The sequence below is a fragment of the Pinus tabuliformis genome, chromosome Q, assembly GCF_031772625.1.
Source record: "Pinus tabuliformis cultivar Carrire ecotype Pingquan chromosome Q, CPIR1, whole genome shotgun sequence".
NCBI lineage: Eukaryota > Viridiplantae > Streptophyta > Pinopsida > Pinales > Pinaceae > Pinus > Pinus tabuliformis.
In genome coordinates, this window is record NC_142296.1 from 1092641925 (window position 1) to 1092714013 (window position 72089).

Here is a 72089-nt window from a genome sequence, read left to right on the forward strand (position 1 = left end):
TGAACCTGGGTAGGCCCCTATAAGCCAACAAATGGTTCCATTGCCAGGATTGGGATCTACCTAAGGGGTGTCTAATGTGGGAACACTAGAATCCTACAAAGAAAGAACTTGAAGATTGGTGGGATCTGAAGCTCCACGAGTTTGTGGTTCAGGAGATTAGAAACCCACGGAAATCAAAGGAATAGTGGTTGGATCGCTATATATTCATGGACATACATGAGATCTTCTTCGTAACATTCTCGATAGAATTGTATGAGTGGATCGCAAAATTAGCTGATAGCATGGGAATGTGCAGATTGGACCAGCCCATAGTGTGGACTCCGGAACTAGTGCGAAGGCTGGGAGCCACCGAAGATAGAATTGCACGCGTAGTAGACCACTGGTTAGATCAGATCATTGGGGGATTTATAATTGAATTCACAATAGATACAACTGTAAGTTACAGTGAAGTAGAAAGGCACTTTCTCCAAGGACCGTGGGGTAGGTACATCAAATCATTGAATACTTCGATTAAGATGTTGTTGTGCGAAAAATAGATTCTGTGTGTGTATTGATGTCTGGGGTAACGCGGAGTGGAAAGGGTTATTGAAGAATAGGAGAAGTAGAGAACATCCTGTTGATTTCTGTTTCACGGGAAAGCGAGGAGGATCTCACTAGGTTCTCGCCAGGAAGTGCGGTCCGATTGATTAAATACCACTTCCCACTGATACCACCTCTATCTACACCGCCACCCGCTTCACCTGCGTCGAGTCCATCCACACCAACACCTTCGCCACCCCCTCTACCACCAAAAGTCGGGATGGTGACCGCAATCAAGTTACCGACCTTTCAGGGTATAGGGAATGAAGAGCCAAGTCGGTTCTAGTTTGTGATAAAATCTATATGGGATGCGCAAGGCATAACAAATGAAAACATTAAAAAGGTCACGTTGGTTAGTGCACTATAGGACCATGCATTGACATGGTACATAAAATACTCAACCAACCATCCGAATGAGGGAATAGCGGCGATCCAAGATGCACTGAATAAAGAGTTTGGCTGACCAAAGTTTGAAGCCCAGTCAGTCATTAGATTCAAAGAGATAGCAATGTTGCCTGGAGAAACTCCATGGGATCTGGACCAAAGATTAAAAAGTACTATTCGCAAAGTGAACATGACCTTAACAGATGGGCAACATTGTGTGTGGTTTGTGGCATCATTGATGCCCCATTTGAGGATGACTTTGTCATAGCATAATATCTCAACACAACCAAGGCACTGGAGATAGCAATGAGGCTACACGCAACCCCAATACGAACCCAGGATTGGGAATTCAACAAATCCACATGCAACTTCAAAACTTGAGACTGGAAGTGCAGAGCCTAAAGCAAGGAAGAATGCCCCAACTAGAGGTGTGCCCGGAGATAGGCTGTATCAAATGTAAAAACCAAACGCACAACAAGGACCATTGCCCGGTTTTCTTGAACTATTTGGCAGGAGGAGATTCGATGCCGCTAAAGGTAGAAGTACAAGCAGGACCAAGTACTGCGTAGGTGCTCTGGAGCGCAATTTGTCAGGAGGGAGGGAAGCATGCAACAGATAACTGCCACCTATTACAGAAATACACCCAGACCTCACAACACCTGTACTATAATTTTTGCTAATCAATGGGGCATGGTGAACAAACATGCCGAAGTTATGACTTAATGCTAGAGAGAACCCCAGCCTACCGGGTGCAGACTGAGGTGCGAGGAGGGTTTCAAGGACGTGGTAGGGAAAGAGGATGGGGGTCCGGGTGGGGCCGTGGAAAATTAATTTGTTATAATTGTGGAGGACAGGGACACTACGCACGCGACTGTACTAACCCAACTAGGATCTCATGCCCCTACTGTGAGCAATTTGATCATGAATTAATAGACTGCCTGATTTTAATTGGCCAATTAAGTGAAAAGGGAGTACTCCAACCTCCACCAACCTAGAATATCCAAATGATGCATGAAAAACCTCGCGAAGAGGACCCTAGCATAAACATGGTACTAAGAAGTGACGTAACTGAAGGAAATGAAGGCAGGGATAGGTGCGACACACCTATGAAGGAACAACGTGCGGAGTCAAAGCAAGGAAAGATGGGGCCAAGAGAAGCTCAATGAAGCTTTGCGGAAGCTTTGACCCCAGATAGGATGGATCAAATGGAGTCAGGAGTGGACATCTTTATGGTCACTACCTTAATGGAAACCTGCGTGAAACTGCTACACAATTGTAACGCTGTTCAAGGATTGCAAGAGCTGATCATCAGATGCACCAGATTCAGTGAACCACATGTCATTCGGAAGATAAGAAGACATGCTCTCCGCACCGGACGCGAGATGAGACTGACCGCGCAAATTGGTGACTATGAAATGGATCAAGTTATCTTGGATTTAGGCTCAGATGATGGGCAAACCTGCAAAAACAAACCTGGGAATGGATGGGCAAACCTGCAAAAACAAACCTGGGAATGGATGGGCAAACCTGCACTGCAATGGTCCCCAATTCAATTACGAATGGCCAACCAGCAAAAGATCTTACCAATGGGGCGATTGCAAGGGATAATGGTAGACATAATTGGCGTGAGTACCCAGACCAATTTCGAAGTTACAGAAATTGTTGACGACAACAATCCTTACCCAGCATTGCTGGGAATTGATTGGGCTACAGATATGAAGGCGATTATTAACTTAAAAAGGCACAAGATGACCTTTGAACAGAAGTCACTATGGGCGGTAGTTCCGTTGGATCCAGCAGAAGGAGAACGCTATATCGAACCTGTATGCGATGAAGAATGTGATGACAAACTTGATTGCATTTATCAGATAACAACGAAAGACCAAGATCGGATGCGAGCCACCGAGAATGGAGGAATCTTGTGGGAACATGATAGCATCTACACCATGGACTCTAAGGAGGAAGCAGAGCGATGGCAGAATCGATTGCAGGAAGTTACAACTCTCAATTGTAATACGGTGACTCAATCAGCACGATGTAACAAAAAAAGCCACCCAAGAAATAACGACGCGACCCCTGAAGAACAGCTCACATGTGTAGTACAGGTACAGTCCAATGTGTCGGCAGACAGGTTATGCATACCAGCAGAAGAATCGTGGAAGCTCAGATATAAGCGAAAGTTTCGACTCCGGATTAGAATATATGCACGGTGGATAAGATGGCATAAAACAATAGCCCGAAGAATACAAGTGTATGACGAACAGCTGACACCTCAAAAAGACCAGTGTGGAACACAGGATCATCAAGCTAGGGAGAACTTCCTCCCTATAGCCAAATCAACCACTATAGGTATAACTTATCCCACCAAGGATGGCATCTGCGATAAGGTTCAGTAGTTGTGGGATACCATTCTACATGCAAAACGATTACTAGATGAGTTGGAACAAACTGAGGCCCAAATCTGTGACCACAGTATGAAGTTGGACAAAGCCATCACAAAACTTCAATTAGAAGTGGCCTACCTAGATGATGAAAAGGAATTGCCCAAGGAAACTAACATGGTTAGCTTTCCTACCTTGATACGGTTACACCTAGAGCCATAGTGGTGCGGACACCATAGTTCTGTAATGAAAGCAAAAGGATATATAGGGTGCTCGCGACCCAGGTAAGTGAGGAACTGGAAGACCCGCGCGAGGGGTTTTCCATTCTGACTATCCATTGGAGGTTCAGTCCCAGCACCCCAAGCAGTTGGAATAGGGTGTGCGACTATAAAATAGGTTGATGTAAAGTTGCGTGATATGACCACCAGAGCCATGCAGAAACTGCGTCTGCATCCCTGGGGATTCATCGCTACAAATGAAAGATGGAAAGTGACCATTAAAGATACTACTCATCGTATGATGGCACATTTAAAGCACCTTGAAGTGGGCGGCGGACCATTAAGGCAAACGCATAACCGTCCAAATCGCATTTATGAGCTATCACAAGAACAAGCCGCCATTTTTTGAGTTCAATCAATATCTAAACAGAGCAAAGGTCACAACCACCACGTTGTACTGTTTGGCCAGCCACGTCGACCAGATACTCCATGAGCAGAAAATTAATATGGAATAGCTATAGCTCCAACACGATGAAGCAGTCACACAAAAACAGTAGATGGAAAAGGTAGTAGCGGAAGCCTGTTCAAGCACCCAGACATTAGAAATTACAGAGGACTTGCCTGTTGAAGCACAGATTCATACATTGGCTACGAAGTTCCGAAGGACAAAAGAGGAGGCTGCATGGCTCCAACTAGAGCTCAGCACGTAGATTGTCGAGTTACGATTATAGGTTCCACCACCAATGCCCCCAGAGGTCGTAGTACAATGTAGGAACATTATTTCTATGGGGCACGTGATGCTTACACGGTCACTCGAGGAATGTACCAAATTGATCAATCAGTTGATTGATACGCTCATTTTCCTTCAGGAAGATCCCACACTCCGTAAATTGGAAGCAGAGGCCCGGGAACTCTAGCAAGCCTACGATTAGCTTAGGGGGACCGTGCAGACCATTGTTATCCCGTAGTGGTTGGCCAAGATGAGGGAGGTACAGGACATGAAACTCCAAGCTGAAGCCGCGAGACAGAAGGAAGTAGTGGTGAAAGCCTGTATCCAGCCATGGTTGGACGAGGCATTTGCAGTTTCAACCACCATAGAGCATAAGGTAGCACACATGAAGGTCGAATGTGCTATAATGGAGACAACCAAGACAGGGGCAGAAATATTGATACCATAGGTGGAACGGATGTAGCGCATGATGGAAGAATTCGCGGCTAGTACCAACGACGCACTAAAGTTTTTTACCAACCTCCATGCAAAGATGCATGCACCAGCTCAGTGACTCGGGACAAGTCACGATGATTATGTTGGGGGAATCTTGGGTAGAAAAAGCCCCGCACAATGGTAAAGGGGCACAAAGTTAGACATTTTGGGTAAATTTAGGGTAAAGACTCTACTGAAAGCATGGAGCACGAATTCTAATAGGTTGAGTCAAATGGTAGTCCACCCAAGAGGAAGGGTATAAATAGAGCACGGCTCTATGAGGGAAAGGCAGTTGTTTTTGGAGAAGATGAATGGTAATAAGTACTTGAAGTAGAAAAATTGAAAGCATCTGTAAGTTCGAGTCGAGGGATAAGGGTAGTAGGTAGAGGCTCTATAGCTGTGTGCGTAGAGGCCTGGAAAGCCTACAGCTATGTGTGCGGACCCTTGCAGCTGAGTGCGCAGGGTGGATCTGGATGTATTGGTGAAGATTGTTAATAAAGATAAGTTTACCCTAAATTCTGTGTTAAATGAAACTTTGCCCTTTTTGAATTGTTATGATCTGTGCATTTCTACTATTGAATGCTTCTGAACTGGGTTTATTCTTGATGCGCGAAAGTAACCAGAAATAATAATAGTTGCGTAAAGACCACTCTAACTAGATCAGAGTAGTAATAATTGATCCAATCTGTAATAAGCGCAATAAGGGTAACCAAATCTGCACAACGCGAGGCTGCAGAACAGCACGCAAACCTCACAAACCACATCTAGACATCCTAAGGGTACGAAAACCTAGTTCCAGCACCCTCCCCTACTACCTCGGGTGAGACCTCAATCCGCGCTCTGCGGGCTATTGCTGAAAGGGCCGGTAGCTGTGGGATTTGTTTGGCTAAATAACTCTTCCAAACCTGGGCAGGCCCCTATAAGCCAACACTAGGAAAGCATACATTGCACACTAGAAGGGAGATGAGATTGACGGCCCAGATTGGTGAATATGAAATGGATCAGGTAATCTTGGACCTGGGGTCCGATGCAAATGTGTCACCTAAGCAAACCTGGGAATGCATGGGCAGGCCCACATTGCAGTGGTCCCCTATTCAATTATGAATGGTGAACCAATAGAAGATCGTGCCCATGGGAAGGTTGCAAGGAGTAACAGTTGATATCGAAGGCGTGAGCACGCAGATGGACTTTGAAGTAATAGAGATTGTTGATGACAACAATCCTTATCCCACGTTGCTAGGAATAGACTGGGCCACTGATATGAATGGCATCATCAACCTAAAGAAGTGGAAGATGATATTCGAGAAAAATTCCCTATGCGTAGTAGTTCCACTAGATCCAGCTGAAGGGGCGCGCTACACTGAACCTGTGCATGACGATGAGCTAGATTGCATTTACCAGATAACGGCGCAAGACCAGGATCGGGTGAACCCGACTATAGATGGGAGAATCTCGTGGGAACGTGATAGTTCCTATACTTCAGATTTAGATGAAGAAGCGGAACGCTGGCAGAATTGGTTGCACGAAGTGACACTGCAGAATTACGACATGATGATTAGATCACTACGATGTGTGACGACAGAAGCAAGGGAACTACCAACATATGATGGAGTGACATCGTTGGATGAATTCCTGGACAAATTTGAAAGCACAGTACCGGAACAGCAGCAGTATGATGCGCTAGAATGGCCACTGTGTGAAACACCTGCATAATGGAGCAGTTCACATCAAAAGACTATTGGAAACTGGCACGAATATAGAATATGGATGTGATTACAGTTTGGAAATCCCCAGTGCCAAATGAGAGCTGGGCAACCAGGATGAAGTAGTTTGCATGCCCACCTGTGTCGATGGGTGTAGACATGTGTTGTGCAAGCACATCCCAAACTAAGGATCGACACTCAGAACCAGCTGGAACAGCAAGAAAAGCACCGCGCACCACAAAAGTTCCACATATAAGCATTCAAGAGGGTACACGGGATCTTGAATAAGGTTCACTAGGCTAGACAAACTGATTGGGACCAGCGCATACTAGCAGTTCGATCGGCCTCTAGGGCCATGCACAGGAATCTAATCACGGAAATGATCCTAAAGATGACGGGCAGAGTCAAGTCCATAGGTTTGGGACTAAGGAATCCTCACATAATTGGAAGCCAAAATTACACAGGTAGGCCGCAACGAGAAACTAAGCCTGACAGAAAAAGGTAGGCAGCCACACTATCGCACTGGAAGGATTTGGGGTTTTTCTACCATGGCTGTGGCCATACCTCACTAGACAAAGGAATCGTGGGAGCGCACCGTGTAAAGAATAATGCAAAGCGCTGACTAATGTCAGGGTAATTGCGGGATACCCACGAACTAGGCTGGAAGATGCAGGGATGCCTCGCGTGGGTGGAGTAACCACATGACTATCCATAGATAGCATAGTTTCAGCGCTCCAAGCAGTTGGAAGAGAGCGTGGGACTATAAAAGAGTCTGTATGGAAGCGGTGTGATAGGAGGACTGCACGCAGGGCCAGTCTATCCCAAAGGTCGCACCCATGCATGGGAGGCCACATTATCACGCAAGTAGACTGGAAAGTGACCATTGGGGTCACTATTCATGATAAGATATCCCATTTAAGACAACATGGAGTGAGTGGCGGGAAATTAAGACACGGCTTCAAAACTTGATTTGAAATGATCTTCCGCCAATATGGCATTAATGAGCCAAAGGAGGGGGGAACGGTCGAATTTGAATTTTGGCAGGCCTATAAATCCCAGATGGTCATCCACCGAATAACCCTTGGCATCTGGAGAATTCAGTTATTGCGTATGGACTTCACAACTTGAGAGGCTTTGAAAGCAAGCTCAGTGTTTGAAGCATTGTCGAAAGAGATGTAGGACCTTCTGAGTAGAGCGATGTTGACCACCAAGGAAGCTACACCGAGCCCTATGTCACTGGTGGGGGATGCGCCGGAAATTCCAAAATCACCCCAAATGCTGAGGACTAAAAAGGACCCATAGGGAGTAGGACTGGTCTGTATGTCTCCACGCAACCCATGGTTTGGTAAGTTGTCTATGGAGGAGAAGGGAAAAACGGTTAATATTGAGAACGATTATGAGGAGGATAATTTCCAGGCATTCGTAGAAGAGATTGAACCAAAGGTAGAAATGGAGGAAGACATCCTGTCGGTATGCATTGCAGCAAAGCTGCCCAAGTATGTCCCTCTACAAAAAGGGAGGATAAAAGTACTTAAAAATTTGGATGTCGTTAAAACCAAACTCAAAACCTCGTTCCTCCCCAAGGGAATTCTATTTGAAGGTTCGGTTGTGGGCCATGTACCCATGATGAAGTTTGAATATTAGGACCTTGTAGATAGTGAAAAGTTCCCTCATTTGGCAACTAGCCAACTGATGAAACAAAGCAAGGAGGGGGTAGTTACAGAGCTGCAGCCATAGACATGGCTGGCAGGGTGGAGGAGGTCGAGCTACTCCACCTCCTATGGATTCCACACTTTCATCGGGCACCAATCACGATATTTGTCATAAAGTAACTGCTTTTCCTGGTGCACAATGGGTACTTGTGGTTGGAGGAGCCCATTCCCATCACGATAGAGCTTATTCATAGGATTTCTTGGCTTCCCTGTATGGGAAGGGACCCCACGGAAATAGCTGGCACAAGTGGAGACTTGGCGATTGTAGAGGCCATGAAAAAGAAATATATGTTGGAGAAAAAGAAAAGGGGTGACGTTTTTACTAGCATTCAAGACAAAGGGGTCCGAGTCGCTACCCAGTTGCTGGCAGGAAAAGTGATGAGAAAATTTCATGGCAACGAGGTACCAGCAACGGTCATCACACTGGCTGAGCAATGCACAGAAGGGGTGCAGTTCCTCTGTGAGGAGTTCCTAAAGAACTGCAGGGAGGCCCAGGAGTAGGGTAAGACCTTCCACTACGCGTGGTTGCTCTTATCCATCCTGTTGGTTGCAAGAGAATAGCAAGAGGATAGCCAATCTACTTGTCTTGACCAGGACTTGCTGGAGGCAGCAAAATACGCATCACTCTGGGCGACAAGGCACGCCACGCACATCCATGAGATTAAGATCTTCTGGATACTCATGGAGGTGAGCATATGAATGTGGATCAACAAACAGCCACACCTATCCCCCATGGTATACAACAGTCTGTGGATCTTTGCAGAATTTAAAGCAGATATGCACAATGTGTATATCAGGGCGCAGAAGGATCCGGAGCAGAAATGGACCACACTCCCCTTCATCACAATTGATGATGTTATTTTTGTGGTGCTCGAATCATGGCCATTGGAATGGCATGCACCAGATCTTGTGAAGTGTGATGAGACAACGATTCAAAGACAGAAGGATGCTGCCAAGCTGCTAGCACAACAGAAGCGGAATGAGTAGCTAGCTAAAGAAGTACGAGCTTCTCGTGAGGCAGCAAAGGCTGCCGCGGAAAAGGCATCAGCAGCACCAGCATCTAAGGCAACCATGACGTAGGAAGGACGAGGCCCAGACCTGACCATAGGACAAGGGACAGTTGACACAGTGGCAGGCTGTCACACGGAATTGGTCAAGGGTGCGGACACAGCTGACCTTCCTAGAAGTCTAAGACGTTCTAATGACAAACAAGACAAAATGGAGTGATCTTTCTCTAAATACACCTTTTACAACATGAAAACTACAAGTGTTTAGGCTTACCTTATTCCAAAACGCTGTTGTTGAAGTCCGTTCTTGACGATCCGGATGAGCTCCTCCTTCAAGTCAATTCCTGCAACCACAAACAATCAAACAATTACCAAGCACTTGCATTTCATATAATAAAACATATATTCAACATGCAGACCAAGGAACACATGAAATAACTCATTAACACAAGCTATTGAGAAAAATAAACCAGTTTGTATTAATAACGAAACAAAGAAACTCTTACAACCTGGCCTTGGTGTTGTGCAAGTTCCTCCCGGGGTCCATCAAGGGTTTTCCTCTACTTTGACAAAGCTCACCCTCTCCCAAGTAGAATCAAGTGAAGACAATCTCTCCTCACAAAGGCTCTAATGGAAGACCTAAATCCTGCAGCATTTACCCAAAGAAAATGTATAGCTCCAACCTCTTCTCCTTCTGGCTCAATGCCTTTATTTATAGTGCTGTAAAGAGGTTATTCAGGTCCACTATCAATGGGATCATCCCCCTCTATGGGTGGGATAGCTCCCTTATTGATGGGATAAGTTCCCCCTTAATAGAGATACATGAACCAACTGGAGGCGCATCCATTTCATCAAACCGACCTCTAGAATGTTCTAGAAGTAACCACAACTAACTTTTTTCAAGATAAAACTCGCGCATTTTGCCTTTTACAGAGGGACGCACCTGTCCCTTAACATACAGAGCGTCCATGGACGCATATTTTGTGAACAAGGTCAGCGTCCCCGCAGGTAAGGCTAGAGAGAACCTGCGACCCCAGAGATAAACATAGTTTTTACAAGACTTTCTCTCTTCTTTGAGTTTGAGATGGATAACAGAGGCACGAGACTTGCCTAAGAGGGTAGCATGACTGTTGATTTGAGCCATACTAACTGTAAGTAGTCAAGGTGACATTTTTTAGTGTAACAGATTGCCCCCTAAAGTGCAAAGCCTGGAATAGAATAGGGTTTTGTAATTCTAGGAAGGGTGAAGCGCTTTATCATTTCAAGGATTGCCTTGTGGATGGCCTGGTTGGAACCTGCAATTTTCAACACAAAATACATGGATAAGATTATATCATTACTGAGGTAGGCATTCCCATACTCAGATTCAAAACTTTAACTAATGGACTAACTATTCTGATACAGGAATGATCTTGCAGTACATCATTTTTATAGACTTTTGTAGACACAGTATGGACGCAGCCATCTGTTTATGATTAGTCTACATAGATAATGAATACAAAACTCCTCGCAGCCTGGATGGTAGAAACTAGATCCAGGGTCTTCACTTCTACTTCCCGAATTGGTACGATTCTATCCATGTGATTAAATGATTCGATGTCGAACATGGTAGAAACCACTTGATTACCAGTCAATGATGTAAACTGTTAACAAGCGTGAGAGAAACCACCAGTAATGTCAATGGTTCTCAAAGTACCAAGCACAACCCGTGAAATGTGAATAGATGTTTTGATGTCGAACACTTCACGGAATCCTCTGATCGAAAGTCAATGATGTAAACTGACGTCAAAGGCGAGAAACCTGCCATTGATGCATGCAGACTTCAAGGTACTGTCGATTCCTAAGTCATCTTTCTAGATAATGTGTCGATGTCGATAGAAAGCGACCCGTTGCAGGCAAGCCCGCAACACGAAATCATTGTTCAAGTTGAAGAAATGTTGCTGTAAGGACTGACTCAGGGATGGTCAAATGGATGACAAGTATTTTGCAGATGAAAGTTTTTTCTTGCAGACCTCTTGAACACATAACGACACAACAGATGGCTTGGTGACGTATAACTCAAAGTTAACCCCTGGAACCCGGTTAAAGACTTTCAAAGTGATTTGGTCAACTATGAGGTAAAAGATTTCCCAACCCAGGTGAATGAAAAGTGTCGTGTTCAAGAGCAGTAATAAATTTTCTTCTGAGACAAAGGTGACAAATAGGTTCATTCTTCTCTTTTTTCCCCCACCATTTCTGGCAAGTACCTCTTTATTTTTAACAAGCTTGAGGAGGATAACATATGCTTGATTATAAGCTCATCCTTCGGACGAGTCCAACCTAGTTTAAATTCGAACCCTAGGAAGGAGTGGTTCGTTCCTGTTTGTAATTGAACAGGTCCTCTACTGTAAAAGTTTAACGAGCCCAGTATAGGAGAAACTCGGCGTTTTTCAATTTTAGAGAGTCTGAAAAAACTAAAGGAGACTCCACGTTGAACTTTTTCGTATATTTGTGTCCCTCAAGCCCGAAAAAGTATAAAATAATACCTGGGGGAACTGCTTGATCTTGCGACCAAGGAGTACTTTCATAATAGTGTTGTTGACCTGAAAAGTAAAAAGCGATCAAGGACACGTCGTTTTATTTCCTTATCGAGTTTGAAACGACAAAAACTCGGCAATCTTTTCCTGATTTTGCGGTCAGAAAAGAGCTAAAAGGGGACCGTCTTTTAATTCCGTTTTAACGAGTGTAAAAGAAACGCTCGGCAATCTTTTCATGTTTTAAGAGTCTGAAAAGGGCTTAAAAGAGAACTCCAAGGTGTCACTTTTTCGTAAGTTTTAACGAGTTCGAAAAAATGATAAAAATGTACTCATGGTTTTCACTTTTTCGTAAATTTTAATGAGTTCGAAAAACTGATAAAAATGTACTCATATGGCCGACTTTCAATTTAATTTACGAGCAGGAAAAGACGGAAAGAACTCGACATTTTCATTTGTTTTACGAGAATGAAAGATAGCAAAATAATCTCGGTATTTTCATGAGTTTAACGAGTCTTGAAAATAACTGAAATTGACTCGAGATAGGTTTCATTTTTACAAAAGCTTGAAACAGATAAAAACTATGCTTCAAATTAGTTTCATTTTTACACAAGCTTGAAACAGAGATAAAACTGTGCTTGATGCCCCCTAAGCATAACTGCTAGAGTGCATGCCCCCCTAGCTTCATTTCATTCAACCATTTGGATGAAATGAAGGTTTAGTGACGAGATCATTTAAAAGACTTTGACCTAAAACTGTAAGAAAATTATGCAAAAACTGAAATAACTAACCTAAACGTACAACCTAACATCTATGAGGTCTAGTCAAACTCTCGAATCAATTAGAGGAGGATTTGTTTCATTTTTTAACGAGCTTGACACAGGAAAAGAACTATGCTCGGATTCAGTTTCATGTTTATGCAAGCTTGAAACGAAAAACTATGCTTGTTATAAGTTCACATGCCCCCAGCATAATGATGCAAATCAAGGTACATGCCCCCCAAGCTTCATTGCATTCAATGAGGTGGATGGAATGAAGCTTTACTTTCAAGATCTTGGAAAGACTTGTAGGAGCTGTTTCATTTTTTTTAGTGAGGTTGACACAGGAAAAGAACTATCCTCAAAACCCTTGTTTTATTTTTTAAACGAGCTTGACACAAGATAAGGAACTATGCTCATAACTACTCTCTACAATCTACCTACTTAACCTACCCTTGTTTCATTTTTTAACGAGCTTGACACAAGACAAGGAACTATGCTCAAAAAGTTCGCGTGCCCCCAGCATAATGATGCAAAGCGAGGTACATGCCCCCCAGGCTTCATTGCATTCAACTGGCTGGATGAAATGAAGGTTTACTTTCAATATTTAACTTGAAAAGGGAGTTGTTTCATTTTTAAGGAGGTTGACACAAGAAAAGAACTATCCTCATACCTGATTCATTTTTTAACGAGGTTGACTCAGCAACAGGAACTATCCTCATAAACACTTACTTTCTACAATCTACCTACATATCCTAAAACCTACCTGATTTATTTTTTAATGAGGTTGACTCAGTAAAAGAACTGTCCTCATGCTAGCCTATTTCATTTTTTAACGAGGTTGATACAGGAAAAAACTATCCTCGTAACATTGATCATGGCTTCCAACTGGAGGAAAGACATGTCAATGGACACACCTTGATCATGGCTTCCAAGAGGTCTTCATCCGAAGGAAGAATACTTCTTGGGAAGGAACACATGTCAAGGGACTCAAAAGGGATAAGAACATCGTGTTCAAGTAATCCCATAGAGTTTTCCATGTCAATTACCGGAGCTAAATCAAAGGAAGATGAGCAAACAGTGAGAGGCTCACTTACATCGGTAACTGAAATCATGGGACCGGTTGCCACATAATTAACCCGTGGCAGGGTAGATACCACTTTAGAATCAGGAACATTTAGGGGTGTCATATTATTGGTAGTTGAAAAAAGACTAGGGAACGAAAGCTGGTCTACAGTCACAATACTACCATTGTGAGGGAAAGACATCACGCGAAAGAGTGTCGATACGACAGCTTTCATTGCATAAACATAGTCTCGCCCAAGGAGTAAATTGAAATCCAAGGGACCTCGAACTACCATAAGATCAACACAAACAGTTTTACCTTCCAAGGTAATAGAAAACTTAGGAAGGATCCCTAAAGGTTCACTAATTGTTCTGTTAAAAGCTTTCAGATTCTGCGTAATAGGCGCAAGCTGAGGGGAACCCAAAGCTTTCCAAACAGCTGAGGATAAAATACTAACAGAAGCACCTTCATCTACCTGAGTACGATGTATGTCCCTACCACCAGCCTTGACAATGATTTGGAAAGGGATGGAGGAAGGAAGACGAGGTTCTGTCAGTCTATTCCAATCAAAGGAAAAGACCTCAGTGCTTGGAGGGGGTTCTGTAGAAACAGGTGAAATGCCCCCCGGCATAGAAGAATCTGATGTAACAAGAAGAACCTGAGCGGTATGAAGTTCACTCTCCAAAGGGAAAGTGTGAGCGATCGAATGTGAAATTGAATCGACCACTTGATCAACTAATTGATCATCAACCTGAGTGACACGAGTTTCACTCTCCAATGGAAGAGTGTGATCGTCTGTACTTGAATTTAGATCAATCACTCCGTCAGTTGACGGTAGGTTGGGAGAAAGTTTACGGTAACCAGTTGGAAATTCTTGCTGTGGAACAGTAAGTTTTTCCAACAATGTTGAGGCTTCATCCATGTGAGGGCAAATGTGAGTTTGATGACTCCCTTTGCATAACTTACAAGGAAACCTAACTTTACCCTTTTTCCCAGGAACCTGACTATCACTGGTTGATGGATCAATGGAAAGTTGATGGGATTTTTCTGACCATACTTCCAGGACCTTTGGAATACCAGGACAATTGACAAGGAAGTGGTCACCCTTACAAAGCCTGCAAGGGTATTTGGGTTTACGGTGCATGTCGGAATTTTCCTCAACACAACTAACACTTACAGCCATGGTTGGTTGGTTGAGTTCTTTCTTATCTTGCTTCTTCTTCTTCTTCTTCTTCTTCTTCCCTTTCTTCTTCTTCTTAGCCTCCTGGTTATTAGCATCAAGGCTTTTACCAGGCGAAGAGGAAGAAATGGAGGAAGAAAAATTAGGCGAAGAAGGTAAAGGGTCAACAGAAGGTTGGTGATGTTGAGATGGTGAACTCTGTTGAGGTGAAGCATCCGGTTGAGATGGAACAATTGGAGTATTTTGGGCCAACGAAGTTGAAAATAACCATATCGGTAAACCTATTGTAAATCCAGGTAATGACAAAGTAGCCATATAAGGAGGACCAACATTTCCAAAGTAAGGAAAAGTACTAGGATTCTCATTAGGAGGGGTTCCTAGGTTGATAAATTCCGGAACATTTGCCATTATATTCAACTTCAGTGAATTTTATTAACAATTTAAAACTAAAATTAACAATTCACAATTCACACTTAACAACTAAAATTCACAATTCACACCTATGGTCTCTAAAAGTAAAAACAAACAAATTAACACGCGCTATCAAATCTAGGAGTCAAACCACACACAAACAGTAAGCTCTCCGGACCGAAAACACTAGTTGGTGATGAAGCCCAACCTCGCAGAATTCAGTACAGAAATGGCGGGTGGAACAGTTACCCCGGCAACCTGCTTAATGAATAGACCGGCACAAGTTCCTCCACTTTAACCGTCTCGAAGTGAAGTGAACCCCCCGGAAAATCCAAGTGAGTATAACCGACGTCTGCTCCAGGTACAGTGGGACCTTCCCTCCACCGTCACCTCGGTAGAACCCTAAAGATTATGGTCACTAAGGTCACCAACAGTAACAAATACACCTGGGGGAACAGTCTAAACTCCGACATCACGCAAGGGCAGAGTAGCAAGCTCAATCCCCTTACCGGCTCCTTGACAACAATCCAAGGTTTACCGATAAGTGACCCCTGGCTCCTCGACAATGGTTAATCCGAGGTTTACCGTTTGTAATACGTACTGTCTGGCGTCGTTCCCAACGAGGGGGGAATGATCCCCTCACTGGTTCGGACACGAGCTCGTGCTTCTCCTTTAAGAGGAGCTTTCCCAGAGTGCAATTGAAACAATTGGATTTATTCTACTCAAGATAAACTATCTGTTTGGTTTTGTAGTCTTGGAGAGTTAAGTACTCACCTACTCCAAGACCCTAGCCTAAGCTATGTTGGTGTTTCAGAGCCCTAGAAATGTAAAAATTACTAGATGAATTTTAATTAAGCGCTGTGTTATTAAGGCTGTTATTACTCAAATGGGTAAATGGAGATGAAACCAATGGTGTTATGACCCGACTCAACTAAATGCAATCGAATATGATAATGCAATCCTTTCAATTCGATGAATCCTAACTAGAGTAAGGAGAGAGTTTCCATTCACTTCCAACAATGCAAAAAATTGATCATTAAGAGAAAATTTAACAAATTCTCTAATGCACTAATTTCATCAAGAAAAACTAATGCAAATCAATTCCAAACCAATTTTTATTTTTATTTTTGTGTAAATTCAAATCAAAGAAAGCTGATTTAAATCTACGATTGATTTTTCAGAATGTAAACTATGCAATTGTAATCTATGCACAATTCACATGAAAAGTATGCAAATGTAATCTATGCACATTTTTCATTCATATTCTGAAACTGAGAACTCTAATTATGCAAATGTGATCTATGCAAGAGAATTCTCAAACACAAGATGATTCTAGTGTAATCTAAGAACCAATCAAGTGCAAGTCGAGAAAATTGGGTGAGAGTTCCAAAGACCGAAACATAAAAACACTCAAAGGCGATTAACACTCATACACAATTTAGCCCCCCCCGGCGAATGAGGGGGAAATTTTTTTGCAAAAACAAAAGCAAAAAGATGCAAAATTGTGAAAAGACTGAGACAAACCGCCAAGTAATGACCAATGGAAATCAAATCAAGAATTTCTCAAAAAGAGACTCAAAACACCCAATTGATGAAAGCTAAGAGCAGGAACAAGCTTAGGTGAAGATTCCGGACAAGGGACTAATGAATCTGGGTAGAAAAAACTAAGAAAAAAACAAAATCTAAGAGCAAAAAAAGGCAAAAAATGGAATTTTCTCAAATTTTGGCAGGGGACGCAGGCAACCCGTTAGCACAGGTGCGGGCCCGCTCTGTGCACGCAGCAAAAGTGCGTCCAGGGACGCACTGTGCAGCACTCAAAGGGTGCGTCCGTCTGAAAAACTCAAGAAAAACCAAAATAAAACTAATCCTAAGCTAACCCACCCAGAGACAGAATCACAGAGCCAAAACCAGAAAAATAAACCAATTTTCTCAAAGCAAAGTTCACATAAAGGAAAAGACTTTCTCATTAATGGAATCCCCAGTGGAGTCGCCAATTTGTCACACGGAATTGGTCAAGGGTGCGGACACAGCTGACCTTCCTAGAAGTCTAAGACGTTCTAATGACAAACAAGACAAAATGGAGTGATCTTTCTCTAAATACACCTTTTACAACATGAAAACTACAAGTGTTTAGGCTTACCTTATTCCAAAACGCTGTTGTTGAAGTCCGTTCCTGACGATCCGGATGAGCTCCTTCTTCAAGTCAATTCCTGCAACCACAAACAATCAAACAATTACCAAGCACTTGCATTTCATATAATAAAACATATATTCAACATGCAGACCAAGGAACACATGAAATAACTCATTAACACAAGCTATTGAGAAAAATAAACCAGTTTGTATTAATAACGAAACAAAGAAACTCTTACAACCTGGCCTTGGTGTTGTGCAAGTTCCTCCCGGGGTCCATCAAGGGTTTTCCTCTACTTTGACAAAGCTCACCCTCTCCCAAGTAGAATCAAGTGAAGACAATCTCTCCTCACAAAGGCTCTAATGGAAGACCTAAATCCTGCAGCATTTACCCAAAGAAAATGTATAGCTCCAACCTCTTCTCCTTCTGGCTCAATGCCTTTATTTATAGTGCTGTAAAGAGGTTATTCAGGTCCACTATCAATGGGATCATCCCCCTCTATGGGTGGGATAGCTCCCTTATTGATGGGATAAGTTCCCCCTTAATAGAGATACATGAACCAACTGGAGGCGCATCCATTTCATCAAACCGACCTCTAGAATGTTCTAGAAGTAACCACAACTAACTTTTTTCAAGATAAAACTCGCGCATTTTGCCTTTTACAGAGGGACGCACCTGTCCCTTAACATACAGAGCGTCCATGGACGCATATTTTGTGAACAAGGTCAGCGTCCCCGCAGGTAAGGCTAGAGAGAACCTGCGACCCCAGAGATAAACATAGTTTTTACAAGACTTTCTCTCTTCTTTGAGTTTGAGATGGATAACAGAGGCATGAGACTTGCCTAAGAGGGTAGCATGACTGTTGATTTGAGCCATACTAACTGTAAGTAGTCAAGGTGACATTTGTCACACGGAATTGGTCAAGGGTGCGGACACAGCTGACCTTCCTAGAAGTCTAAGACGTTCTAATGACAAACAAGACAAAATGGAGTGATCTTTCTCTAAATACACCTTTTACAACATGAAAACTACAAGTGTTTAGGCTTACCTTATTCCAAAACGCTGTTGTTGAAGTCCGTTCTTGACGATCCGGATGAGCTCCTCCTTCAAGTCTATTCCTGCAACCACAAACAATCAAACAATTACCAAGCACTTGCATTTCATATAATAAAACATATATTCAACATGCAGACCAAGGAACACATGAAATAACTCATTAACACAAGCTATTGAGAAAAATAAACCAGTTTGTATTAATAACGAAACAAAGAAACTCTTACAACCTGGCCTTGGTGTTGTGCAAGTTCCTCCCGGGGTCCATCAAGGGTTTTCCTCTACTTTGACAAAGCTCACCCTCTCCCAAGTAGAATCAAGTGAAGACAATCTCTCCTCACAAAGGCTCTAATGGAAGACCTAAATCCTGCAGCATTTACCCAAAGAAAATGTATAGCTCCAACCTCTTCTCCTTCTGGCTCAATGCCTTTATTTATAGTGCTGTAAAGAGGTTATTCAGGTCCACTATCAATGGGATCATCCCCCTCTATGGGTGGGATAGCTCCCTTATTGATGGGATAAGTTCCCCCTTAATAGAGATACATGAACCAACTGGAGGCGCATCCATTTCATCAAACCGACCTCTAGAATGTTCTAGAAGTAACCACAACTAACTTTTTTCAAGATAAAACTCGCGCATTTTGCCTTTTACAGAGGGACGCACCTGTCCCTTAACATACAGAGCGTCCATGGATGCATATTTTGTGAACAAGTTCAGCGTCCCCGCAGGTAAGGCTAGAGAGAACCTGCGACCCCAGAGATAAACATAGTTTTTACAAGACTTTCTCTCTTCTTTGAGTTTGAGATGGATAACAGAGGCATGAGACTTGCCTAAGAGGGTAGCATGATTGTTGATTTGAGCCATACTAACTGTAAGTAGTCAAGGTGACATTTTTTAGTGTAACACAGGCGTAGACCCACACACATCATCGACACAGCTAAAGTGGCTGCATAGTACGGAACAGATAGGGCCCAGGAAAAAGATCAAGGCTTCCAAATTAGATGGGGAACCTATTACACTGACTGAGGGTGACCTATATGACATCGGTGACACAGTTCGTGAGGTCACTATGGAGGCTCTCTAGGAAGCAATGATGGAGTAGTAGAATGTGTTGGGGGTGCTCAGGGCACAACTCCAGTAACTTTAGGTACGGCCCCCACAGCAGGGAATGGTAGTTGTCTATGGGGCTACGGGTACATCATCAACAGAGCAGTTGCTGCGGGCAAAAACGGCTAATACCATCATGTTACCGGAAGGAGCATTGACAGTGGACAACATGGAGGAAAGAGCCGCGGTAGGCCAGCTCAAGGGACTTGGCCTAAACTTGGCTACCCTTCCACGAGAGATATTATACCAGCTGCAGGATGGAGCGACGACAGAGCTCCACACTAGAGAAGGATGTGCAGTACATATGCTCAGTGAATAGTGAATAACCATCGAGCAACTGATCCTCCAACGCGATGAAGCGGTAGCACAGACTTAGCAGCTGGAGCAAATCATTGAGGAAGCATGTCGTCGCATCCCCGAGCTAGACATTGCAATAGACTTGCCAGTAGGTATGCGGATCCACAAATTGGCCAGTGGATTTCGCAAGGCAAAGGAGTAAGCAACAAGGATCCAGCTAGACCTCAACCTATAGATTGCGGAACTGTGGCTGAAGACGCAGCCCTCTACACCCCCGGAAGTCAAAGGGTAGTGCCACCATGCCAATCAATCAAGGTTGGAAGCAATAGAGCACGCCATATAGGATTGCATGGGCTTGTTAGATCAGTCACTCTTCACCCTCACTTCACTACAAGGAGACCCAACGCTACAACATTTAGAGATAGAAGCGCGAGAGTTGCAGCAAGCCTATGACAATGTCTTGGGGATCACGCAGATGATCGCCCTTACTCAGTGACTGGCCAGGATGAGGGAGGCCCAAGCTTTAAAGGAACAGGTTGATGCCACACGTCAGAAAGAAGCAGTGCTTAAAGCATGCATCCAGCATTGGCTCGAGGAAGCATTCATGGTCACTACTAAGATCGAGGGAAAGATGGCATAGATGTAGGGCATATATGCACTCAGGCAAGGAATTTCACCTGACAATGACGCACCGGAGATACATGCACAACTAGTATAGAGGAAAGCAGAAGAATGTGCTACGGACATAAACGAAGCGCAGAAGTTGCTGGATGGACTCTGCGCGAAGATCACTGCACCAGCTGAGTGACTAGGGACGAGTCACGATGATTGTGTTGGGGGCTTGTTGGGCAGCAGATCCCCCCATAGCATGTGTTTGGGGCTTAAAGCCTGAGTTTTGGTCAATGTAATGTAAAGACACCACAAAATGTGAGCATGGAACACAAGAGTCTAGGGTTGTCCACCCTAAAATAATGTAATTTAATATAGAATGTGTTGGCCTACCCATGGTCCATGAACCATGGGATTGTATAAATAGAGCGAGGCTCTAAGTGTAAAAGTCAGTCTTAGCTTTGGAGAAGTAATATGGGTTTCTAAATGAGGAATTTTCTCTGAGTCTGTAAGTCCGAGTCTTGGGTTGTAGTAGTAGTAAGAGGTTCTATAGCTGAGTGCACAAAGGACTGGTAGAATCCGTAGCTGTGTGTGCGGAACCCTGCAGTTGAGTGCGCAGGGCGGAGTTAGGATTGTACTTGGATAGGGAATTAATAAAAGATAAGTTGATTCTAGAAATACTGTGTGTTTATACTCATGTTATGTTTATGCATCTCTTTGTGGTTTTATGATTGCGCGCACTAGTTATAAATGTTGAATGATTAATGAGAATATTGGGCCCATATAATTAATTTAAGATCTATAATAAAAGCATAGTAAGGATAAAGGATCTAGAAAACACCATTTTGCACTCTTTATAGAGCTACGTGAAAGCATTCGCACAAGCTATGAAGGATAGATGGTTGCACGGAGCAGCATAAGTGCACAGGATCGGGTGTGCGAACTTCCCAGACTTCATAAAGACATCCCTAGGGTGCGGAAACCTAGTTCCATCACCCTCCCATACTACCTCGGGTGAGACCTCAATCCATGCACCACGGACTATTGCCGAAAGGGCTGGTAGTATCGGGATTTGCTTGGCTAAACTCACTGTTGAACTTGGGTCAGGCCCCACGTAGCCAATAACTGGTTTCCATTTTAAGTTTCATATTTACCAATATTATGTGATAGAAAATGGTACTTGTGATATGTTGAATTAGAAGCCTTAAATGCACTCCATGATTTCTCCCATTCATTTCTTCACTCTAATTCATAATTCTACTAAAGTGTTGTGTATAGGATTTTTTGTTCAACCCTCTACACTCTGTTTCCTTCCTTGAATTTTCAGCTTCACCTATAGTACAATAGTCAATGAAACTACACTCCCTATGTGTAAGCCACTAGATCTGAACATTAACTATATGGAGTGACATATTGTTCGTGCACCAATCGAATCTACCTCTGAGTAGGGTAATGGGACCAAAATTCATCAACTCATATATAATCCTTGAGAAAAATGAATAAATCCCTAAGACATATTAAGATGTCCTATGCACTGACCTCTACTCAACCCGGATGTTGTCTCTAGGAACCAAAAATCTTATGGCACTGTTTCTAGGGAATGAGTTAGAACATATTTACGTGGGTATGATCTTCTGCTTTCCTTTGTATGGTGAGAAAAGAAATGCGGGTTGATATCTCTCATATCTGAGAGTTTTCAGATTGTAATCCTGGCTCTTATTAGGCCTCACGCCCATTCAAATACTTCTCAGCAGAAAAATCATCTTGTCCCTAACCCAGAAATAATTATATTCAATAGAATATGGAAATAAAGAACCCCCAAAACTCTAGATCCAATTATTTTTTCCCAGAAGTTTCAAATTCTAGTTCTCAGAAAGGTGAAATAAATTCTCCTAAAACCTCATCTAAGGTTTTTGGACTTTTCAGAACCTAATTCTGAAGGAATCTCTATCAGTCTTGATTCTTTCACATTTCATACCTTCCCTAGAGTCAAATAAATTAATAATATTCTCATTCCTAGTAAATCTCAAGCTTACACTACTATTTCACACCCAATTTTAGTAGATATTGTCCACTTTCTCCTCCACCAAGTTGTTGCAATGAAGCCTCTTCAACATCCTTTGCAAAATATGGTTTTCCCTAGATTTTTTCTCAATAGATATGCCCCTTTCAATCTGTAGTAGCCTATGAATGTAATTCCTCAAGAATATCTCAAAGTTCCACTTAAATTCACTAGGCAAGGTGATATCACAACTCAGAAACATATTGAAATATTTTTTGTGTTTGTAAAAAAGTTGAATGTTGAGCATCTACATGTGGTGTTGAGGTTATTAGTTTAGTATTTATATGGGGAGGCTAGAAAATGGTTCAAGACCCTTCCTAACAACTTGATCAACACTTGGGAGGAATTAGAGAACATCTTTATGCATAAATGGGGTGAGAGGAAAGACCATGGATACTTTCTAACTGAGTTTAATGAAATAAAGAAAGAAAAAATGAGTACGTCAGAGAGTTTATAAAAAGGTTTAAGAAATTGTATAATAGTCTGTCTGCTGAGATTAAACCCCCAAATATAACAGTCAAGGTGGTATTCGCTAGAGCGCTTGAATTAATTTTTGGTTTTACTCTAAGAGAAAGGAAATCATGTTGGACGACATCCAGAATGATGCTTTGAAAGTAGACGCAAATCTCACATCAATAGGAAAGTTGAAGGGAAAAGTAGAACATAGTGATAGGAGGAAGGGGAAAGAGGAAGCCAATTTCTCTGGTCAAGCAAAGGACATCCAAGAGAAAAAGTTGGATGAGATGAATAAGCTAATCAAAAAACTCTCAAACATGTTAGTGAAACTATAATTGGAGAACAAAAACCCTCCTAGACAAATGCAACAAGGTCATAATTGAAATTTCAATCACTAATATAGGAGACCTCCATTGCAACCTTTGCAAAGAGAAAGAAAAGATCAACAAGACCAAGTACAACCTCCCTTGTATATAGAATATGACCTTGAAGAAGTCATTGAAGATACACATAACATTAGGAAAATCAATACTTAACTCTGTCAAAATAGGAGCATGAAATAGAAGAAAATGGAGGAGAGGAGGATGATCTAGATGCTCCTTTGGATAAGAAGAGATATATGCTTATTGCGAGCAGTTTGCAGATTTCATGCAAGCAGAGCTACATAGGAGATATGACTCAACGTCTTGAAAAATATATCTGACACAAGATCAAGGTGAAGAGCCTACCTAACAAGCCACACCCAAGAAAATTGATAAGGGAAAACAAACTATTAAGTTTGACCCAACAACTAAAGGAGAAACCTCCCATCCCACACATTCCAAGCCCAAATATGCAAATACATAACAACAACCTATGCAACCCAAGCTAGTGCATCAGTAAAATAAAGAGACAGTTGATCAAGTAAAAATGGAGAAGAATACCTCTGCCTTTAGTTTGCAAAAATAATTGGATAAATTGAAGATATCTATACCTTTAACTGAATTGTTGAAATAACCTGAAAATAAAAGGAAAATTTATGATTTCATGGACGTTTCTGATGTTACCTCAACACAAGACATTTTGAATTTGTAGGAAGAGAGAACTGTGGTTATGTTTGGCCCACATGTGGAGGAGCAAGATCCTTCCACCCATATGTTCTAGGTTACACTGGTGATTCATGACCTGCTATTGCATAATTGTATGATTGATTTAGTGGATTCTCACAATCTAATTCCCTTATATGTCATGGAGCAATTGGGCCTACAAATAAAAAAAACATACAAAGATTTGCATTCCTTTGATTCTAATAAGGTAAAATTCCTTAGGATGATTAAGGACCTGGTAGTTAATTTGGCTCAAATTCCTGTGAAGAGTGTGGTATTGGACATTGTTGTTGTGAAAATTCCATCAAGATTTGGCATGCTTCTTTCCAGATCATGGGGAATGATGCTTGGAGGGTCCATCAAACTCGACCTCACATATGCCACTATTTGAGTGTTTTGTGGAGAATAATATATATTTTACAAAGAATCCATATTTGTAAAAAATATCACTAGAGTAGATAGTTCCAATAATTATCTAGCACATGGTTAGGAAAAATATCTTTCATGCCTTTTACTAGAAGTGGATGATCAAATTATGGAGGATACTCAGGTGGAAATTTCCACACAGGTGAATAAGTAGGGTATGAAACTTGGCTGTGTTTGGAAATCATATTTTTATGGGGCCTACTCTAAGGAAGGAAATGGAGCAAGTGTGTTGTTGATATCCTCTAAAGATAACCACATTTCTCTCTCATATAAACTTGAATTTGATACTACAAATAATATTGCTAAATATGAAGCATTGATTCTGGGCTTACAAGCTGCCAAAAATCTGAACATTGAATGTTTAACACCTTTTCGAGATTCTAAAATGGTTATAAATAAAATTAGGAATAAATGCCAAACCAAAAATCTGAAGGTTAAATACTATAGGAATGAAGTGTGGGATCTGATTGAGAATTTATTTTTGGAATTTAACATTTAGTTTCTACCTAGAGAAAGAAAAAGAATGACTTATTCCTTAACAAGAAAAGCCAACACTTTCAAGCCACCACAAAACCCCCTGCTCAGATATGAAGTTGAGATCAGACATAAAACTTTAGTACCATAAAATGTGAGATATTAGCAAGTGTTTGAGGATGAAGATCAGATTAAACAGTTTATGGAGGTGATTGGGGAATTTTCTAATTTTTCAATTGACCAAAAGATTAAGAAATGGAGGAAATTGAAGGAGCTTAGCAACATGTGCCTTTGGAAGATTCTATGGCTAGGCAAACTTTTTTGTAGTTGAAGGGAAATAGAATCCCAAAGGGATAGGTTCCATTGGAAATATTATTTGTGGCAATCAAACAAACTAAGGAGCATGAGGAGGATACAAAAAATTGTAACATTGGTGTTGGAATTATGGTTAATGTGTTGTCCTTGATGGAAACCTACTTGATAAAGATGTCAACATTATGATAACAAGATGATTATGTACATTGGAAAAAATTCTATAGATGTGATGAACAAAGAAGTGACAATTCAAAGATAGATGAATGTTAAAATATGAAGGTTTGGAAAGAATACTCAAATACTATTCATAAGGGTCGTGTACATACATAGGTATTGTGAAGAAAAGTCGCGTACATAATACACGCTATGGTAATACAGATCCCATGGGTCTCTACCATGGTATTGACCCATAGTAATGGAAGCGACAATGGTTATTTGATCCCATCAAGGAATACCAATGACATTACTAAGGGATTAGCCTAAGGTACTAGCTAAGGATGAAGCTAAATAAGGAGATGGAGATCAAGGTGTTAAATGTGCATGTAATGGGTTATTCATGTGTGATCTGATCTGAAATAGGTGTGCACAAGGGAGTAAGGAGACAGCTTAGATATGAAAGACCTGAAGTATGTTGCCATATATGCTTGTTTTATTTACTTATTGAAAATGTCTAAGTAACTAACAATGATAGATATGTGGTTATAATGATGTTGTGATCTAAATGAAGTAAAGGTTTCAGAGATTAAAATTGTGTTTGCAGCAAAAGTTTTCAGATCTGTACATAGGTTTGTCTCAAGTTAGTCATGTACATATGTGGATCTACTTCTGGGTAGTCTCATATGTATTCTACGAAGTGTTTTCAATATGTCCATATCTATATGCAGGTGTTGTGTATGATAAGTGTGTACATACACTGACATGCTCTATGGAAGTTGCGTATATATAGTAGGGTTTTGCAGTATGGCTTGTTGATGAAATTTTATCAGTTATTTTATAATTGATGTTTTCTTTCAATGATGTCTCTATTATGTTGATATGTATTTGATAGTGTTGACTCGGTTACATCTAAAATGATATATTGATTGGTAATAATGCTATAGTATGGTGATCTATGCGTGTTTCAGTAATCTATGATTGGTTCAAGTGATTTGTGACTAATTGAATGATCTATGTATGGTTTAGTGATTGCTAATTCAGTGTTTAGTATTCTGAGATCTGTATGTAGGTATGATACATATGAAGTGCATACATATTTGGGTGTTCTACAAGGAAGTAGCATATACATTTTGAAGTATATTTAATCAGGGCTTACAGTGACAAAAATTGGTTTCTATGATGAACAAAGTATGACTTGGTATGAATGGTTGTGCATTAATATGATCTGGTTTGATCTAGTTGCATTGGTTGATTGATATTCAGTGATTGATTTTATGATGTTATAGTGTTTCAGTTGGTTCTATGATTGGATGAGTTGGTTTAGTGTTTGGTTTTATAATTGTTACTTGGTATTGGGCTTAATGATGGAAGTGTGTCTAGTTTGAAAATATGATAAAAGGTGGCCTACAAAACTTGATGTTTTGAGTCAGGTGGATCCAATATAAAATATAATGAAACATGGTCCACAATAGGTGCTAAGGGTTTGATCCTTCAGTGAGGGAGTCATATCTTCCTTCCAGTGGTAGTTGTTGGCTTGAGGGGGCTTGGACCCAGGTTAAGAGTTAGCTGTGCTAACCAACAAAACCCTACAATACTGGCCCTTTTGGCAACAACCCAAGTAGTGTAGGCTACAGTCTCACCTGAGGCAATACTGGGGGATGCTAGAACTAGGCATCTGCATTTAGAAGGCTATGTGATGTGGTTAAGGTGTTTTATACAGTTTTAGGTCCGATCTGACCTTCACAAACCTTTTTTCATGAAACTTAAGTGATTTTTAGGTTAAAAAAGATACAAACTTTGTGTAAAAATCTAATCATGCATAAAGCAACACATAATAGTAGATCCAGATCTTCGTGGAGTACTTAAGACGAAATACAAATAACTACCATTCAATTGCGAGTATATACATAAAATACAAAAGTATACAAAAATAGACACAGAGTTGCTTCTAATATTCATTATTACTTCTGATCCTTCCTATACAAACTTTCTAGACTCTGCACACACAGTTGCAGGGGCCTACAGACTTAGTTGTGAACTTACCAAGGTCTCCGTGCACTTAGCTGCAGGAGCCTTCCCCTTCGCTTGAATACAGAAAGATTTACGATTACAGACTCAAACATATCTCATCCATGAATTACTTACATCCCTTAGAATCACTAACACACATTTTTACACTCTTTTCTATTACAATACCATGGTCCACAAACCATGGGCAGATCTCAAAACAATACTAAAATGTAAGGGGTATTGACCTTCATAAAACCCCTTGACTCCTATTTGACCTGTGTGCTCCACTCCTAAAAATGTAGAGACTTACAATATTTTAATGAATTTGGCCCAGGGGACCTCGTCCTAATAGTAGCTAGTAAATTTATGCATAGGGTAGGTGCTTCCTTCTGGTAGGAGCCGAAAAATGAGATCATGGTGTTGGAGCTCCCTTCCAGTGGGTGCTAGAGAATGAGAGAAGGTTGCATCCTTCTGCAGGTGGGTACCTATGTAATCATAAGAGTCTACACTAATACAATATTGTAATAAAATTTTTGTTTATATAATAATAACAAAGAAAAAATGACGACAATGGTGGTTTTCTCCCACATTGGGTTTCCACCTAAAAAATCTTGATGTTCTCATGTGTTGTTATGTTTCTTATCTATGATGGTTTATTCTGCTCTTACTGCTCATGGTTACTATTTAATTAATGAATAATGAAGTAATGATGCACTGGTTATAAATGAACAAATGATGAAATAAATGATAAATTAGTTATTTGGATATTGTTGGGCACGAGATCCCCCAAGGGCAGTTTTGGGGATTAGAGCCCAGATTTTGGTCAAAGTTTGTAATTCCAATGTAAAGACTCCGCATTTTGTGGGCGTGGAGTGCGTAGTTGTTAAAGATTCATAGGGTTGTCTGCCCTTATTTTGATAATGTAATGTTGGTTGTAGAAGATCTACCCATGGTCCGCATACCATGGGATTGTATAATAGAGCAAAGCTCTAAGTAGTTAAGGCATGTAGACACGACATGGAAAAGATATGATTTATGCGAGATAGATCTAAATTGTAAAGTCTATTTTTGGGTCATAGCATAGGTAGAGGCTCTGCAGCTGAGTGCACAGAGGAATAGTAGTCCGTAGCTGAGTGCGCAAGGCGAGTCGAGTCTGTAATCATCTGGAAGTATTAATAAATAGAAGTTTCTATCAATTCTGCATCTTTATTTCCTGTTTTATGCATCTGTGATATTGGGTATGAATTTCACCTCTAAAGGTTATATGATGTGTGAATGTGTATAATTGTATTGGCTAAGTGAACGCAAGTTAGAATATCTGTTTATGCAAAGATAATTAAGATCTGTCGATAAGATAAGTAAGATACTTATTCTAATTCATGAATTAGTGCAGTTCGTTGCCTTAGCAGCGCGAAAGCATCTCACCCCCTCGTTAGGGATGCACTAAGGCCGATTGTAACACTTCATGAAGGTACTGAAGGGTGGAACAGAGTGTGAAGTGACCTACGCAAAGGCCGATTGTAACACTTCACGAAGGTACTGAAGGGTGGAACATAGCATGAAGAAACCTGCATGAAGGTAGGTCTAGTTGGACTAAACCGACATCACATCCATCTCAAGGGTGTGGAAACATGGTTCTAGCATCCCCCCATACTGCTTCGGGTGTGACTTTAGTCCGCGCTCCGCGGGCTGATGCAAAAAGGGCCAGTAGTGTAGGGATTTGTTTGGCTAAATGTAATTCCCCACTTAATCTTATCATGAAAATTTTATTAATGTTTACATTACCTGAAAATATTGACTTATAATTATCAAGAAATATTGGTGAATACCTTCATTTGGGAAACTGTAAATTTTATTTACTGATATAAAATTTATTATTGCTATTATTCAATTCCCAACTTGTCTTCTCAAATTTAATCTTGGATAGGATATGGTCTCCTTCCATTATTCCAATTTAAATATTCTTATCACATTCCCAAAATGTACTCTCACATTTACTTGGGAGAAGACATGGTCCTCTCCAACTAATTACCAATTTATATATTCATCTCTCATCCCCAAAATGTACTCTCACATTTACTTGGGACAAGACATCGTCCTCTCCAACAAATTACCAATTTATATATTCATCTCTCATCCCCAAAATGTACTCTCACATTTTCTTGGGAGAAGACATGGTCCTCTCCAACTAATTACCAATTTATATATTCATCTCTCATCCCCAAAATGTACTGTCACATTTACTTGGGAGAAGACATGGTCCTCTCCAACTAATTACCAATTTATATATTCATCTCTCATCCCCAAATTGTACTCTCACATTTACTTGGGAGAAGACATGGTCCTCTCCAACTAATTAGCAATTTATATATTCATCTCTCATCCCCAAAATGTACTCTATTCTTATCACATTCCCAAATTTCCTCTCATGTTTACTTCGGAGAAGAGAAATCAATTGTAAGGATGAGGGAGAAGTTATGACATTAATGAGAGGTGGTTGAGGTGGAGAGGAGGGGGGGGACATAAAAGGGGAAGGAGGAAGAGAGGAAGGGGGATGTTAGGTCTTGCTTTTGGTTTTGGTTGGCTGTGATTTTGGAGGAATTGTTGAGAGAGAGGAAGGGAGTATGGTTTATCTTGGTCTTGGACACACACACTACATCTGGTTGGACTTGGGCTCGGAGGGCTAGGGAACTTGTGGAGGTTTCCTGGGATAGGAATTACTTCCTAGTTTTCTAGGAGGTAAATCCAGTCAGTAGTCAAGAGGAGCGTTCCAGCAGGAGCAGCAGCTCAAGGGCATCTCCACCGGGCCATCGATACAGGTATTCCTCTCTGCATAGATTACTCATGTAAGTGATTGAAATGAAATGTTCAATAATTAAATTGTTGGAATTAGATTCTAAATGGTAAACTATCATCATTTAAATGTCTTGTAAGAAAATAAATTATTGCCTCTTATTGAATTTAATTTTAGAGAATATAGATCTGGTAGAAGACCCTAGGATGGGATCTTACATGTGGTATCAGAGCCTAGGTTCAAAATCTGGGCCTAGAAACCTATTAATTTATCGAAAGTCATAGCCAAAACAAAAAAGAGTAGTACTCTCTTGATATCCCCAACCTAGCATATTTGCTATCGCGTCGTGGAAGTAGTAAACAATATTCATCCGAATAATCAAATCAGAATGTAAGGAATGTCACCTTTGGAAAACTGATTCACGTTTTCAAATCACTAGATATAGCGGAAGGTATGCAATGTGTTGCAAGAATATCGGGAGTTGCTTCCTTTGATTTTTTTTTCTTTTATTATTTTTTTTCTCACCAAAACAACAATCTGTTGGTACTCAAGGTCATATCTCAGAAATTCATCCTCACATTTTTGCACCATGTTTGCAAGATGCTTAAGATTTTTTTCATGCACTCCAATGGAAGCCAGGACCTGTGTATTTACAACATCCTCATAAACAATACTTATATCTGCCACCAGAACCTGAGAAATCACCACCAACCATTCATCTTCTATTCGTGCCATAGAATGCAGTAGCTTGTCCAAACAGTTTTACTGGAGCAGGTAATATTGTCACCTTTCCTTCTATGCCCGATGCTTATATATGTTATTCCCGCAACTGCAATTTCTGTGTACAGATGAACCTCATTAGCTTCAGCTAGTGTGCTTGTAGACTCATCCAACAGAGCAAGTTCTGGTTGTGCAAGTAGCAACCGAGCAAATGCGAGTCGTTGTTGTTCACCCAGTGAAAGTACGCATGACCAGTCAACGTTGGAGTCCAAACCATTGCAACATGTGATTAGATGATCAAGACATACAACCTTCAATACCCCAACAAGATCATCTTCATTTGGCATAGGTTTAAGTTCACATCATGTGTTTGTCAATCTCGAACTTTTCAATGAAAATGGTAGAGAATATGGTTCTGACACGGCAATAAGATCTTCAATCCACATAGGATAAAGCAGTTGCTAGTGCAGGGTTCCTAAAACCATGTAAGACCTTTGAGGAAGGAAAAATATTGCCCCAGAACTTCCTTCTGTTCCATGTACGAGTTGGTGTTCTTTGTCTTTTGTATGATAGTTTGTTCCATTCACTGGGCCATCATTGTTAATTTCTCCTTGTAAAATAGATCTATTAGATCCTTTATTGCTCTGTTTTATATGGAATCTAGTAGTGCCTTTACCAGAACACCATATACCAACAACATCTCTCAATAGTGACATTTTTCCACTTCCACTTGGACCCATTATCAGCAATTGATCTCCTTTAGTGACCACCAATGAAAAGTATTCAATAAGAGTCATGGAGTACTGTGGTGTTTGTAATGTTAAATGTTTAATTTCCAAAAGTTTTGGACAAACTTCGAAAGTATCTGCTTGATTACATTCCGAAGCAATTCCCTAAAACTGATCGACCTTCAAGAAAGCTATCTTTGGTTTGGATTCTTCTATTAATAGACTATTTCTTTGGTCCAAAATATCACCAAACTCACCTAACCAATCAATGATAGCTGAGAAAGCACTGATAGCCTGAAACTGATATACAATTAGTGAGAAGTCACCCAAGACATGATTGAAAGCGGAGTAAGACTGATTGATCACTCCAAATTCGATTTTTCCAGAGAAATACATGGGAGCCACAACAACTGTAGGTAAAATTTGAATTAGGTATCGGTATCCACTAGTGAAGAAGTCCAAGTTCCGTGATGAAATCAATAATTGAGTTAAATTCTCAAAAGCTTGTTTGAAGCACTGGAGAAGTAGTTGCATCTCATTCTCTTCACCTCCATAGAAAGCAATTGACTCTGCACTTTCTCGGATGTGCACTAGCCCATAACAAAAATCTGCCTCTTTTTTTTCTTGCATGAAGTTTAGGTTTACAAGTCCCTTTCCTACAAGGACACTGATGGTTGTTCCCCCGAGTGAATAAACAATGAGCACCACAAACAGAGGTGGATAAATTCCAAACAATATGTTGTTGAATGATATCAAGTCCACTGCTGCCGTAAACAATGTTAATACAAATGAAAAGAAGTCCTAGTGAAAGAACTAAGGTCATCAACAATCCTCTGATCTGGGTTATCCATGATTGATTGTGATTGGGTCTTATAGAAAATTTGGTTCTCAAAATAGTTGCCCAAATAGTATCTTGTCATCCATGCCCGCCATCTCAGTCCAAGTGTTTCCCTTCCATAATCTCTCAGTACAAAGACCTATAAGGGTGCAACAATTTGCTCACTGGAATTCCTCCAGCAAAAGCTCCGAGGTAATACAGAAGTTTTTTTGTGAACTGCTCCTGATCTTTGCTTGCAAGGGCATTATAAAAATCACGCCCAAGAAAATTGAATCCCACACTGATTCCTGTAGTGGCTAGGGTGAGAGAAAATACACCAGCGAGTTGTAATCTAGCCTGAACTTTATCCTCTGAGGTCCAATATGGAATGGAAACCTTCCAAAACCTATTGATAAGCAATGATGGTGTTGTGGAGGTAAATTCTCTCTGTGGACAGAGATGATCCCTACTAGCCCAGACCAGGTCTAGCAACAATCACACAATGCTATCATGCAAGTTCCTAATTGCAAATACAAAGTGGATGGTGAGAACCTACTTGGATTCCAACGCTAGTGTTCGTCGAAGAGATGTCGCCTTCGTTCCTTTGCCTTGGCCGGTCACGATCCGCACAATCTCCGTGATAGGATACCTGCACACGCAAAGAACAACACGAAAACAAGCGTAAAATATAGTAGATGCAATTATATATCAGTCAGAAAAGATATAACTCAACATCAAACATGAGACAATGAGAGTGGAACCATAATGATAGTCATCTATTATTAATAAATAACAAAGAAGAATACAACCATTGTTCTGACGTCAAATCCTCCTTTGGCTAGGTGATCAGCTACACAAGTCTTGCAAAGCTTGTTGGGATGAGGAACAAGCCTCTCTCTCTTTGGGTGACAAGAATCTCCTTACTTAGATTTGGCCTTATGGGTGCAAAGAAGGCTCTTGCAGCTTCAAACTCTTAAACTCCTGGAACTATTGTAATTCTTGTGACTAGCTTGCTCAAGACATAGAGGCAAGCTTTTATAGATGGAGAGGGAAAGAGATAGGATCAACCACATTATTCATGGGATTGGCTTTATCACTTAGAAACTTCCATGAAAGGTGGCAAACCACTTTCCCTTCTATGGAGATTCGAAGCCAAACCATCCTAGCTCAACATAGATTCAGTTGGTGAATGGGTTGAAGAGAACCTTCGGGAGTTTGGTCGTTGAAAACTTTACTCAATTCAGTTGGCGCGAGTGCGACTCTCGGACAGCGCGCCAATGGCGTGCCCTTTATGGAGTATTTCCCTCATTGGCGCGGGCAGTGAACTGTGAACCCGCGCTAATGTAAAAAGAGTTGTTTTCATGAGGATTTTGCAGGAGATGTCTTCAGGGCAAATGAAGCTCATACTAAGAGGAATATGATGCAAGTGGTTTCAGGTCATGTCACTTCTCACAGGTCCCGGAATGAGTCCTCCAGTGTACAGGTGAGGGGTAACAGGGACGGTGACAAACGGTGACAAATTGCTGTGTAACAGATGCCCCCTAAAGCATGAGGCCTGAGAGAGAGAGGGGTGAAATGCTTTACAAGAACATGCGTGACTGAAAACACGGCTGCCGGAGAACCTGCATAAAGAAGTACAACTGATATCTCAAGTACATGATATATGTGTGGTATGGGCGCAGCCATCCGTAACAGAGTACATAATAATCTAGATCCAAGGTATGGACGCAGCCATCTGGAGAGGATCAATAAATAGACTCAGGCATGGTCGCAGCCATCCAGTAAATGAGCCATGTAATCATAATAATCCACAAATCGTAGCCTGGATCTCAATAGACAAAATCTAGGGTCTTGCGCTCCATCTCGACCCGTACAGAGTACAAGTTCAAGCATGCGAATGTATGAGTTGAAGTCGAACATGCATGAACATCGTCTGATTACCAGTCAATAATGAAAACTGTTAACAGACGCGAGAGGTACCATCAATAATGACAATGGACCTCAAGGTACTATAGGTACAATCTACGGTGTGTGAATGAATGAGCTGGCATCGAACTCCCGTAGAATCATTCGATCGGAGGCCAATGATGAAAACCTCTCATCAAACACGAAGAACCTGCCATTGAGGCATGCAGGCTCCAAGGCACCAAAGGGAGTCTCTAGATCAACTTCCTGGATAGTGAGCTGAAGTCGACAGGAAGTGATCTTGATCAAAGGTGGGCCATAATGTTTCCCACATCATTGACACGAGACCAAGGAAAGATGTTGTGGTGATGCAAAATTATGTGAGGTATCAGAGGGAGGTTGTAATTCTGCAGAGGTCAACTTCTCTTGAACATATCGGCAGCACGATAGCGGACTTGGTAGTATTTGACATCAAATGAGCAGAGGTCATGGTGACAAGGCAATGAGCAGATGAGAGGTCAAATAGGATAACCCAAACCCACGAAGGCTAGTGTAAAACAAGATGAGATGTTCCCACCCAGACACAAATGCAGACTAGTGCCATGTTCAAGAGTGACATACTGCCGACATGATGAAAATTATGGATCCATTTTCCTCACCATTTCTGGCGAGTACCCCAATTATTTTTAACAAGCTTGATGGGGATAACATATGCTTGTGAGCGTCATTACGACGGAATCTGATGTCATTAAGTTTTAACGAGCCTGACAAAGGAGAAACTCGGCGTCTTTTCCTATTTAGAGAGTCTGAAAAGACAGCAAAAATAAAAACTCCAGGGCGGTCCTTTTTCGTAAAGTTGTGTCTCTCGAGCCCGAAAAAGTATAAAACAATGCTCGAAAGAACCGCCCGACCGTTATGATCGAGGAGTACTTTTCAATTATAGTGACATTGATCCGAAAAAGTAGAAAAGTGATCAACATCATGTCGTTTCGTAACCATTTACGAACCGAAAATGACAAGGGTCCGACGATCTTTTCGTTTTTACACAGTTGGAAAAGGGTTTAAAGACGACCACCTCTTATTTACTTTTAACGAGTCAAGAGGGGAAACTCGGCAATCTTTTCACTTTTAATGAGTTAGAAAAGAGCTGAAAGATAACTCCATCATGACTTTTTCGTGTATTTACCGAGTTCGAAAAAGCATAAAACACAACTCACTTCACCATCGAAGTTGCAAAAAGGACCTGTCATAGCACCAGAAACAAGCGTAAAACCTGTTTTCGACCAAAAGCACGTTAAAATATTCAAAAATCAACTTACAAGTCAAAAAGTCTATAAATGTGGTGAAAATGTAAAAACAAAATTACTTTTACCTTTTTACCTTGTGCATAGTGGTAGTGGTCCATTTGGAGTGCAAACTTCGAGCAGCGATTACCATGAATCCGGGCAACCATTTGAGATTCCGCCAGTTCTAGGTAAGAGGCGCTTTCTTAAGCTTCATTTTCATTCTTGTTTTTATGCATTTTGTTCCTGATTTGAGCCTCCACAAGGGGGATTTCAAAATTTAGGGTTGCGCCCCATTGGCGCGGGTATCCGGCACGGGTCCGCGCCAATGGGGTGATTTACCCAAAGGTGCCGCGCCAACCGCGCGACCTAGGTTTTCACTTAAATTTTCCCATCAATTTTGAAATTTGTCTGGTGTATATGCTTACCAGGGTTTCATTAATGATTTATTCATCCTTGTGAGTGCAGGAAACACGCAAAAATGTCGGTGGAATGGAAAGAACGAGAGCACGATGCCATAGATGCCTTAGCCATCGTAGATGAGGGATCTATGAAGGCGCTGAGAGACTGTGGTCTCAAGAAATTCTTTCTCACCTCCTATCTGCGAGCTCAACCAGAGCTATTACAGTTCATAGTGGATTCTTGGGACGTCGATGACCAAGTATTTCGACTACGGGATCAGATCTTAGAGCTGGATGTATCTGATGTGTATTTCATTACTGGGCTATCACGGAGAGGGGCAATCCCCATTCTGACCGGAAGCAGGCCTTCCGCAGAGAAAATAGGTGAAGTAAAGGCTCGTGTGTGCCCAGAGGCACAATTTGGGAAGAACAGCGCCAAGGTGGATATCGCCACCATCCATGATTTGGTTCTTAAGGTGATTCTATTCACCATCACACGTGCAACCGGGGTACAGGCGCCCCATGAGGCCAGCAAGAACCATCTGTTACTGGCGACAGAATGTCTTAGCCCCACTATTTTTGACTGGGCTACAGCGGTGACTACAAATATCAAGAGGCAGCTTACAAAGTGTAAGCGTGGGGGTGTGAAACAGTTCGGATATGGTTCGATTGTGGTATCGTTCTTCTTGGAACGATTACCTTTTTCCAGTACCAAGGAGCTGTAGTAGCGGACCCATTACCACGAGAGCCTAGGATGGCTCGCTGGGCAGCATTGATGCCTAGAGGAGGAGGGGGCCAGCAGATGTCTTCGCGGCCCGAGTTCTTCATATGGCTTCACCGCCAGTTGATCGTGGTGGAAGACTGGCCATACGCGGGAACCAACTTCATGGGGGACCCAAACCTCAAGCTGCCGGAGGGGGAGGAATGGGAAGAGGAGCTAGGTATGATCTTCTCTTGTCTTTTATGTATTTTTTACTTCTTTTTTTTTTGTGTTAATGCATGTTCTGATGACAGTGATATATATATATGCAGATGTGGGCCCAGAGCGTCCAGCCAGTTTGTGTCCTATAGCGAGGAGGAACCAACCTACAGCTGACCCTCAGGTAAGAGGCGCCGTGGGGGAAGAGCTGGTGCAGAATCTCAAGGGACTTACCCAAGGGATTCCAGGCTATGCTAGATTGGCAGATGTGTCATTCGCATATCAGAGGCACACGGTGGGGGTGCCGTCCTGCATCCATCGTCTATTGAGACGATTGGTGCGCGCGGTGACGTGCTACCATGAGTACCACCATGAGTAGACTCCTAGGTTTCTTTCATGCATATTTTTTGTGGGACATGTTGTCCGAGGATGTATCAAAACACGTATTATTTTTTGGGTTTTGTAACGCACACGGTGCAAACATTATGACACACATATATATATACATATGCCTATGGTTTATTATTGTGCTTTTATGTGCTTGCTTATATGATGTTTTGATTATAAATTACGCAAATGTCTATCTAATACATGGTTGGCCAACGCATCAGATAATGTGTTTAATCATCGAGGAATATGTTGATATGTGATAAAATCAAAATTTCTTTCTAATAATTTAACACGTAAGTACAACCTTAAAATGTGAGGGTCTCTAACGGAATATCGCCCATTGAGCTGGTGGACAACAAGCTGAGAGTCTAGGTTAACAAGAAATGTACGAATACCGAGATTAATTGCTTCGGCTAATAATTCAATAACAGTGCTATATTCAGCGACATTGTTTGTAGTACAGCCTAAACAGACACCTTGAAGGTCTATCAACTCACCGTGAGGATCGGAGATCACCCACGCCGCAGAGGACAAATTACGAGTACTGCGGCAGGCACCATTAGCGAAACCAATGTAAGGTGCAACCGACATCTGCACAAGAAGCAAAAGGACACAATAAGGGGCAATCACGCTTTCACACCAAATCGAAAACATGAAAACTCACACACACACACACGCATATCCAAATCGAAGCGCACGAATTGTGCATAGTACTTTTTCAAGTATAGCCCATTACGGGGCTTATCAAGAGGATTACCTTCGTATTCAATTAGTTCGTAGGCCCCTTTTTGCAACACTCTCTTTACAATGTAAGGGCCTAGCCACATGGGCTCGAGTTTGCCTGCCCCCAGCTTATCGTTGGCTTGGTCGTATAGCAGGACAAGGTCTCCCTCAACAAAGGAACAAGGACGAATGGTATGGTCAAAATGAGTTTTGACTCTCTTCTTTTGAGCTTCAATAGCTAGAGAGGCTAAACGACGGGTCTCGTCTAACCGTTATAGATAAAGGAGCCGTTCCTCCACCGGAGTGGTGTTGGGAAGCAACTCGACGGCTATTTTCAACGAAGGAATTTCACATTCTATGGGAAGGGTAGCCTCCAGTCCATAAACTAGCTGAAATGGAGTGAATCCGGTGGCATCCTTCACAGAGGTTCGGTAGGCCCACAAGGCAGGAAACAACATCAGATGCCAATTAAACTTATGCATGTTGACAGTGCGTTGAAGCATTGTTACCAAAATCTTGTTAACAGCTTCAACTTGACCGTTAGATTGAGGATAGTACGGGGTTGAACTATCGTGTCGTAAGCCTAGTTGGGTTGTCAACTCAGTCATCATGTGATTACAGAAATGCTTCCCGTGATCTGTGACGATGGCTTGTGGAACTCCGAACCGCATAATAACATGATTGAACAAAAACTGTGCTGCTGTATGACCGTCTTCGTTTAATGTGGGCATCGCCTCGGCCCATTTTGTAAAGTAATCGACGGCAACGATAATAAACGCATGCCCCCCAGCCGAGCAAGGTTACAGGTTGTATAATCAATGCCCCATTTGGCAAAAGGGCCTACGGTCACTACAGGGTGCAGCGGGGCCGGTGGCGCACGCATCTTCCGCTGGTATATCTGGTATGCATGACATGAGCGGACAGCAAGAATGCAATCCTTAAAAATGGAGGGCCAGAAATAACCAGCGCGAAGGATTTTTTGAGTTGTGGCATATCCGGACATATGACCACCACAGGCGCCAGAGTGGCAGTCATTCAGGACTTTCTCAGCCTCCTCGAGGGTAAGACAGTGGCGAAGAATGGAGTCAACGCCGAGACGGTACAGGGTGTCCCCTATGATCCGATAGGGTTGAGATTGATGGCGGATCCGCCGCCGCGCATCTTTGGAGACAGAGGGGCGGAAAGAGGACGTTTGTAAATAAACAATAATATCCCCATACCAGGGATCGAGGGTGCTGATCAGGAAAAGGGTTTCGTCCGGGATATGATCCTCCGAAAGAGAGGGTGCAGAAGGAGATGGCAAAGAACAGAGCAATTCAGCAAAGACCAGAGACTTCTTAGACTTGGCAGCAGTAAATTCCAAGTCAAACTCTTGGAGGATTACGATCCATTTCGAGTATTTTCCCCCCAGCAACTGACGCGACAAAATGTACGTCATCGGGTTGCAGTCAGAAATCACGGTCGTGGTGCGCAACAAGATATAATGCCGGAAACGTTGGACGGCACAGACAACAACCAATGCCAACTTCTTGATGTAAGCGTAGCGAGTTTCCGTATCCAAGAGGTTGCGGCTGAGGTAATAGATAACGTGCTCATTGCCGTCATCATCATCCTGCACTAGAACCATGCCGATAGTGGTATCGGCGGCAGCCAGATAGAGAGTATAATCACGATGGTAGTTCGGAGGTCTTAATAATGGAGCAGAGACAAGGAGGCCCTTGAGTCGCTCGAAAGACTCCTGAGCGATAGCATCCCAATGAAAGGGTGTGTCTCGCTTCAACAACCGTGTGAAACCCTTAGCCACCTCGGCATAATTCGGAATGAATCGTCTAAGGAAATTTTCTTTGCCCTGCAAGCTCTGCAACTGCTGCAAAGAAGCAGGGGGAGGAAGATTCAAAATGGCCTCGACTTTGAGGTGATCCAGACGGATGCCTTCTTGGGAGACGATAAACCCGAGTAGTCGGCCTGATTCAACGCAGAAGACACATTTATGAGGATTGAGCCTAATACGGTAGTGTCGACAGCGGTGAAAAATTTCGCAAAGATGGGAGGGATGGTCCTGACGCTTGACTGAATGAGCTGGGATGTCATCCAGGTACGGCTGTACAATGTGACGAATGTCATGAAAGGCATAGGACATTGCACGTTGGAACGTAGCGCCGGCATTCTTTAGACCGAAAGGGAGCTTCTTATAGGCAAATGTTCCCCAAGGACAGATAAAAGTTGTCTTATGTTGATCAGCAGGTGCAATGTTGATCTAGTTATATCCAGAGAAGCCGTCCATAAATGAGTAAATTTCACTTCCTGCACACTCATCGATAAGCTGAACGATGAAGGGTGTAGGGAAGTTATCCTTAGGATAGGCACAATTGATATCACGGTAATCAACACAGACTCGGATAGTGCCCTGCTTTTTGTTCACAGGGACTATATTAGAAACCCAATCCGTCAGTGGAATGGGGTAAATGAAACCAACCTTGAGAAGCTTTTCGACTTCTGCTTTGATGGCTGCGGCCTTTCGGGGGTGCACAGGGCATAAGCGCTGACGAACAGGCTTAGCACCTGGATACGTAGGTATCTCGTGCACCACTATACTAGGGTCGATGCCAGGCATTTCTTCATAGGACCAAGCAAAGACATCACGAAATTCGCGAAATAGGTCAGTGTAGAGTTGAACTTCCTCTGGAGTGCAAGTAACTCCAATATGAATGTGCTCGACAATCCCTGGTTTCACAGAGATGTCGATAGGTTGGGTTTGTGTAATGTTCCCCATATTGCCCTCAGAAGATACTTGGTAAATTTGAATAGGCGTTTGGAGGGGCGAGGATGGGATACACGGAGCAAACCGCTCGAGACATGCGATCATTTCCTGATGGGCAGGGAGAAAGGAAGAGCGGTGGTGATGATCTGACCAAGGGAGCTCTTCAAGAGACATGGTCTCTATGATGGCTTCATCGGAAGGAAATATTTCCTTTAATGGATCCGACGTAGCATCATCTCCAAGCCAAGGGAAATGAACATACGAATCGAGAACACCACTCGGAAGAGCAGGTTCGGGAGGGGGAGCTGATGCAGCAACGATTTCGACGTAGTTGAGCTTGGCAAGACTCAACGGCATCATATCACCCCAGGAGTCTATCTGATTAGTGGGAGGAAGGACCCACGGATCAGAACGTACGGAAATCATGTTAATAGGGGCGAGATTCGGAGCTGGAAGGGGAAAGACACCCATTAGGGCGGGATCTTTAAAGAGCCCAGCTGCCACACTCTCGAATGATTTAGAGGTATGCTCCACGAATGGCACATTACCTTCGAAAGAAGAGGCGAAGAAGGAGAGTTGGTCCACCGTGACAATCTTGCCTTGATGAGGGAAACGAATGACACGGAAAAGGGAGGAAGCCACGACTTGCATGGCGTATGTCCAGCTACGTCCAAGGAGGAGGTTGTAGGTAAGATTAGCGTCGACAACATCAAACTCCACTTCTATCGTCTTCCCTTCCAAGGAGATGGGCAAGCGTTGGAGGATACCATAAGGACGGGACTCTCTTCCATCAAAGGCTTCTAACGTCGTAGGAGACTGGCTCAATGTTTGAGAACCAATAGCTTTCCAGCAAGCAACAGACATGATGCAAGTTGAGGCACCTTCATTAATGACTGTATGATGAATCGTTTTACCACTGATGATGACCTGTATAAGGAAAGCGATTTGGTGAGGCAGTCTCGGTGTATAGCCCTCGAGATCAAAAGAAATTAGATCCGAGTCAGCCGGATCTATGCCACCGATGGCCGATAGCAAGGACTTCCTCTGGGATGGGCAGCTCTGGAGGACTTCTAGAGCGGACATAGCAGACGGAGCCTGGGCTAAGTCCTCAACAATGCTATAGTGCTGAGCAGCACGAGCATTCGGGTTGTAAGAAGACTTCCGGAGTACACCTTTTGGAGGGGGTCGGATTGTCGTCTCAGTGCTAGGTCGTTCGATGTGGAGTGGACCAGAACTGGACGGAGGAGCGCTGGAGGGGGCCTCCGGCTCTTTCCCGGCATGAGATGGATATTCTTTCGCTCGAGTGGTGACATGGATGGGAATCGTTCCAGCCATGAAGACTTGAGAGCCGAATGAAGAAGAGGGTTGCGATGGATCTGCCACCATTTGAGTTTGCTGGGAAGGGAAAGGTTCTTTAAGCACGGCAGGAGTCCCAGGAGCACCTTTCAATAATCGACTAACTTCAAACCGCCTAGGGAAATCTTTAGTGTAGTGATCCTCATCACAGATGAGACAAGGATACTTAGGTTTACGTTTGGCTCCTTCCTCGGGTGGAGGCTTAGCGGAATCCTGTTTGGGCTATTCGGATTTATTCTTGGCTTTCCCTTTCTTTTTCCCTTTCGAGGATTTATCCGCCGTGGTGGACTGAACGACGTTTACCTCGGAGGTACTTCCAGAATTAGATTGGCCCTGAGAAGTATTTCCATTAGAAGCATTCTGTTTTTGCTTCCCAAGGTTCGTGGATTTCTTTGAAGACGCGTTTACAGAGCCAATAACACCGTCAACAGATGGTTTTGGTGGAGCTTTGGATGTTCTGGGTCTCGGGGCGTCTGGAAAATAATCATATAAAGTACCTGACTGAGAATATACCAAGTCAAGGTACTGAGCTCGCGCGATAGCTTGCTCTTCAGTTACACAAGCTCCCATGGCGATGTCTCACGCGATTGCGGGGACAAAGGAAGTCGTGAACCAATCGGTCAGGAGCTGATCAGGAATCCAAAATTTGATCAAGCGACGACGCCTTCTCCATTCGTGTATATGATCGGATATATGCGTGGCCATGTCCTATTTGAGAGACGTAAGGAGGTGTGTCCCTGTCTCATACCGAATGGGTAACTGAAAATGAGTTAGGAATGCCATAGCCAGCGAGTTGAAGTCTTGAAATGTTCCGCGATTCAACTCAATATACCACTTAGTGACCGAGCCGGTGAGAGTTCTTTGAAAGAGGCGGAGCCGGATAGAGTCATCAAGCCATGAATTCGATGAGCACCAAAGGTGATAGGTCATGACATGGGCTTGAGGGTCTTCACCAGCTTTGCCATCAAATTTTGGACAATCACCGGGTATTTTAGTCGGAACTAGTGGCCAATATGGATTATGAAGAATGGGATCATTCGTCAACTTGGACACATCCGAAAGTTCTAACGTCGCTAAGAAAGGCAACTGAGGGTTAAAGGACATTTGTGGCTGTGGAAGAGAGGTAGTACCAGGGTTCCAACCAGGTGGTGGTTGCCCCCATGGACTTTGTCCGGATGGGCCCGGCCCGAAGGGGCTTTGCCCATAGGGATTTTGCCCGTAGGGGTTCTGTCCATATGGATTCTGTCCATAAGGATTCTGTCCATATGCAGACAGTTGACCCTGGGTCTGCCCCCCAGCACCCCATGGATTAGCAACTTGACCTGCAGGTGCAACGTACTGATAATTCTGGTAAGGAGTGACCTGCATTTGTTGATAATTTTGATAAGGGGTAAACTGAGTTTGCCCCTGGGGTTGCTGGTAGCCATACATTTGCTGAGCTCCATACTGAGCTTGATAAGAAAGCTGCGCTTGGTAAGAAGGTTGGGGCCGTGGCCCACCTTGCATTTGATAACCGATTTGAGTTTGGGGCCCAGAAAGATGTCCTTGAACAGGTTGGGTTTGGACCATCTGGCCGGAAGGTTGGCCTGGTTGGGTTTGGGACGGACCTGTTTGCCCAGAAGGATGTGCTTGCTGGGTACCAGGTTGTCCTTGAGCAACCAAGGGTTGTCCTTGAGGAACAGAAGGTTGAGCGGGCTGGATGGCCGGTTGACCTTGCGGTTGGCCAGCCTGTCCAGAAGGATGACTAAGCTGGGCAGTGGGTTGGCCTTGCTGTGTAGAAAGCTGACCCGCTTGCCCAGAAGGATGACTAGACTGAGCAGTGGGTTGGCTTTGCTGTACGTAAGGCTGCCCCCCTTGCCCAGAAGGATACCCCTATTGGACTACCGGTTGACCTTGTGGAATATAAGTTTGTCCAGCTTGTCTAGAGGGATAACCCTGCTAGAGACCAGGTTGGCCTTGTTGGATGTAAGGTTGTCCTGGTTGTCCAGACGGGTAACCTTGTTGGGTACCGGGTTGCCCCGGATAACTAGAAGGTTGACTCAGATAGGTAAATGATGGACCACTACCGGCCAAAGGTTGTCCCTGATAGGGTTGTCCTTGTGGGCCCCCAGATTGTCCTGGGTAAGACTGGCCATAATATGGCTGCCCTTGGGGGGCTTGCACATAAGGTGGCTGGCCTTGGTTAGGCGGTCCTTGAAGCTGTGCAGGCATTGCTTGGCCTCCATGAAAAGAGTGAGTACTAGGGTCCCAAGCAATGGATAACGGTACCGAAACCTCAACGAAAGGTTGAGTAGGCAAGGGTTGAGAAAGTTGAAGGTATTGACCAGTAGAATCGTAATAAAAGAGTGGACCTTGCGCGTTCGGATCCTGAACAGCTTGCCCATAGGCATCATATGGCCCCCCTCCTGGAACAGGACCAGAAGAGGGTGGAGCACTTTGTGCAGGGTGGACAACTCTAGGCGAGAGTTCCGGCTGGCCACTACTCACTTGACCGTGAGGGGGACCAGCACCAGTGTTCAAAGATGAGGATGTCGTTACGGCACTAACAACCGGACGTTAATGTGCTACACAAACAGTTGGATTCATCGGAACTGAAGTAACATGTGTAGTATGGGGTTGTGAAACAAAAGGTCCCATGGTGGGAGTGACATGAGGATCCCACATGGGCGAAGCAGGAGTCCTGGCAGCTACCCTATCCCTCAACGACTGATAGCGTGGGGGGAGTGGAGAAGTAGCTGGGATGGGAGTTTCAATATTTGACACCACAGGTGTCTCACTCATGCTAGGAGATGTCTCATCCATGTGGGAGGTAGACATTGGAGACGAAACACCAGGGGGGGTAACAGGAATATCGTCCTTGTCAGGCTCCCAGATGGGGTTCCAATCGACTTCGTAATCTTCGTCGCCCGGGGCACGAGAGTTGATAGGTTGGATACTCGGGATAATAGGAAGAGTATCACTTACAAATGGTACCTCAGGAGCAATGGAAGATGGAGAGCCTTGATCACTTGGAACCGAAGTTGACGGGTCAGCCAGGATGGCAAACTTCAAACAAACCTAAAGGAGTCTAACAATAAAAGACCCTACTCAAACTAACGCACACAAGATCTAACCAGGTAATGTTTATCGTGGCCAAATGAATTTTAAGACGCAAAGACACAACTTTACCTTTTCATGTTTTAAGAGTCGAGAAAAGGACAAAAAGGTGACTCTAGTCGCCTTCGAATGTTTTATGAGCCCGAAGTGACAAACTGCTCAAGTGAGCCTTTTCGTTTAAGGAGTCTGAAAAGGATCAAAAGTGACTACTCTGGAGAGACTAGGCAAAGGGTTTACCAAACAAATCCGTAAAACTGCATATACACCTTGGCAGTCATATGAAAACCAAGGACTTCCCGTACGGCAGTCAATCTTCCCGAATGCTGTGTCCAGTGCGTTACGGCTTGTAAGTCAGCAGACACGGCTTCCTGTGGATAAAGGATGATAACCTAGTGTGGTCTCCCCTATATACGCGACGGTACGTGGGAGCTCAAGTCCGTGCTAGACCACTATCGAGTCACAAAAGGAGGAATCACCCAACTGTAGTGTGAAACAACAGTGACTAGGTTTAACGACGCCAAAGCACGTCTCTAGCCTAGACCTCTACTTAGTGAGCGTTATGTTCCAATGCATTTTTAAGTTCATTCAGTTCATTTTATGGTTGATCTTTAGTTAAGTTTCGATTTCCAGGTCCTACCATATGTGATCTCTCACAATTCCCTAAATGCAAGCTATATGCCAAAGAATGTCATTTCGTTCGATGAATACTAACTATGAGAGAGTTGAGAAATTTTCAAACAAAATGACCACAATCAAGAAGCACTCTAATGCAGCTAATGACAAATAAACGAAACTTTTCTTTTTTTTAAATCACTTAATCAATGAAAAGCTTCTAATTTCAATTAACTAATGCAATGCAAAAGAGATTATTCGTTTTTCTTTTTCAATGACAACGTGCACTAAACAAATCTTGAGAGATAGTAACACCGAGCAAAAGATCAATTTCACTCAATGAGAACACAATCGAATCCCCAAAACACCAAAACAGTCCTTCAAGAAGAAAGCACAAAGACCTCTATGAGCTATTTAATCTAAGCCCAAACGAAGCCAAGTGAAACCCAAGCGAAAAAGAAACAAATCACTCGGAAAAAGCTTTAACAACTACCGAGTACTCGATGCACCAAGCCACTAGATACCCTAGGGCTAAAAGGTGTAATCGATAGAAAAAGGCAAACACTCGAAGAATGAAGGTCTAAAACCAGTCAAACCAGGATCAAATACACTCCAGTAATTGAAAAAGACACAGCAAGACACAAAATCCAAGCTCAGAGGGCTTAAGGACAAGCAAACTGAAAAGTTGACAGGCCTGGCGCGACTGTCAGGCTGCAACTCGCGCTTTTATAGGATTGGCGCGGGTTGTCTTTGAGCAACTTGCGCCAATAGCGCGACTATTAGGCTAAAATGCGCGCTAATCAAGTTAACTTAAATCGAAACAAAAGCAGGTGGCCCAGGGCTTGAGAACAGTATCTAGGCAAACCAGGAAGCAAGAAACAACAAGAAATTTGACCCAGAAAGCTATCTAAGCAATCAAAACAAGAAAAAACCAAAGAGACAAGACAAACTCCAAGTTGTTTAGTTCGTAAACCAAACCGAAGATTGACTGAAGTGGCATTGATCTACTTCGCTAATGCAAAGCAATAGCGTTTCGAAGGCTACCTGGCCGTGCTTCAGGCTCCGTCTAAAGTTTACAAATCAAACAACAAGATCTCCCCAGTGGAGTCGCCAAATTGTTGTGGAGGTAAATCCTCTCTGTGGACAGAGACGATCCCTACTAGCCCAGACCGGGTCTAGCAACAATCACACAATGCTATCATGCAAGTTCCTAATTGCAAATACAAAGTGGATGGTGAGAACCTACTTGGATTCCAACGCTAGTGTTCGTCGAAGAGATGTTGCCTTCGTTCCTTTGCCTTGGCCGGTCACAATCCACACGATCTCCGTGATAGGACACCTGCACATGCAAAGAACAACACGAAAACAAGCGTAAAATCTAGTAGATGCAATTATATATCAGTCAGAAAAGATATAACTCAACATCAAACATGAGACAATGAGAGTGGAACCATAATGATAGTCATCTTTTATTAATAAATAACAAAGAAGAATACAACCATTGTTCTGACGTCAAATCCTCCTTTGGCTGGGTGATCAGCTACACAAGTCTTGCAAAGCTTGCTGGGATGAGGAACAAGCCTCTCTCTCTTTGGGTGACAAGAATCTCCTTACTTAGATTTGGCCTTATGGGTGCAAAGAAGGCTCTTGCAGCTTCAAACTCTTAAACTCCTGGAACTATTGTAATTCTTCTGACTAGCTTGTTCAAGAGATAGAGGCAAGCTTTTATAGATGGAGAGGGAAAGAGATAGGATCAACCACATTATTCATGGGATTGGCTTTATCACTTAGAAACTTCCATGAAAGGTGGCAAACCACTTTCCCTTCTATGGAGATTCGAAGCCAAACCATCCTAGCTCAACATAGATTCAGTTGGTGAATGGGTTGAAGAGGACCTTCGGGAGTTTGGTCGTTGAAAACTTTACTCAATTCGGTTGGCACGAGTGCGACTCTGGGACAGAGTGCCAATGGCGCGCCCTTTATGGAGTATTTTCCTCATTGGTGCGGGCAGTGAACTGTGAACCCGCGCTAATGTAAAAAGAGCTATTTTCATGAGGATTTTGCAGGAGATGTCTTCAGGGAAAATGAAGCTCATACTAAGAGGAATATGATGCAAGTGGTTTCAGGTCATGTCACTTCTCACAGGTCCCAGAATGAGTCCTCCAGTGTACAGGTGAGGGGTAACAGGGACGGTGACAAACGGTGACAAATTGCTGTGTAACAGATGGGCTCAACATTCTCCGCTTCAACAAGAAATGCACCAAAACAGAAACTGGATGGATGCTTTGAGTTGGTTTCCACTCATTTGGTTGAACCCCAAAATCTCTTAAAAGTTGAATAATCCTCTCCTAATCTGCATGATTGAAAATGCATCTAGTAATCCATTCAATTACAGGTTCCATCAAGCGGACATACATCTGTTTTTCATGATAAGACTTCATCATTTTGGTACCTAGATTTCCTGAAAGAACCCTTTGAAATAGTGTGATATAATCACTAAGTCTTGTGATGAGAAAACCCCTTTTTCATAAGGAATCAAAACTTGTGGTAAGATCCATCCCAGTGAAGGGATGAAGAGCATTAACCTCGTGTGATAAGAAAGTTTGAAGATTATTCCCATCCTTGTCGAGGGAGATGCCAACCATCTCTCCTTTCTACACATTATCAATCTGGTCCTTATAATGTTTCATGCCTTTATCTATAGCTATAGATACTCTGACTCTAGCAGAAGCAACCATCACCGTTGCAGGTGACTGAGATAAGACAGGTGCAAATATTATAAGATTTATGTGACATGATCTTTTTTTCATGCCGTATTCAGTACTCAAACGTCTGGTGGAGACTGATAATTGAAGTATTAGAGAATTGGGATGGAAAACACCAGCCGAAACAAGCTACCAGTGCAGCTACTCCCCTAAATGCACCTTCTCTGGATGCCATTGGTGAAATTGTCAGATCATGCCCATTTACAGATACAACATATTCCCTAGTTGCATTCCAACACAACAAATGAATTGGTATATGATTCATCATATATCTAGATAGGATCTATGAAATCATGACTCGACATCGAATATGGCAGCCACATTCTCTGTTGTAGCAGCAACTAACTGCAAACTATTTAGGACAATATGATTTGTTGTCACCCCAATATGCCAAACAACAATATTCTTACTAGTCAAATGCAAATGACATGATACAACTATATATATTAGTTGTGGAAACGAGACTTGTGATCCTAGTTGTTTCAAGTTGATGGAAATTTGGAAATCCATAGCTTTATATGAGATATAGATGTTGATAGACTTGATTATTGGTTAAGACAACTTGATATGTACTTAAGACACAAGAATATTCAAACTTGCAAAATATATTTTTTTTCTAAGCTGAATATGAGTAGAGCAACACCAATAACTTTGTTCAAGGCCAATGATAGTTAGGTAATATGTCTATTAGCAACTAGTAAATCTTTCAGTAGTCATGGAGCAAGTTTTCTATAGTAGAGTATGAGAGAAGTTTGAAGATTAAAGGGTAATTTTTGAAGTAAAAGTTGGGCCAAGCAATATCATAATATATTGAATAGTTTCATTGATACATATATTATAAAGCTTCAAATCTGTCGTGTGCCTAATTTCCCATTTATTCAATGGGGCTTGCCAATATTTTTTTTTTTGGTACCACCTTGTAGCATATCCGGGTTCAAATGCTATTTTTCATTCCGGACAGTTGAATTTTGCTTCAACTCTAATTGTTGTCGAGGGGTTCCACAAGGTTGTCAAAATGGGCATCACATTCCTTCAACTCCTTTTTTTTTTTTACTCCACTTATATTTGAATGATAATCACCAATGGTTAACGTGCCTTGAATTCTTCCAGATGCTCCTGTACTATGAAATTGCTCAACCTTATGTGGGTCCGAAGAATCTGTAAGCATTGTATTTTGAATATTAAACTCAACTCCATCATTAGATGACTCTTGTAGAATATTACTTTCACTGTCAAGGGCCCTATCATTTAATCTCAGTTTCTGCCCCATGGAAGATGGTGCCCTAAAAGGATCACTAGGATCATCATCTTCATCATTTTCTCCACTGTCAAAGAGACCTTTCTGCAATAGTGATAGCCTTTCCTTCAGAGATTGCCTACCATTATTTGCTTTTGGAAATTGAGGTCCACCAGTGGCAAACTCATTATTTAAACCCAATATCTTTTCAAGTTGTTCTGTACCTAAAAATTGAGATCTACTTTCTGTAGAGACTTGAGTATCAGTTGTGATTAATTTATCTGATGAATTAGATGCAGTTCGATCCAGAGTACTGCTAATGCTGCTAGATGGACTTAGTTCATTTTTATTTGCATCTGAATTAGAACCATATAATCTCTCTGGAACAGATGGTTGTGACCAGACATGAGTAGATTCCAATGGACTAGAGGAAACTAATTCATCTTCATCATCAAAGAGTCCACCTAAAAATAATGCCCCTTCAAATTTCCTGATGAAATTGCTTGAACCAAAAAGATCCTTACCGGGTTCCTGACTAGCTATGCCTTCTTCTCTCTTGCTGCCAATACTCCGAGAGTTCATTTTCTCAGAATCAATTGTTTGTTTAGAAATTTGAGCAGTAGGCAGTGACAACATAGGAGTAGATTCATTGAATCTAGAAGAAGTTGAAACTTCCTTATTATCCAAAAAGGCTTGAGAAATTTTTGTTACATTGACTTTGCTGCTCATGTAATTTGAACCAGATTGACATGGATCTTGTTGACCTTCCACAAAAGAGTTTATTTCTTCAGGATGTGTTGAGCTTTTTAGTTTTGCTTTTTCATTGAAACTACCACCTTTGACATTGTGAGAACCATCCACAGGCTATGAGTGAAAACTAAGGTATTCATTTATTATAGAGGTAGATAGCGCAGCTTCACTATCAAAGAGGCCTCCTGCAACCGTATCTGGATGAAGTTTTCTGTTAAAACTACTTGAAACAACCTGGTGTGCAGTTGCTTCCATTGATTTGCTAGTTATGCTTGCATGTATAGGAGTGACTGAGGTTCCTCATTACCAAGGATGGACTGGGAATTGGGAACTTCCGATACCTGAGACTATCGAGGGTAACAACCTATGAAGCAGCAACGTCAATGCCAATGTTGTTGTCATAACCAGAAATGATCTTGGAATTGGACAAAATATCATCATAAGGTATGTATGGACTACGAAGTGCAGCCTCAAGCATAGCTTTGAAATCGAGAGCAGTTGAAACTGCAGGCTCCATTCCAACCTGGTCGTCTTTATCTGATTCTATTCCAGACCAATCAGCCTCTAAAAGACTTTTGGTCCCAACCATTTCTGAAGCCAAATGTATCCCTTCCCCCTCCACATCAGCATCTAATTCCAAAGGATCCATACCAAATCCTATCCTCTGTTAGCCCACAACTGTTATCCCGCATAAATTCTTCTGTGCCAATAATATGAGGAAGTTGTCCATTGCTCCACCCAACTTTGTGAGGAATCGCTTCAGAAGTATTTCTATAACTTCTCTGAATGTATTGCTTGTAGCCATTCAAGCCACTCAATAATGCTTCTTTGTATCTTGGAACTATATCCTCTTCATATCTTTGAGTGGGTACACAAACTTCTGAAAGTTGGATGTTGGAATCTGAATTTAGGGCAGTCATCTCATCACCTTCACATACACAATTTTCAATGAACTGAGTATTTGAGAGCCCTCTAAAAGAATTGAATGTATTATACAGATCTTGTTCAACAGCTTCAGTCTACTCTAACAGTTTATGCATTTCCTCAGTAACGCTATTTGCCCTCTTTTGCAACCTTTCCATAAAATCCTCCAGCCATTTTAGCACCTGGACATCGGATTGTAGAGACCATCCAGATTTAGTTGCTTCTTTGAATGCCATGATCAAGGAGCTATTATCCATTGTGGGACTGTAGATATTAGATTTTTTTTGAGGGGTTTTAAAAAAAAATAAAAAATCTTTAAGCCTTTAATGGATTTTGCAGTGGCTTAAACCAATCCCCATCAGAACAGGATTTGACAGGCCCTCAAGAAAACTGCTTCCATTCAAGGCATATAATACTATTTAAAAGACTTGGATTTTGAATCTATAAGGGTTGAGTGAATATACACTTCCCTTGAATTGGAGTATGCCATTTTTCCAAGAAAATTTTGAGTTAGTAAAATTTTGTTTACAACTTATCTTTATGGTCTTTGTTTTTTATAACCTATGCATATGTTTGAGACATTCAAAGATGAACACTAAAACTAAGCTAGTGCGGTGTCTCCTTCTTTTCCTAGATAAGCTAATTGTGACTTAATTTTCACTACCCTTCACTTTTTTTTTGTTTCAAGTTTATCTCATTTGTTAGAACAAAAAGATCTTCTCGACTTTGTAGTTTCTAGAGCTAGTCATTTTGGAGATTGTTAATGGTCAACTGGTAGGTCTTGTCATGATATATTTTGACACCACCTCTCGTGCATGGTGTTCATAACTTATATAATTCCCTAGTTTTCAACATGACATTAGACTTAGTGGTTTAATATTTAGACTACTTTTCTACAAGTCATTTTAGAGGCTTGCATCTAGCACATATGGTGTTTGAAATGTGATTGAGGGCCTTGCATAACATTGCTCAAACATTTGATTTACCCTTAGCACATTTATGATGAGGGATATCCATCAACTAAGAGTTTCCTTAAGTATTGTTGGTTAATTGTTTCTCCTTGACATAGTGAATTAGTTGTTGATCCTGTTTGCATGTTTTCATAGGGTTTCACTTGGATTATTGTTTTGTAATTTTGATTAGTGAACCTTGAAGTAGTACGCCCACCCTTTGTTGCATAATTGATGTCCCTTTTGGTGGACATCTTGATGACAGGGAAAAGTGGTTGTGGTTTTTTAGAATAATTCCAATGGATAGTTATAGTTTGGGCTAGGATGAGGCATGTTGTGAGTAGTTATTTTCTTGATAGAGGGAATCATTCCCCTTATTTGGCATCTTCTCATGCATTTGGAGGCATTCAGAGCTTTCTTGGGTGGTCTTTTACATTGACACCCATGGTTTTGGTCACTTGGTATGTTATTTTCACATTATACCATATCAATTCTCTTGGGTTGGGAAGCTTCTTTATTACTATATTGGAGAGTGTCCTAACCTCATTACACAATCTCTTAGGGTGTTTTAAAGTGGGGGACCGAGTTTTTATTTTTATTTTTTTTAGTTATTCTTAACACTATTCAGTTGAGAAAGGTATGAAGTGACCACCTTGATTTATATGACCTTTTAGAATCAAAGAGAAAATTGGACCAGTGTCTTGTTGTCTTGTACTACCACCCCACTTGCATAAAACTCATGATTTTTTTATGTATCTTTCCTATAACATTATGTTTCTGATGAATCCCACAAATTCGACTAGAGGGAATTATAGGTCTCAGACGTAGGAACCATAATGATCAAACCAATATGCATATTATACCATAAGGTTTGATGGCTCAAGCATCACTCGGTGGACCAAGTTAAGATACAAAGGGGACAAGTCTAACCCAAGATCTATTATCTAGGAGGATGCAGAGACTATATGTCACAATTACCCCTCACTTTTGACCATGTATGATGTCCATTTTGACTTAGATAGCTACCTAGGATAAGGATCTATTTGCAGTTCCATGTTATTTTTTTACAAATGCTATGTAATATTGATGCATTTAGTTGAACAAGTGAAACTACGCATATAAATCATTAGATGGATTAGGTATCGGTGATTGAAATTCTTGATGTATGACCTAAAGTATGAATTAATTGGTTATGATTTATCTAGTGCATGACTTATCAGAGTTATTGTTGTTTCATGTATGGCTTAAGTGGATATGATTTATCCAATGAATGACTTAGTGAAATTATGATTTATCTAATGTAAGATTTATTTCCATTATGAACTACAAAATTGACACGTGGATACTAGACTTAATAACATGATAATTAAAAATCACTTATATATCTTCTTGTTATATAAATTCATGAATGAGAGCTAACCCGCAAGTGGGAAAGAACTATATGATAGCCGAGATCTAACGTCGAGACATCTCATGGAGAAAGGTAGAATGTACATTGTTCTATTACATTTGGTATCTACTTGATATGCACTCTTATGAAATGAGTAAAATGTAAATGACAGGTGGCAAGATGACCTGACTAGATTATTCGATGACAAGTCCAACCAACGTTGTAGTGTGGTCCATATTAGGGCATTGACCCTAGTTGTCAGGACGGGTGGAGGCATTTCCCACCATGTAACCTCCAAACCTGGAATCGTGGGAGGGCAGTGGTGAACACGCTTCCCTAGATGTGTGATGACAATTGCTAGTTGCCTACTGGGGAAGTTAGGTCGATATAGTCGACGCTTCCGCCATGTTGGTTTTATCAGTGGTTATATTGGTATAGCCGATGCCACCGTATATAGCAGCAGAGGATGGATAGGGTGGGAATGGAAGTAGGTCAGGAGGGATAGGAGGATATAGATCAGTTGGAGACTCTTGATGGGAAGTTATGTCATTGTTTGACTTATCAAATTTTACTACTATAACTCTCTCTATTTTGTTATGCCTTCAAACTCCTTGTACCTTTTTTTGGAATGCAGGTTTCTGTGGAGTGGTTTTTGAGAGATTGGATTCGGATAATCCACAGTGTTCATCTTTTTCTTTTTTGTCGACGTTTCGAGTCTAGAGCAAGACTCATCATCAGGACTTGGTGTACAGAGAAGAGGAAAAAGAGTTTGTGATAAATATGGAGAAGGATGACAGCTGGGAAGTTTTAGCCGACCATTGATCATTTAATAATTTATTAAATTTTATTATTTTTAACCTATTAACTGAATAGCCCTAAACCTAGTCTTACTGCTGAATAAAGGTGAATGATGTTGTTTTATTAATATTCATTTATAATTTATAAGTTTATATTGTATAATATAAATAGATCTTGGTTGCTTAATTAGTATAGTCCTATTTTGTTTTTAATTTTGGTGCCTATTATTAACTACGATTAATAATCTAGGTTTTATATATTTGTTAGCTTAGATTTAATAGTTTAATAAACCTAGATATATATTTTTCTATGAATTGTATAATTATTACATATTTGTATGGTTATATGATGTTTAATTAATATAGTTTTATATTGTTTTCCAATTTTGAATTATATTGTTTAATAAATAAAGTTAATATATTAGCTTTTATATTGTTTTATTAATCTAGTCTATATTGTTTTATTAATCTAGTCTATAATGAATATTGTATAATTAATTAAGTTTTGTATTGTATAATTTATATAGATCTCTGTTGCTTAATTAGTATGGTCATATTTTGTTTTAATTTAGATGCTTATTGTTAAATTGACTGTGATTAATACTCTAGGTTATATATATTTGTTTTACTAGCTTAGATTCAATAGTTTAATAAACCTAGATATATATTCCTATGAATTGTATAATTATTATAGATTTGTATAGTTATATGATGTTTAATTAATATAGTTTTATATTGTTTTTTCAAATTATGAACCATATTGTTTAATTAATAAATTTAATATATTAGGTTTCATAATGTTTTATTAATCTAGCTTATATTGTTTTATTGACCTAGATATAAATTGATTTATTATTAAAATTAATTTTAAATATGAAATTTCTTGGAAGTCTTGAGTTCTAAACATTATTTAAGATTTAAAGGTAAGCCTTGGTAGCTACAGGTCGACACTTCTACCAGAAGCATGAATATTAAGGATGAGAGAGGGGGGCAAGTTAAGACAAGGAAATGTGGGAGGGAGAAGGGGGATGTGGAGGGTGGGGGGGATAACTTTTTTTAAGCAGAGAGTTCCAATTTTTACTAATGTCCCAGCCTCCATCCCTATTAAGGTTACTAGGATGTTTTATGATTTCAATAGCTTCACGAATTTTCCTCTTGAAATGGTGTTCTTCCTTAGCAACGACTTTGGTTTCTTCGAGGCATATGTGATGGTTAGTTTTTCCTACATGTTCAGCTAGGGCAGAAGAGCGAGTTCTTTCTTTACGGATGTCAGCGCTATGTTCTTTGAGTCTTATCCTTACCGACCTGCCAGTTTCCCCTATATATTGTTTTCCACATGAGCAGCTTATGACATAAACACCTTTCCCTTGAAGCTGATCCTGGCTGTCTTTAACAGATTTCATATTTTGTTTGATAGTTGAGAGGGGTTTGAATGAAGTTTTGATGTCTTTATTCTTGAGAATTTTGGCTATCTTGTCTGTGACACCTTGAATGTATGGAAGGTAGGCGTTAGAAGTTCCAGAGTTTATTGTTTTGTTTTTATTGCTCCCAGTCTTTGCCTTATTAATGGCTTTGAGGATGTTTTTACTATTGTATCCTAGGTTGGTGAAAGTTCTTTTCAGGTATGTAATTTCTTCATCATTGTGGTTATCATCAGAAATTCTACAAGCCCTAGTGAAGAGGGTCTGCAGAACCCCCATTTTTTGAGCTGGGTGATGATGTGAGTCAGCATGGAGGTAGTTGTCGGTATGCGTTTTCTTTCTGAAAACTTTATGACCTATGGAACCATCTTTGTTTCTGATGAGAAGAATGTCCAGGAAAGGTATGCAGTTGTTCTCTTCTACTTCCATTGTAAACTTGATGTCCTCAGATATGCTATTGAGATGTTTTAAAAAGTTATTGAGTTCTTTCTCCCCATGAGGCCAGTTGACACTAGTGTCATCTACAAATCTGACCCAGAACTTGGGTTTTAAGGGGTATGACTCAAGAGCCTTGGTTTCAAATTTTTCCATGAAGAGATTGGCGACAATTGGGGAGAGAGGGGATCCCATAGCAACACCCGAAGTTTGTTCAAAAATTTCACCATGGAAGGAGAAGAAGGTAGAGCGGAGACAAATTTCAGCTAACTTTGCCGTTTGGGGGTCAGCTACTTCTTTGATTACTTGAATAGCTTCATCAAGGGGGATTTTGGTGAAGAGTTGGACTACGTCAAAGCTAACCAGTTTGTCTTCAGGATCTAAGGTTGTATTTTTAATGAAATTGACAAATTGATTGGAATCTTTAATGTAAGAGCTTGTTTTGCCCACTAGTGGGGATAAGATGCTAGCAACATATTTTGCAAGTTCATAAGTGGGGGAGCCTATAGTGTTGACTATAGGTCTTAAGGGAACATCTTTTTTATGCACTTTAGGGGCTCCATAAATCCGGGGAGTGATTTCACTATCAGGGGTAAGGCGCTTTTTTAGTTTATCATCAAGATTGGTTTCTTTAATGGCTTTCTTTACTAGCCTAGTAATTTTAGAGATGGGGTTTTCTTCAAGTTTTTTGTAGCTCCCACTATTATATAAGTGGTCTTTCATCTTGTTTACATAATCCTCATGATTCATAATGACAGTGGCGCCACCCTTGTCTGCTTTTAGAATGACAATGTCCTTGTTATTTCTTAGACTCCTTATGGCTTTGAGCTGCTCAGGGTTTAGGTTTCTCTTGGGAGGTTTAGCTTTTCTAAGGATGACAGCGCATTCTTGCCTAACTAGCTCCTTGTCTTCACTGCTGAGGGTCTTGATTCCATCTTCTAAGCTGCAAATAATTTCTTCATTAGGGATTCTGCTGGGGGCCAACGCGAAATTAAGACCTTTGTTAAGGACCTCGGCTTCTTCTTTGTTTAGCTCATATGAAGAGATATTAACTACTTTCTTGTTTCTGGATTTCTTATCAATGTTTTCCGTGCTGTTAGTTATTGTATTATGGATTGCAACGCTATTCCTCAGGTCGTGAACAGTTTCCCTAAGCTCCGCTGTTGCTGAGGCTGAATCGTTGCTCCAGGGTGTTTCGATATCGAGGTTGCTCTTATCAATGAAAGGTTTTGTCTGAGGGACGTTCTGCGCAGTCAATTCTTTTGCTGAGATTGAAGCTTCATGATTTAACGTTTCAGTTTCGGTGTGAGCGATGTCAGTTCTATCAGTTAATGCTTCAGTTTCGGAGCCGTTCCTTTCCGCGAACGATATCATCCGAGGACTGCCCGGTTCATTAGCGCTGTTTCCTACGTTAGTTTTAGACTCAGCATCTAATTCCTGCGGTAACGCTGCTGCTTGGTTCTTAAACGCGCATGATGCTTCTCCGTGTCCAGCGTTAGCTTCTTCAGGACCGGCATCTGTTACGCAGCTGCGTATAGTAACGTAATGGATGTTTTTATCTTCTGTACCTTTCTTGTGGTTTGCATTGTAAGGTTTTTTGCTGGTGCTGCTGCAAGAAATATTGGTGAATACATTCATTTGGGAAACTGTAAATTTTATTTAATGATATAAAATTTATTATCGCTATTATTCAATTCCCAACTTGTCTTCTCAAATTTAATCTTGGATAGGATATGGTCTCCTTCCATTATTCCAATTTAAATATTCTTATCACATTCCCAAAATGTACTCTCACATTTACTTGGGAGAAGACATGGTCCTCTCCAACTAATTACCAATTTATATATTCATCTCTCATCCCCAAAATGTATTCTCACATTTACTTGGGACAAGACATGGTCCTCTCCAACTAATTACCAATTTATATATTCATCTCTCATCCCCAAAATGTACTCTCACATTTACTTGGGAGAATACATGGTCCTCTCCAACTAATTACCAATTTATATATTCATCTCTCATCCCCAAACTATACTCTCACATTTACTTGGGAGAAGACATGGTCCTCTCCAACTAATTACCAATTTATATATTCATCTCTCATCCCCAAAATGTACTCTCACATTTACTTGGGAGAAGACATGGTCCTCTCCAACTAATTACCAATTTATATATTCATCTCTCATCCCCAAAATGTACTCTATTCTTATCACATTCCCAAATGTCCTCTCATGTTTACTTGGGAGAAGAGAAGTCAATTGTAAGGATGAGGGAGAAGTTATGACATTAATGAGAGGTGGTTGAGGTGGAGAGGAGGGGGGGCATAAAAGGGGAAGGAGGAAGAGAGGAAGGGGGATGCTGGGTCTTGCTTTTGGTTTTGGTTGGCTGTGATTTTGGAGGAATTGTTGAGAGAGAGGAAAGGAGTATTGTTTATCTTGGTCTTGGACACACACACTACATCTGGTTGGACTTGGGCTTGAAGGGCTAGGGAACCTGTGGAGGTTTCATGGGCTAGGAATTACTTCCTAGTTGGCTAGGAGGTAAATCCATTTAGTATTCAAGAGGAGCATTCTAGCAAGAGCAGGAGCTCAAGGGCATCTCCACCAAGCCATCGGTACAGGTACTCCTCTATGCATAGATTACTCATGTAAGTGGTTGAAATGAAATGTTCACTAATTAAATTGTAGGAATTAGATTCTAAATGGTAAATTATCATCATTTAAATGTCTTCTAAGAAAATAAATTATTGCCTCTTATTGCATTTAATTTTAGAGAATATAGATCTGGTAGAAGACCCTAGGATGGGATCTTACACTAAATAACTCCGAACTTGGGTCAGGCCCCCATAAGAAAACAAATGGTTCCGTTGTTGGGACCAGAATCTGCATGAGATATGTGTGATGTCGTATCATTGGAATCCAACTAAGAAATAAATTGAAGGGTGGTTGGATAGAAGAAGTCACGAGTTCGTAGCGCTGGAGAACAGAAACCCACGACTATCAAAAGAAGAGTGACTAGATAGGTACCTGTATACGGAGATCCACAAAATCATTTTCACATCCTTCCCTACTGAGCTATATGAGTGGATCACGAAGCTAGCATATGTCCAAGGAAGGTGGAAACTTGACGGTCCTATTGTGTGGACCCCAGAGCTAGTGCGAAGGTTGGAAGCATCGGAGGATACGACCGTGCACATCGTAGATCATTGGCTCGATCACATTATAGGATGATTTGTTACTAAGTTCGCGATTGACACCTTAGTCAGCTACAGTGAGGCAAAGTGATGTTTTCTCAAAGGACCACGAGGTAAGTATGTAAAGTCTTTAAATACTTGGAAAAAAATGTTGTTGTGCGAAAGGCGGGTTATGCAGTTACGTTGATGTTCAGGGCTACATGAAGCGGAAAGGTTTACAGGAATGAAGGAAATATGGGTCCAAAAAATAGCCCCTTGATTTCACCTCCACAAGGGTACGAGGAAGAGATTGCGAAGGTCTCTCCACGAAGTTCTATTCATCTGATAAGACAAGGAATTCTGCAAATACCACCCCCCCCACACCACCACCAGCTTCACCACCATCACCTCCATCTTCACCCGTACCAACTCCACCACCACCATGATTCAGTATGGTAAACACATTGAAGTTTCTTGTGTTCAAAGGTTTGGGAAATGAGGATCCAAATCAATTCTTGTTCGTGGCAAGAGCTGTATGGGAAGCGCAAGGTGTTACAGATGACCATATAAAGAAAGTGACACTGGTTAGCGCCCCGCAGGACCGCGTGCTAACCTGGTATATTAAGTATTCCAGTGATAACCCAAATGCAAGAGTCGTGTATATCCAAACAACACTAAATAGAGAATTTAGAATGCCTAAATTTGAAGCACAGTTGATTGTGGGATTCAAAGAGATCACTATGCTACCAAGCAAGACTCCTTGGGAACTAGATCAGAGTTTGAAATATACGATTCACAAAGCCAATATGAATATGACAGATGGAAAACATCGTGAGTGGTTCGTAGCTTCGCTACTACCACATTTAAGGAGTGCGCTATTGTAGTAGAAGATAAAAACTCAGGCAAAGGCTTTGGAGATTTCCATGAGGCTACATGAGACCCCGATGTAGGGTCCTAACCTAAGAGTTCAACAGATCCACACGCAGCTGAAGAATTTGTGCCTTGAGATGCAGAGTCTGAAAGAGGATAGGACGGTTCAACTTGAAGTACGCGAAGAAGTATGGTGCGTGAAATGCAAGGGTCAGGGTCATGGCAAAGATCGCTGCCCAAATTACCTCGCGGGAGGAGGACCGATGCCTCTGAGGCCGGAAGCTCAAGCAGGACCTAGTGCGATGTCTGCTTTGTGGTGCGTGATCTATCAAATAGCTGGAAAACATGCAATGGATAATTGCCACTTGTTACAAAAGTATACGCAAACTTCACAACAGTTGTTCTACAACTTTTGTAGGTTGGTGGGACATGACGAGCATATGTGTAGGAGTTATGAATTGATGATGGATAGAACTCCCAACTACAAAGTTCATGCTGAAACGTGACCCTTTGAACAAAATGCAAGAATGGCGCGAATAGGATTTCAGGGGCGCGGATGAGGCTGAGGTGGAGGAGGACTTGGTATAGGTCACAGATAGTTGATTTTCTACAATTGCGGAGGGCCAGGACACTATGCCCACAATTGCACGAATCCAACATGCCCGTCGTGCAAGTATTGCACGTTGTTTGATCATGAGACAAAAGATTGTCCTATGCTAATAGCTAGGATACGTGACAAAGGAGCGCTACCACTTCCCCCGACTCAGAGCCTACAAATGATGAGGTCTAAGCTATGCAAGGAATATCCGAATGTAAACATTGTGCTCTGAAGTGGAATCACGATGAGAGATGACAAAGGAAAACAACTGGAAGATAGTACATGGGTTCACAAAGCCCCGATGAAAGAGGCTAAGTCTGACTTGGAGCACACTCAGGAAACCTTCAGGGAAGCTAAGAAGAGCTTCGCTGATGCCTCCACTTCAGGAAGAAGAGATAAACCAGAGCCAAGAATGGACCCATCCATGATGACAACTTTCCTTGAAACATGTATGAAGTTACTGCGCGATAGTAAGGCTGTAAAAGGGTTACAGGAACTCATCAATAGATGCATAGGGACCACGCCAGGAGAACCGAAAATAGTCCAAAAGATCGGAAAACATAAGACAAGAACGGGATGAGAAATGAGACTTACAGCACAGATCATAGAATACAAAATGGACCAAGTAATTCTAGATTTGGGATCAGATGTGAATGTTCTACTGAAAAAGACATGGGAGCGAATGGGGAGACCTATGCTGCAATGGTCTCCAATTCAACCAAGGATGGCGAATCAGTAGAAAATAATACCCATGGGGCAATTGTAGGGAATAAATATGGATATTGAGGGAGTGAGTGTGATGGCAGATTTCGAAGTAATTGAGATTTTTGATGACAACAATCCCTACCTCGCGCTTCTAGGAATTGATTGGGCCACTGAGATGAATGGGGTAATTAATTTGAAGAAGCGAAAAATGATCTTTGAAAAGAAGTCACTACGCGTAATTATACCCCTGGACCTTGTTGAAGGATCGTGCTATATGGAACTAGTCCATGACTATGAGAGTGATGATGAATTTGGACTATATCTATAAGATAACAGCGCGAGACCAAGACTAGTTGAATCCCACCATGGATGGGTGGATTAGATGGGTGTTATAGACATTTTTGTGCCTTACAGCATTGAGCATGAAATGTCCATAATCTAAGGGATCCAAAGTCCCTAAACATGTTGTTCCTACCCCTAGAGGAACAAGGCTAACAAACCACAGCAATTCACAGAAGTTCTCCACCAAAAACTGCTCAAAACAAGTCAATTCAGGATCATTTCAGTGGCTACACTAGCTGTTTGCGCTGAATGTCAAAGCCAACATTGGCTACCTGCGTTGAATGTCAACTGGAACAAAGGCTACCTGCGCTGAACGAGAATGGACAAGTGGCAGGCTCATTTCTCAAGGTGTCAAGACCCAGGAAGCTTCCAAAATGACACTTGCCTCAGGGAATTCGACTGGTGATGAGTAAGAGGTTCCAAATCTCCAAGTGGAAGCAAGAACCTCCAAGTGGACTCAAGAACTGATAGAGGGAGAGGACACTAGTCAGATCTCAAGCTGACTCATCCTCTCTCCAAACATCTATATATGGATCTCTCCTCCATGAGATCTGGAGGCTCGAATTTTGTTATTGCAAAGAATTGTTGTTGGTTTGAGACTGGAATCATTGGGTGCTTAATGCTTTGAAGGGGCTGAAGATAGGAATTCCATTTGCTAGGAAGGAGATGCTGGATTGGAGCCCTCTGGGTTGTATCTCTTCCTGGACCTTGTTATTCATCAGTAAAGCTATCTTGGTTTCTCCTATATGCTGATGTATTTTTGATGTATGAATGTATTAGCATGTTTAGTTTATTTCTAATCCTAAACTAGTTATGAATGTGAACATCTGTCTTTGAGTAGAGTTCTTCTCTTGTCACAAGTAGCTGTTCTCTTGTGATCTTGCAGGAAGTTGAAGCTGGATAAGCAGGAAGGCAAGTAGTTGTGAACTCCCAAAGAGAAGAGAGACCGGATCAAGGGACAAACGGAAGACACCGGTAAGTCTATTGATCTCTCTTCTTTCACATTTCATAAAGGAAGAAACCAGTATAGCTGTACTCATTTGTTGCTAAGGCACTGTCACACCTTAGGTGGATAGGATCGTCCTGCATAGGCATTTTTCCCCACAACAATGGGAGTGCGAGAGCTCCTGTACTTCAGATTCTGATGAGGAAATAGAACGCTGGTAGAATCGGTTACATGAGGAAACTACACTGAATTGCAATATGATGACTAGGTTGCTACACTGCATGTCGACAGAAGTGAGAGATCTGCCTACTTATGATGGTCTAAATGAGGTAGATACCTTCTTGGGTGCATTTCAAAGGGAGGTGGTGGAAAAGAAATGCTTCCAGGAATTGGACTGGGTACTGCGTGCTATGCACACGAAATGGTGGGGTACACACAAGGGAAGCTTTGATGGTTGGTGTGAATGTAGGAGAATGATGAGAGCACGCTTTGGGAAGCCTAAGGTGTGAATAACAGACAAGTATGATGGGTAGAATGATCTGTGTGCGCATCTAGCCAAGTGGAAGCATGCCTATTGTTACACAGTAATTTGTCACTATCTTCACTCCAGTCTTCCTACTGTGTCATGTGTCCAAGTTGTACATGCTCATGTTAGAAAAATTCTCTTTGATGCTGCCAAATGACCCACTTTTCCAAAGGTTTCTACCTCATCACATCTGTTGGCTAAATAAATGCGCTGAAGGGCGCTCCAAAACAGTCTAGAAGCACTGCCATCACAGAAGTACACCTGATTCCCGCGATGGTCGGATTTTATGTGCCAGTGCGACTGTCGCTTGTAATCCTGAGCGATGACCTGACTAGCTACATTATTCAATAGCGATGTCAGCACAGAAGACCAGTTATGTGCCATGATGATCCAGATTGAGCAAATTTGTTCCAACAGTCGGCCTTCCAGATGACTCCAGACCTGGTTTTTGGCCTATTTTATGTCACCCTCCTTTCTCTAGCATGGTTGTTCCATCATTTGTGCTACCTTCCTTGGAGATAAGCTCATCTTCCCACCTTTCATGGAGACTCCTTCTCCTATTTAAACTCTCACCATTACTATGTGCTGCTAGTTTTGGAGTTCTTAGTCTTTGGAATGGTTGCTGGTAGTGCTATTAGTGTTTGTGAGTTTGCTAGATAGCTGGTGTGAGTGTGACAAGTGTGGGATTGTTGATAGCTTGAGGAAGGTTGTGAAGTGACTTTGATCTTGTGTAAAACTTGTGAGTGAGAGAGACTTGTGTATTGGGAGATCCATCTTCAAGAGTGAATGCTTGAGGAACATGCTGGCTGGATCCCTTCTAAGAAGGCTTGTGATGTCAATACTTTGGTTGTAAGCTTACTCTTATTTAATTATTAATGTAATCAATGATGTTTTCCTATGTCTTGTATGTAATGTACTTGATAGCTCATGACTTCTTGACTTTGTGAGTAAATAGATCATTGTTGTTCCGGTTACGTGCTTTGTTGTATTTCCTTTGCATTGTTTCAGGTTGATCACTCATTAAGAGAAGGAAGCGGAAGCTGGAGCAGCGCAAAGGAACTCCATCAACCATCAGTTGAGGTAGGCCCCCAATTATGACTGTTTAAGGAAAGCTATTGTTCATCTGTCCTTGTTTGTGACTAGACCCACTCTAGGGTTAGATTGGTTGCCTTTGTCTGCAGAGGGAACACTTTCCTGCATCACAAATTGGCGACTCCGCTGGGGAGCTTGACCTTTGTTCTTCCTTTGTTTTCTTTTGTTTTGATTTTGATTTTGGCCTCTCTTGAAGTATTGGGGATTAGTTACTAGTCTTTTGAGCTTCCTGGCCTGATCTGGGAAATTCCCTTATTTGATTAAAGATTGATTGTCTTTGATTTGGGAGTTTTTGGTTCGCCTGTTACTGTTTTGAACATCATCGCGGCTTTTAATCTTACAATCACATTGTCATCGTGTCACCCCTTTTGTAATATCCTGTTCATCGCATAATTACGCCTAACAGTCACGATGGTTCCGTAAATCAGACCATCACGGAAAAGTCGTGTACTTACATGCTAACATCGCTTTGATGCTGCAGTGTGCTTCCTATCAACAGTTGTTGCTTGTGTATCACCCGCGTTGATTGCTGTAGAATTGATTTTTTCAATTCTGCCTCCTGAATCCGCCAGTCTTGCTAGTCCCTTGCTGTTCTCACTTTTTTGATGACTTGTTTTTCACTGTTTAGAGGTTGAGGCACTCTCTTGTGAGCTTTGTTAAATGAATCTTGTTTTTCTTGCTTTGTGACATAGTTTCATTGTTTCAAGTCTTTTGGATCAATTTTGCTTGGTTGCCTATTTGCAAGGATTCGTTTGTTGCTTGCTATTGGTTTGATTGAGCCTTCCCCTTTGCTTACTTTTGGTTGATTGTTTAGTGATTGTTATTGGACCAATCTCAGCATTGATTCGATTTCTCTTCACTACTTAGACATAGATTACAATTGTTTGGATCAACCGTTTTTTCACACTTGTTTATTTACAAAAAGAAAATTAAAAGTTTGCATTCATTTAGCATACAAAAGTGAAAGTACATTTGCATTACGAATTTTCATGTTTGAGAAATTGGAAAGAAAATTTTAAATCTTTCATTAGTAGCATCGATACATCGTGAGATTAGTGTATTGATGCATTGTGTTTATTAGTGTTTGCCTTCGCTTGTATTGGTTTGGAAATGAACTCTCTACCTTTCTGTAAGTAGGTGTTCATCGTAATGATAGATGCTTTACTCATTCTAGCTGCATCCTAGGTTTTTTTATATACATACGGTAAGGCCTGGAAACTGAAACATAATCCAATATCAACTCTAAAATGAACTGAATAAATCTAACAACGCATTGGAACATAACGCACACATTTAGAGGTCTAGGCTAGAGATGTGCTCTGGCGTCGTTAAACCTAGTCACTTTTGTTTCCACTCAAGGTTGGGTGATTCCTCCTTCTGTGACTCAATAGTGGTCTCACACGGAATTGTGCTCCCATGTACCATCGAGTATATGTTGGGAGACCCCACTAGGTTATCATCCTTTATCCCTAGGAAGTCGTGTCTATTCCCTTGCAAATCGTAATGCACCGAACACAGCATTCGGGAAGATTGACTGCCGTACGGAAAGTCCTTGGTTTTCATATGATTGCCAAGGTGTATATGCAGTTTTACGGGTTGTTTGGTAAACCTTTTGCCTAGTTCTCCAGAGTAGTCACTTTCATTCCTTTTTGGACTCCCTAAAAGAAAAGGTCCATCTGAGCACTTGTCCTTTCAGGCTCATTAAACCTCAAAAGAGATAGAGTCATCTTTTCATCCTTTTCTCGACTCTTTAAAGATGAAAAGGTCAAGTTTTGTTCCCGTGTCATAAAATTTACTGCCCACGAAATATTCTTGGTAAAAGTTCGAGTTCTTGGTTGTGATAAGATTGTTTCTCAGGCTCGTTCTCGATGGCAGCATTCCCCGAGTCTACCGGCCAAGGTTTTCCCCCAGATGGAACTCCTGGTCCATTTCCCCCATTTGGAAATGCCGGTGCTCCGTATATGGCAACATTGTCTTTGCCTGGGTTAACCATCGGTTTGCCCATATGTTTGTTTTCAACCTCGGTGGTCCTGAATGTCTTGACTCCTGTTCCACCGTCTCCTTTGTCTGAACCACGACATGTTGATTCCAAGGTTGAGCCTATGCCTTCTTCCCCTGTTTCTTCCTCCTCCTCTCCTCCTTTGCCTGATGAAAGTTTCACATCTAGTAACGAGGAGACTAGGAAGAAGAAGAAGACGAAGAAGAAGAAGAAGTCTGATAAACGTGAGGCCACCTATGCAGCTATTGCTCTGAGTACATCTCAGGTTGAACCACCTTCTGATCCTCCGCGGAAGGTTAAGTTTCCTTGTAAATTGTGCAAGGGTGACCATCTTCTTCGTGATTGTCCTGGCATTCCTAGGATCTTAGAAGCATGGTCTCACGATCCGGCTCATCCCTCATCATCCTCTGAAGCTCATGACGATGTCACCCTATCAACTGGCAACGGTAAGAAGAAAGGGAAGATTCGATTCCCCTGTAGGCTATGTGAAGGCAACCATCCCCTTCACCTTTGTCTGCCCATGGATAGAGCTTCCACTATTTTGGAAAGTCTTACAGCTTCTTCACCCCAACTTCCCATTGGTTATCAGAGGCTCTCTTTAGACCCTCTCCTGATTGACAAAGAGATTCACTTAGATTCTTCTCTTGTCTATCCTCCTCCTTCCAAGCCTGGCTGTGCTCAGCTTGTTCCAGACCAACCATTGGTCGGAAAGAGTGTCGACTTGGGTTCACCACCTGTTGATCACTCTATTTCAGAAGAGCATCATTCTCATGTTCTCCTCGTCTCATCAAATTCTCCAAAGTCCAAAAATGACCCTCCTATCCCCGTTGATCATGAGAGTCCTTCTTCGGTCCCTGTAAAGTAGGGGGGCAATCATACAATTCCCCCACCAAGTAGTTCTATCGTTTCCTTCGACTGGATTCATTTGACTACATTTTGCCTTCCATCCCATGTGCCTTTCCAGATTAGAGTACATGCCTATGATAAGGTAGTACCTAGCACTATCTTGGATGGCGGTGCATGTGTCAATCTTATGCCTCCGACTACTTACCAAACTTTGGGCTCCCCACAGCTTGTGCCAGTCACACAAAATCTGTTGCCTTTTGACGGAGGAACCAGTCAACCTTTAGGGATCCTCCCAAAGCTTCCTATTACTTTGGGGGGCAAAACCGTCTATATAGACATTATGGTTGTCCAAGGTGCTTTAGATTTCAGTCTTCTCCTTGGCCATGACTATGTTTATGCCATGGGGGCCCTTGTCTCTTCACTTTGCCATGTGGTTTGTTTTCCACACAACGAAAGAATGGTGACCATAGATCGATTATCGTTCTTTAGTCCCTCGGTGCCTCCTGTGCAACTGTCATCCCCTCTCGGTTCTTTCTCGCAAGCAGTACCTTCCTTACCACAGGTCAATTATGTGGCTACCCGTTCCACCTCCTCATCTGTTGTTGATCATGCAGATGGTCTCGTACATCATGTACTGGGGGCATTGGACCTCGATCTGTCATTAGTGCCTCATGACATGTATTCCTCCTAGAGTGCATTTCTTCCATCCTGTGAAGATCTCTTGGGAGCCATGTTCTCATATGGCCCATGAGCAGGTGTCACAAGGATAGTTTGTTCCTGTCTCAACCTCATTAAAAAATGAAATCGGGTGTCACGAGCATAGTTCCTAATCTTGTGTCAAGTTCGTTAAAAAATGAAACAAGGAGTTTTGATGAAATTTCTTGATCTTATGTCAACCTCGTTAAAAATGAAATAAGGGTTATGGGGATAGTTATTTTACTGTGTCAACCTCATTAAAAAATGAAACACCTTCCCTTTCCAAATCGAGTCTTTGATTAAGATCTCGTAAAATCCAAGTCGAGCCTTTCCAAGATCTCGAATGTGAACCTTGATTCCATCCACCTCGTTGAATGCAATTAAGCTTGGGGGGCATGTACCTCGATTTGCGTCATTATGCTGGGGGCATACGAACTTATAACAAGCATAGTTTTTCGTTTCAAGCTTGTGTAAACATGAAACCGAATCCAAGCAGAGTTCTCCATGGTTCAAGCTTGTGTAAAAATGAACCCATACCTGATTTACACCTCGTGATTGGCATTTTTATCTGCTAAATTTCTCTAGATGAGCCTTGGTTGTTTCATTCCATCGCCACCATATCTTTGGCCGATCATATGCTTTCACTTGGTTTTTTTCCTTTCCTGAGGGACCGCAGTGATGAGTGGTTTTATTAGCCAGCCTCTTGGCCATTACATGTTTTGAGCAGTTCCATCATTGTTGGAACCAGTTGCTACCCTTTATACCACTCATTCCTCCAGGACAAATCTCCTTTAAGCTCTTTTCTGACTCGTAAAAGATGAAAAGATTGCTGAGTATTTTTCCATTTTTGACTCATTAAAGAGAATATAAATGGAGTTCTGATTTCAGCTCTTTTCCAACCATGCTAAGTTTTTCCTTTTTTGACTCATTAAATGGAATTAAAAAGGCGGTCCACTTTAAGCTCTTTTCTGACCGTGTAAAAACGAAAAGATTGTCGGGACTTTGTCGTTTCAAGCTCGTTATCAGTTCCAAAACGACGTGATTCTAACCGCTTTTTTACTTTTTCGGGTCGAAGTCACTAGTTACGAAAAGTACTCCTCAATCGTAATGGTCGAGCGGTTCTTTCGAGTATCGTTTTATACTTTTTCAGGCTCAAGAGACATAACTCTATGAAAAAGAACCCCCCTAGAGTTTTCTTTTCTGTGTCTTTTTCAAACCCTCTAAACATGAAAAAGACTCTGAGTTTTACCTATGTCGGACTCGTTAAACCCTGATGACATTGGACTCGTCACCATGACGAGACTCGAGCTTCTCCTTCCTAGGGTTCGTTAAACTATTACTAGGTTGGACTCAACAACAGGTTTATCATTGATTGTCTATGGCAGCTAATCACTCTTGAACATCGACACTTTTGCTTCTTGTTGGGTTGGGACATACATACATCATCATTTGGCCATCCATGGGTTTGGGTTATCATTCTAGCCTCATTCCATCTGATTCATACCATCTCCTTCGAGCCTCTGATCCCCTGGTGCCTAAATGCTGCCACCCCCCTCCACAGTCATGTCGTCGACATGTTCAAGAGTATAATATTTCTTCAGTTTACACCCTCATCTTCTCCTCTGATACTCTGTTTCGCCATCTGCCACTTGTTCCTTATCTCGTGTCGTTGATGGGGGGAACATTATGGCCCTCCTGCGACGGGTCGTCTCCTGTTGACATCAGCTCATTATCCAGGAGATTGATCTAGCGATCCCTTTGGTACCTTAGAGCTTGCATGCCTCAGTGGAAAGTTATTCACACCTGACAGACGACTTTCATCATTGGTCATCGATTGGGTGATTCCACGAGTGTTCGACTTCAGCTCCTTTTTCACACTTCGTGGATTGTGCTAGACAGTGCCTTGAGAGCCATTGGAATTATTGGTGGTTTCTCTCGCGCTTGTTAACGGTTTTCATCATTGACTGGTAATCAAGCGATGTTCTATCACGCTCGACCTCAGCACGTCTATTCGCATGTTAGAATTTTTACTATGATCGGATGGGTTCAAGACCCCAAACTCATATTACACATGTTGGGCTATGTGGATTGGTTTTATGATTACATGACTCATGGATGGATGGCTACGACCATACCTGAGTCTTCATGGATAGCTGCGACCATACCTTTATCATCATCATGGTCTCATTAGCTGGATGGCTGCGTCCATACCACAGACCTATTTTTTATGTCTTGTTGATGGTTGTGCCCATGCCTAGACTACATGTACTTCATTATCAGAGATATCAGTTGTACTTGCATGCAGGTTCTTCCAAATTGTGTTCCAGTCCAGCTCGTTTCGTAAAGCTTTTCACCCCTTCCTCTCTCTCGGGCTTCATACTTTATGGGGCATCTGTTACACAGTAATTTGTCATTATCTTCACTCCAGTCTTCCTACTGTGTCATGTGTCCAAGTTGTACATGCTCATGTTAGACAAATGCTCTCTGATGCTGCCAAATGACCCACTTTTCCAAAGGTTTCTGCCTCATCACGTCTATTGGATAAATAAACGTGCTGAAGGGTGCTCAATCAGTCTAGAAGCGTTGCCATCATGGAAGTACACCTGATTCCCACGATGGTCAGATTTTATGTGCCAGCGCAACTGTCTCTTGTAATCCTGAGCGATGACCTGACTAGCTACGTTATTCAATAGCGATGTCAGTGCGAAAGACCAGTTATGTGCCCACGATGATCCAGATTGGGTGAATTTGTTCCAATAGTCAGCCTTCCAGATGACTCCAGACCTGGTTGTTGGCCTAGTTTATGTCGCCCTCCTTTCTCTGGCGTGGTTGTTCCGTCATTTGTGCTACCTTCCTTGGAGATAAGCTCATCTTCCCACCTTTCATGGAGACTCCTTCTCCTATTTAAACTCTCACCATTGCTATGTGCTGCTATTTTGGAGTTCTTAGTCTTTGGAATGGTTGCTAGTAGTGTTGTTAGTGTTTGTGAGTTTGCTAGATAGCTGGTGTGAGTGTGACAAGTGTGGGATTTTTGATAGCTTGAGGAAGGTTGTGAAGTGCCTTTGATCTTGTGTAAAACTTGTGAGTGAGAGAGACTTGTGTATTGGGAGATCCATCTTCAAGAGTGAATGCTTGAGGAACATGCTGGCTGGATCCCTTCTGAGAAGGCTTGTGACGTCAATACTTTGGTTGTAAGCTTACTCTTATTTCATTATTAATGCAATCAATGATGTTTTCCTATGTCTTGTATGTAACGTACTTGATAGCTCATGACTTCTTGACTTTGTGAGTAAATAGATCATTGTTGTTCCGGTTACGTGCTTTGTTGTATTTCCTTTGCATTGTTTCAGGTTGATCACTCATTAGGAGAAGGAAGTGGAAGTTGGAGCAGCGCAACGAAACTCCATCGACCACCAGTTGAGGTAGGCCCCCAACTATGACTATTTAAGGAAAGCTATTGTTGATCTATCCTTGTTTGTGACTAGACCCACTCTAGGGCTAGAGGGGTTGCCTCTATCCGCAGAGGGAACACTTTCCTACATCACACCTATGGAAAAGAGCCCCAACCTGTGCAGAGGCACATGTACTTCACGCTAAAACACCTAGTCAATAAGCATGTGTTGGGGAGTGAACTTGTAGATGGCTCTGAACAATGGGAAGACATTATGTCAGAAGAGAAACTGCACAGAATATTCTACGTAGTAAAGCGTTCAACAAAGTACTAGAAACTGCATTGACCAAAGTATGCAATGCACAGCAAAGTAATTGGGACCACGTGTACCTGCAATGTTACGGGCTTATTGAACAACATGTAAGAATTTG

The 72089-nt window shown here is 41.8% G+C and overlaps 1 non-coding gene and 1 pseudogene across 1 annotated transcript; both read right to left on the reverse strand.

Annotated features, from left to right (window-relative positions):
- Positions 1-30817: 30817 nt before the first annotated feature.
- On the reverse strand, positions 30818-50537 carry LOC149223321 (ABC transporter D family member 2, chloroplastic-like; annotated as a pseudogene).
- LOC149223322 (U6atac minor spliceosomal RNA) lies at positions 48343-48466 on the reverse strand. The gene has a single exon (XR_016249989.1). It is a non-coding gene; the product is annotated as a U6atac minor spliceosomal RNA (small nuclear RNA).
- Positions 50538-72089: the final 21552 nt, after the last annotated feature.